Raw genomic sequence first — 71,679 nt, forward strand, 5'->3', positions numbered from 1 at the left:
ATCACCCCCGATCTTTTACAGTACACCAGTAACTGTCTGTCGGCCGTCTCTAACGTTATGTCCTCCCTATTCCTAAAACTAAACCTTGCTAAGACTGAGCTTCTTGTATTCCCTCCCTCTGCTAACCGCCTCCCACCTGACATCTCCATCTCTGTCTGTGGTGCGACCATAGTCCCTACACAACAAGCCCGCTGCCTTGGGGTGTGGTTTGACTCTGATCTCTCCTTCACTCCTCATATTAAATCTCTTTCACGTTCCTGTAATCAGCATCTAAAAAACATCTCTAAAATCCGTCCCTTCCTGTCAATTCAGCTAAAACTCTTATTGTGGCTCTAATTCATTCCCGTCTAGACTACTGCAATTCCTTACTAATTGGCCTTCCTTCCTTTAAACTCTCCTCTCTCCAGTCCATTCTCAATACAGCGGCCAGGCTCATCTCCCTGTCCAGCCGCTATACCGATGCCTCTCCCCTGTGCCAGTCATTACATTGGCTCCCTATTAAACACAGGATACAATACAAACCCCTCCTGCTCACCCACAAAGCGCTCCACAGTGCTGCACCTCCATACATCTCCTCTCTTATCTCTGTCTACCGTCCTACCCGTGCCTTACGCTTCTCTAACGACTTACGTCCACCTTGATCCGCACCTCTCACTCCTGTCTCCAGGACTTCACCTGAGCTGCACCAGTTCTATGGAATGCATTACCCAAGACTGTCAGGCTCCTCTCCAATACCCAAAGCTTCAAACGTGCCCTCAAAACACATCTGTTCAAGCAGGCTTACTAGGTTCCCTAATTTGACTGCTACCCTCAACCCACCCCCCCACCACCACACGCAAACAGACACATACATACACACACCAAGCATTTAAGCACTTAGACCTGTGCATGCAGGCATTGGTTGGTGACAGGTTCACCCACCCTTACCTGCACTGCTTATTTATAAAGATGGCCGGACCATAATAGTCTAAGCTCATGCATGCGAGCAGGGACCTTACTCCTCATGTATGGATAATTATATGTATATCTCTGTGATGTCTATTTTTGTCTATGTATGTACCCCCCAGAATTGTAAAGTGCTGCGGAATCTGTTGGTGCTGTGTAAAGTGTTTTTTTTTTTTTTTTTTTTCTGCACCATGATCTGTACTTGCATATATGTAAATTTTTTATCACTTTTTATTCAGATCAGAAGCTTCTGCACGCTGCGATATTAAATACGTTTTTTTTTTTTAATTGGGAAAATGGGGGTGATTTAAACTTGGGTTTTTTCAATCAGTGTCTATTGCTCTAGGCTGCTGAAGCCTAGAGCAATCAAGCACCGACCTGGGATCAGCATTATTGCAATGCTGAGGCCCAGCTGGGTAAGAAACATGGTTCGCTTCTTCAGCTGCATCTAAGTGAATAACTAGCTGGGTGCTGAAGAGCTGACTCCTCTCAGAACTCCCCCACCTGCCGCAGGATGTGCCAGCACATCCTTGTGGGAAGGGGTTAAAACACACAAACAGAAAGGATTAAGGGTCCATTTACACAGAAAGATTATCTGCCAAAGATTTAAAGCCAAAGCCAGGAATGGATTCGAAAAGGAGAAATCTCAGGCTTTATGACCGTATCTTTCTGGCTTTGGCTTCAAATCTTTGGCACATAATCTTTCTGTTTAAATAGACCCTTAGGGACCTATTACATGGGTTGATTATTGTGTGTAAAATCATATCCTTCAAATTTACATTATCAATCGTTCTGTGTAATTGCAGGTAATGATAAAAAAATTGTTGATTTAGAGTGTAATTCCACATTGTTCATTCTTTTGCTAGGATCAGATGGAGTAAACGATTGGAACAAACTACTATTGTTATGTGTAATATTGTGAACAATCTCATTTGCGATCATTTATCGATAAAAATCGCTTCGTCTTATAGGACCTTTACACTCATGAAATAGATGGTTCCAGTGGGTTGGTGGATACAGTATCATTTTAAGGACCGCATTTGGCAGTAAGGTATAAGCTGATTCATTGCACTAAGAGCATTGGGGAAAAATGTTTTTCTTTTAAATGAAAAGCATTGTTGAAAACCAGAAGGGAACATAACTAAACTTTTGTAGTGTGATTTGCATGGCTCAAATGACACTTTTTTTGTACTATAATTGTTGAATAAATGGAAAGCACGTAATCTGAACACCCTACAGTGTTGAGGAAGCTTAAAATCTTTTTTTCAATTAGTGCCCCCTGCTGCAGGAAGGTATACTTATCCATGATGACTGCTTTCCCATGCTGTATTGCGATTCAACTTCCACTAGCACCCATGTTAGCTCTTCTCAGGATAGCCGGCAGCTAAATAGGCCAGAAGTCAGAGGGGGAGATTTATCAAAGGGTGTAAAATTTAGACTGGTGCAAACTGCCCACAGCAACCAATCACAGCTCAGCTTTAGGCAGTGCTGAAAGGAAAGCTGAGCTGTGATTGGTTGCTGTGGGCAGTTTGCACCAGTCTTAATTTTACACCCTTTGATAAATCTCCCTTCAATACATTTCTGAGAGCACTCTCCGAGAGATGAACTGAAGACTCTGACTTAAAGTCTTTAAACCCCTGGAGAAAGACTAATATTAAGACGAAATGCAATGTCAGTGGGAGCTCAACAGCACTAGAACACCGGCATGATGCCACGGGAAAGCAATAATTACAGGCAAGAATACATGCCAGCAAAAGGGGGTTGCAGGCAGTGAAAGAAGAAAAAAAAGCAATTTTAATGCTAACACTTTACTTGTGCTTTGGGACAGGACAAAATTAAAGATGGATTTTTTTGCATTATAAATTTTAGTATGCCTTTAATTGGATCTTTCTAAAAAAAAAAAGTGGAGGAGTCTTTTAAAAGCATTGAAATAAATAGTTGAACCACAGAAGGGACTAAAATTGCTATGCTGAAAGTATCAAGCACTGCTTGAATTAGAGATGAGCAAAATTACATTACAAAGCAAGCAATTCGCTTTGCTTGGCAGTCTGCTACCTGTGATCTACAGTCCTGGGCAACGTCTCCCAGGGCTGGATCCAGCTTTTCCAGACACCCGGGGATGGAGCAGCACAAAGATCAAAGGCAGCCGGTGTGTAAGCAGACTGCTGAGGAAATGAAGCAATCCACTCTGTTTGCAATGTAAATTCACAAACAAACATCTCTTATCTGAGTCATCAAATACTTTTAGTAGCTCAGTACAAGGCGATTTGGTCAAAAGACCGTGAGATGCTTAAGCTGAAAACAATGGGAGGTATTTCATACAACCGCAGAAATGATTTGTCACTGAAGGCAATTACAGGCTGTTTTATGAAATCCTTCATCCCAGTACACATGGCAGATGTATATTCCCTCTAATGACCGATTACCCGCGCAAGAATCCGGATTGCGTATTCCACATCTTCATAGGCAGCTGCATCTCTGCACATGGAATGTAACTAAACTGACTCTTCACAATGCATCCTTGGATGTCTCTGGGTGTTCTAGCACTGGGCTCTGCCTTAAAATACAGGTTGCAATACAACAATTCCTATATCCACCAACGTCTGTAGTTTTCTTTTTTTTATGAACAAAGAAGCAGCAGTTTCCTTCCTTACTGTGGAATATTAAGCTTGTTCTCTTTAAATCAGTCATATTGTCTGTTTTTCTTTAAAAAGATAGAATTTCAAATTCTTCATCTTCTGAGTCAAAGAATCTGTCAAGGCGGTCTGCATCTGAGGAATCTAACACAAGGATGATGATTATTAATAAAGATTGTAATGTCTGGTATGCTTCACACTGTCCCTCTTCCAACGTTCCTCTGTCTACATTACATAAACTGTAAATGTGTCTATCGAGTTGTTAAAGTTCTGCGCAACTGTTTCTTGGCTATATACAATTTTAAGAATAAAAAAAAAAAGTGTATGATGGCACATTATTATTATATTATGACCATTTGCTCCTTTTGACATTGGGAGCACATAGCTCATAAAGAAAGTCAAGTGTAAGGCTGGGTCCACAATGCAAAAAAAATACATTTGTGTTAATACATTTTTACATTGACTTCCATTTAAAAAAAAATAAAAAATTAAATCAATACCAGGGTATCCTCACCCCACTGATCTACCGGGTTCTCTAGATAACAGGTTGTATGGAGTCTTCCTTTAATTTGTTTTTGTATTATTCACTGTATTGTCTCCATTATTTTTTTTTTCACATGTACGAGTGTGCCTAGTCTCTATTGTGGATTTATTTGATCCCTGTTCAGTGGGGTATATACACAGCTGGAAATGTCTGACATGTTGGAAGATCATGACTAAACTTTCCCAGTACTAGTCTGTCCCCACAATTTCCCAGACTTTAAAGTGATATTGTTCTGTATGCCCCACGTCCCCTGGGTCGGGCGATTCCAAAGGCCACTGAGGAGGTGGGGCCTAGGCACAGTTTATGCCACAAAGGGGTGCAGATGTGGACAGGACAAAGGCACAGCGCTTGTGAAGCCCCGCCAAGCTGCCAAAATCCACCGACTACAAGAAGCATTTTTCACCGGACCAAGCACCGAGAAATCTATTTTTAAAGGTGTGTAGAGAAGTCCTCATACAGAAAGGGGGTGACAATATCTCTATCACCTTATTGGTTTTGTTCACTCTGGCCCCTCCACTACACCCACACCAGTGATTGTGAGATGCACTGCAGTGAACATAGCTCCAGATACTGGTGGCAACCTACCAGGACCTTACTAAGTCACTCCCACCCTGTATAGCTCCTCCCCATGCTGTAAATGGCAATTACTCGGGATATTAGTGAATAATGTGACTTGATTGTGTATAGTCAACATTAGACTCCCACACAGGTCATCACTGAGCTTTCACATAACCCTAAACATGCCCAGTTATATAGCAGTATGGACATGGGGGTTGCACAATAGGATATTTAGGTATGATCAAAATGGTCTAGACCACGCCTTTTGGAAGTTGCAGGACAGCCATATGTGATGCCCAGCTTTTCAAATAAACAGTGTATACAGACGAACAGAACTTTATATATATATATATATATATATATATATATATATATATATATATACATATACATATACATATACACACACACACACACACACATCATTCGCCCTACAAACATAGTTTTCAATAGACTTAAGTAGAGGAAAAGCGTAGTGGATTCCGGCACACCAGACGTGTGGCTAAAACGTAACTTTTAATAACTTAACATTAAAATACGATGTCACAAAGCGGACCGCGGATCCACTACGCTTTTCCTCTACTTACGCCTAGTAATCAGTGCCTGGCCAGCACCGGACGTCCGTGCACCCTCCATCCTATGTGTTTGCTGCAAGAAAGACTACGCCTAGGTGAGCTGAATCCCCATCTACTTTCTTCCCATAATTTTCAATAACTGACCATCAGGCTGAACTGATCATTCTGTAATTCTAGTACAGGCAACATGACTGCTTACCTGGGGTAAGGTTTAGTACATCAGGATTGGATAGATGGAGCGGCAGCTGATCAACCACCTCAAACATAGGCAGCGATCCCCCTGTAAGTGATATCTGAAAAGAAACCAGATATACAATTTTAGTCATGTGAATAGTGTGTTTGACTTGTTCATGTAGGAGCGATTCTCTAATATACATTGACAGGACATTTCAACTTTTAGAGAGCTGCACATGACCACCCCACTGCTCACCAGTGTGTAAATTGTGTGATTATTCAAAATTAGAAAAAGCACAGATCCACCTAAGGTTGTGTGTGGTATTACAATTCATTTTTTTTTTTGTTAAATTTTTTATTAGATTTTGAAATTTTTACAAAAAAGAAGGCCTATGATAGGCCTAAAGAATAACTATAATATAAACAGTAAGATGTATATATGTATACCAGCCAACACAAGATAAATTGACTTAATATTTCTCTAAGTGAGCAATTAAATCAATAAACAAAATTATTTCGCAAAGGACAATGAGGTCCATTGTTAACAATGTTTTACAATTCATGTCTACCACAAAACCACACTCAAACGGAGTATAAGAGTGGTGCTGTTACTAGAGGAAAGCACCCGTGTTTTTTCTAAGAATAATCCCCTCTCAAGATAATTGATGTCTAACACATTACCTCCTAGTTACCCCCCTGTACTCTGCTTCTGCGTATCATCTAGTTGGCTGTACTGACCTTTCTAATGCGTTGACACCAGTCATCAAAATCATCTTCTGAACTACAGAAGAATCCCTACAGTAAAGAGAAAAGATACATAATTTTTAAATATATATTTTTTTTTATTAAAAAGACTTCGAAAATGAAGTGTGGCCCTAAAAAAAAGAAATAATTATCAGTAACACGTAGCAAACAGGATGTTATTTTTTTTTTCTAGTGTAGAGGACGTGTCCAAATAAGGATCTTTTATATAATAGCACCCACATCGATCTTAACTGATAACATTCTTGGGAGGATTTCCCAAGAATTGGGAGGAGGGGTTATCCGGCTAGGGAAAACTTTATATACATTGTTACAAGGGTATAAAGAACAGGATTGTTCAGCGGGGGCACTGGAAACCCATAGGACGACACCGGAGGAGCAAGGAGAGGTAAGCATAGCCTCATTTTAGTTTTATAAATACCTGCAATAATATATGCCGTATTTTCTGGCTTCTTAACCCCGAAAAATCTTCTTAGAGGTCGGAGGTTGTCCCATACGGTGGGGGGGGGGGGGGGGGGGGCTCAAAAATGGCCGCATCCCCACCATATGGGGGCACCATTGTTTTTAAAAAAAGTTTAACTCACCTAGGGCCATTCCCAGCCTCTGCGCGTCCCCTGGCATGTTCCCTCAAAGCTCTCCCGAACAGCCAAGACGCTCGGCTGCCGGGAGTGCTTTGGGAGAATGACGGAGGCTCCGGAAGTACCCAGAGCCTCTGTCATTCTCCCAAATTAGACGCTTGGCTGTCCTGGACAGCTTTGGGGGGTCCCCGGCGCAGGCAGTGTACGTCACATTGCCTGCGCCGAGAACATGCCCCAGGTGAGTTAACGGTTACTTTTTTTTTTTTTTTTTTATTTAGCTGCAGTTAACCCCTGCCTGACCGCAGCAAGGCTGCAATCAGGCAGGGGTTAACATTTTCCGGCGTATAAGGCGAACCCCTGACAATCTTCTTGAAAGTCAGGGGTCGTTTTATACGCCGAAAAATAAGGTATTAAGATTTCCTTAGCCGGAAAACCCCTCAAATTTTTTTTTATTGTTGATTTTAGATTTATGCCTCAACAAATAACTTGCAGCAGTAGTAACTTTTTTTTCCTTATATATGGCTATATGAGACCTTGTATTTTGCTGGACAAGTTTAATTATTACACTAACTATATACTATAGTATAGTTTTTGTAGTATAGTATACTTATACTATAGTATAGTATTTTACGCAAAAAAAAAAAAGGGCAATTTAAATTTTCACATTTTTTTGTCCGTTTTTATTATATAGTAAAAATAACATTTTGGGGGACATTTATGAAACTTGCACCAGTGGTGTACACCATGGAAAAAAGGCAGGTAATTGGGGCAGGCCTAATTTAAGACCAGCATATGAGTACACCAGTCTTAATAAATGTCCCACCTTATCTTCTTTCTTCTGTAGGTTGCCATGAACCAAATTTGTATAGGCTTTTTTGTATTCTATTTAATATTTATTTAAAAAAAAAAAGTCTTTGCATAACTTTGTGGGTTTTTTTCAATATGGCCTTGTGGTAAAGGCTTGTTTTTTGCAGGATGAGTTTTATTTTAAAAATAACAGAAGACACAGGTGCTGCTAATTAGCAGGTCTCTTTGCATTATGACACCTTTTCCACGCTATATAGTTTCTGGGTTAGTAGATTGTGCAAAGCCCTTTTTTTAATTTTGTAGTCACACACAGATTAGGCCTTGCTTTTCGTTAGGGCCCTATTCCACCGGACGATTATCGTTCAGATAATCGTTAAATCGTTCGAATCTAAACGATGATCGTTCGTTTGAAATGCAGTTAACGATTAACGACCGAGAAATCGTTGATCGCTTTATAAGACCTGAACCTATCTTTATCGTTGCTCGTTTGCAAAACGTTCTCAAATCATTCGCATTGAATAAGACATCGTTCGGTCGTTCGCAATAGATACGAACGCAATAGCGAAGAAAAACCATCGCAATTACGATCATAAGTAACGATTATCGTTCCATGGAAATGAGTGAACGTTTTTAGGTCTTTTGCAATAGCTGTCGTAATAGTTAAGGATTATGCAAACGATAATCGTCCGGTGGAATAGGGCCCTTAGGTTGTCTGTTTGCCTTGTAACCAGATGTTGCATCTTTACACATTATTTGTTTTTTTTTTTTACTGTGATTATATGTTGCACCCACTTTGTATTAAGGGTTTGGTAATGGTTATTTTATGTGCTCCTTCTCTTGATCTTTACTGTGGTTGCTATGTATAACAGCACAATAATGTTGCATCTACAGTTCTTTAAAGGGGTACTCCGGGCAAAATTTATTTTTAATATGTTATTACAAAAGATAAGTTATACAAATCCCTAATATACACTAATTATGGGAAATGCACATAAGGTGCTATTTTCCCTCAACTTAGGAGATCAGACAGGCTGACTTCCTGTAAAAAAAAAGGTGACGTCACGTCTCAAGTGCCGGGTCCAGCAGGGGGCGCATGTATGCATCTATATAGATGTATCTCCCTCTCTGTGCTGGCTGATACTGACCCCGCTGTGGAGGCCCCTCCCCACAACTAGCTCACTCTGCCGCCCGGTCAGCGTTCCCCCAACTAGCTCTGAGCCCACCCGTCCTGTGCAGGAGCGCTCACCCGCCGCTCGTTCCTGGCAGGGTGAGCGCTCCTGTGCCTCCCCATCCAGCCGCCCGGTCCCTTGTAGGAGCGCTCACCCGCCGCTCGTTCCTGGCAGGGTGAGCGCTCCTGTACCTGCTTATCCAGCCGCCCGTGCTCACCTGCCTCCCGGTCGCGGTGCTGTGAGCGTTCCTGCACCTAAAAATGCATCAACCTGTCACCTCTCAGATACCCACAGCGCAGGAGCGGGCGTCCGGGTGAGCGCTGAGGCGAAGCGAGGACAGCCTCTGTGCCCCACTGTGCCTCAGCGCTCACCTGGACGCCCGCTCCTGCGCTGTGGGTATCTGAGAGGGGACAGGTTGATGCATACGGAGGTGCAGGAACGCTCACAGCACAGCGACCGGGCGGCAGGTGAGCGCTACTGCCAGGGACCGGGCGGATCGGAGCTCGGGCGGCTGGATGGGCAGGTACAGGAGCGCTCACCCTGCCAGGAACGAGCGGCGGGTGAGCGCTCCTGCAAGGGACCGGGCGGCTGGATGGGGAGGCACAGGAGCGCTCACCCTGCCAGGAACGAGCGGCGGGTGAGCGCTCCTGCAAGGGACCGGGCGGCTGGATGGGGAGGCACAGGAGCGATCACCCTGCCAGGAACGAGCGGCGGGTGAGCGCTCCTGCACAGGACGGGTGGGCTCAGAGCTAGTTGGGGGAACGCTGACCGGGCGGCAGGGTGAGCTAGTTGTGGGGAGGGGCCTCCACAGCGGGGTCAGTATCAGCCAGCACAGAGAGGGAGATACATCTATATAGATGCATACATGCGCCCCCTGCTGGACCCGGCACTTGAGACGTGACGTCACCTTTTTTTTACAGGAAGTCAGCCTGCCTGATCTCCTAAGTTGAGGGAAAATAGCACTTTATGTGCATTTCCCATAATTAGTGTATATTAGGGATTTGTATAACTTTTCTTTTGTAATAACAAAGTACCCCTTTAAAATCTTACTTACCACAGCAATAGAGGGGTCAATCTCTGACACATGCATCCGGCATGGAGGATGCTGGCAGTGGAAGCTGTCGTCTACTATATAACCACTATCACTGGCCTCCACAGCTGGCTGCGTAGTATGTGGATCGAGATAAATGAGTTCATCTCCTGTTGGAGAAATAACATAGTAATAGTTAGGAAAGGGTGACAATACTAAGAAAATCTGCCTAGCCAAAATATACCTAACTGCACAGAAAAAAAAAAAAAAAAAACGCTGTATCATACACAAGTCATGAGAAAACACAGACCAATAAAGACAGCACAAAAAGTAGCTGGGTTCATGTTACTTTTTTAAGTTCGAGTAAAAACACATAATTTGGAGAAATTACTCCTATTATCGTCATCAGGTGACTAAATTTGAGCATTGAAAGTCTATATATCTTCATCCCAATTTGTGCCAATGTGTACTTACCACAAATGTCACTATTGAGATGTGAACAAAGCCTTCCTGACTAAATGCATAATGTATTGTCTGCCATTCAGTATGACACATAATTTCAAGGGATCAATCAACTTAATGACTTGAAGATTACATTTATCTTTGGCAAAAAAAAATCCTCGGTATTATTGATTTGAAAATTCAAATAATTAAAAACAAGCTTATTGTTCTGGATATCAGAGCTACAATCTGTAAATATACTTACCAACATATCCTATAAAGTAATGGGCACTGTTTGGCCGACCACCAATAACCCCTAATGACTGGGGCAGCATGAAGCAATGCTGAAAAAGACAATGAAATACTGCAGCTGATAATATAGCTAGCAATGAACTTGCAAGTAGTCTTAGCCAGTAATGTTAGTGTTTTTAGCACTATTTTTCCATTTTGACATTTTAGGCATTTATCAACCCATTTGCTTTTTTTTTTTGTTTTTGTCCTAAAAAAAAGTATCCTTCATGTGTTGTGGCTTTTTCTACAGACATGAAAAAATTTAAAAGTTGTAAAATTTATACTCTGCTCTATGCCACTTATTGGGTGGAATATAACCCACATGATAAAAATTTAAATTGTACAAAATTCATCATATATCAATCATTAATACATACAGTTTAATACATTCTGTACAGCAGAAACTGGCCTATGGGAGAAAGTGCTAGTGTGGTGGGATGAAAAAGGTGAGGAATACATGATAAAATATTACTTTACTGAAAGAGAAACCTCCAGTGGATGGGGTTGGTAAATCTACAGGAAATAAGTTTAAACATGCCTGTGATAAAACACAAACACACATACACATATATATACACACACACACACACACACACACACACACACACACGAAAAGTCTGCAGCACTCGTTGAAGTATGTGAAGTGCGGGTGCCAGCTGTCCCACCTGGGTCCACCGGTGTAGTATAAATATTCCACAAAAGGGATCTGGCTGCAGCACTCCAAAATACGAAAAACGATAAAAAAAAAAAACGATGATCTATTGGCTCACGGATACAAACAGCAATGTTTCAAATCCATCCATAGGATCCTTTCTCAAGCAAGTTTTCAAATATATATTATACACAAACATATATCCTAAGACTAGATGTATCAGGTGGTCTCTTTATGGCGACAATAGAAACTAGAAAATATACCAGATAGTAAGATAGTATACATTATTTGGTGGGGTGCATCTGGATAGTATAGTGTAGTCAACTATGCTATTCTACACGGTTTAAAAAAAAAAAAAAACAACAACGCTGACAACGACAACATATGGTAACAAATATCACCCTGTGATGAATGGAGACCTATGGATACATTTTCCAGAGTGGACATTAAATGTGCACTGCAAAAGGAAGTGTCACCACTAATATAACAGAGATATGTACCCTGACTACTGTGTTTAGGCTATAGTGCATTAGATTTAGAGGTATTTGTTTATAGATCCATATCTGCTATATTGTTGTATGCTTTGTTTGCCTGTATTACCTGGGATGTTTACCCGGAGGTTTCCTGTACTTTATGTGCAAAAGAGATGGTAAACATGATTGTTTATGTATTATTGCTTTTAAAAAACTTTAATAAAAAAAAAACTATTGAACAAGAGATATATACCTTCAGGGTTTTGATGTATGCTTCATTGATCTCGCTTAGGCCCAATCGAAGGGGTATGAGTAATACTAGAGGCCTCCATAGCCGATGTGAATTGGAAGCTCCAGCATGACCATTACACAGCGGCCCAGAGTCACAGCTTCCCATTCTGCACATTCTCCCTTAACAAAAAAAAAAAACAGCTCATTTGTCAGTGGTTTCATTGTGCTCTAATAGTTCAAAAAGTGTTAATTAATATACAATACTAATATTAAATTAGTAAAAATATATAATTTTAAAAACAGTTATAATGATGGAAGAAATCAATCCATATATTGTGGTGCTATGTTATATTCTGGCCAAGGTTTGTTAACTGCGTTGCCTGACGCCACCTTTAAGCAGGCTGTAATCCTAGATTGTGAGCAGGACCCTCACTTCTCTTACTCACTTATCTCATCAGTGACAACAGTATTATCCATCGCTATGTGAACGGCCATGGAGCTCCACTGATCAAAAGCAGCCAGCTTCCTGAAATGAAGGAAATAAGGAGGATGTTAGTACAGGGTCAAACTGATCAAGTGTGTGGTTATGTAATAACCGTGCTCTTACATACCTCAACACTTGTGCTACAGTGTTTGGGCCATACCACTGGCCAATGTATTTGCCTTCACCAACTCCCATCTGGGCTGTAATAAAAAGCAAACAGTTACCACAAAGTTTTTTCAAGTTGCATAGTTAAAAGCACAATATCATTACAGGCAATAACAATATCATTAATGGCAATTGTATATTTACCATTCAACCATACATCACACCTGTACAGCAAGTTCCTGATCATGCCTTATATCCACCAAAAATGTACCCTGGGCTGATGTACTCATCCTTAGGAGTCTCCATAGCTCCCCTCTCAAAAAACACGAAACCCTGCGTGATCTAAGTCTATTGTGCTGAATCTTGTGCTGGAAACAGAAGCTAAGGAGACGCAACAGAAAGCTCCATCTCATTAGGTATAGTTAGATGTGAAGGTAAAATGGGTGCTTAGAAATCTATTCCACCGCCAAATTCAAAACTGATAGGTATTGGAAGAATGGCACTGCTACACAACAGTCTTTAAAGTGTACGACTGTGATTTTTGAAAAATGCTGAGAAACTCACTCCCTCTCCCTGCTGTTATCCCTAACACTGAGGGAACAGAAAGTCCATCTGATTCATTGATTTATATTATCTTTCTCTGGGTAGGAACATTTTCATGAAGACTATTTAGAAAGTTACTTCATGTTGTTCTTAGGATACAAATCAGTATTCACAGCAGTATCTAAACAATACTCGGGAATGCACCAGCAATCAAATATGAAATATCACTGCAAAAGAAATATAGTGTGCTCTAAAATATAACTTTTAGGGTGCCTTCACATGTACTGTATCGCTGTGTATTTATCGGTGCAAGTTTCTTGCACATAAATCCACAGTGATACAGATTGCTATCAAGTCAATGTATGTGTATTCTCACTGCTTGTTTGGTGCGATTTTTACATGCGAGTTTTGATTTTCAAAAAACGCAGCTACTTTCGTGCGAGTTTTGAGCGAGAAATAAGCAACAATACGGTACCTGTGAAGGCACCCTTAATGTAATCACTTAAAAACATATAATGAAAAATAGGTGCTTTCACAAAATTCAACCATGCCACACAGCAGCATTTGACAGGCCTGTGTAAAGGGACAATTGGCAACCATAAGATAATAAATAGGTGTGTACTTACAGTTTGGTATCTTCAGGGCTATCCAGCCCTATAATGCCAGACACTAAGGGAATAAATATTAAATTCTCAATACTGTACCTAAAAAATTAAAAGGCTCTTGATTCATGGGACAATGCCCTAGAAATTTCTTCCTGCAGTATACTTGCCCTATTCTGTCCCTTTCCCAAAACACAAGACCGTCAAAAAAGAGGTGTGGATTATTGCGATAGGATATATGCCATAGTTGCAATTTACACCCAGCAGAACACCCCAACGCGTTTCCCCCCTAAGGAAAGTGTAAGGAGTTCATCAGGAGGCTTGTTTACATTATCCTAAGGGTCTCGATGTGTAGCCCAACTCAGGAACTGGCGCCATAGATGTGAGACATAGATGTGGCATAGTTGGATTTTGTTATAGCACCTACTTTTCATTATATGTTTTTAAGTGATTACATTAAAAGTTATATTTTAAAGCACACCATATTTCTTTTGCAGTGATATTTTTTATTTAGGATACAAACCAACAATAAAAAAAAAATCAATGCAAATTGTCCATTAGATACGCAAAGGCTATAACTGCACTACTAGTCTCAGCATGTCCATTTTGATATGTGACTCGTGCAGTGTGGTCATGGAGAACAAAACCACCATCCATATTAATATCCAAGCCGATTGGCTTGGATTGCGGGAAATATATGAGTGGGCAGTTGATAGATGACAATAAGAGGATAGGAAGGATAGAGTTACTGCAACTGTGAGAAGAGTCAGGACAACACTGTAATGACTGGGCTTATTTTAAGCAGATCTGCATAAAGTATCTTGCGCATATCCCTACCATTACATTACATTAAATAGAATATATATCTATTTAATACTTTAATGGCAGGCAGAAATCTTCTCAGTGCATCGACACAGTCAAGCTGCTGACAGTGAAATGCATTGTCTCACCCACACAGGTCTCTCACCAATCTGATGGATGGAGTAATAACTATTTTTCTTGTCTAGAAAAGCGGTGAGGATACTAAGGTACTCTCCCTTTGGTCCTTTTTTGTCCCATCTCCAATCTAAAAGAATGGGGAAAAATTTTTTAAATTGAGCAATATAATAATAATAATAATAATAATAATAATAATAATAATTATTTACATATCAGTAATAGTCAATAAAGAAAATGTCTGCATTGGTTTATATGCTGTTAAGTATTTTCCATCAGTGCATTGCTGTATCCGAATATTATACTCTGTACGTGCAGAGTATAATATAATATTATATAGTATAATACAATGTACAAGATCTAGTGCAAGATTTGTGTGTCAGAATGGTACAGTTGGTACAGTTTTATCCACGTTATTTTTTACGAAGTTCCTTTAAGTTGAATCTAGAATTCAGGCAACTATACCATACAAGAGAACACTGTATTAAATTCCGCAATGTTTAGAGGAGAAAACAATGGGTGATATCACCATAACATGGCCTACCGCATCTTACCTCGTCCTATATGTCTACAGATCAAAGCTTGAGCAAAGATCATCTGCCCACATCGCAGCATGCAGCCCCAGCCAGTGTCAGAGGTTGGACCGGTCCCACCTGCAAAAAGAATATTGGAAGTTTTTGTCCCCAACTACATGTGTAGGGATATATATTCTAGCAAAAGAAATGAAGAGAACAGAATTTCTAAATACCATGTACAGGTATTAATGCACCCTAATGCCTATTTCTTTAGTGTTAATGTAGTAAATTTACACATATCTGTACACACATTGGTGTGCTAGCAGAAAAAAAAAACATTAGTCAGAGGGACGACAGGGTACACATCCATCAGGCCAGGGACTGCAGGTAGCAATCAATATAATCAATGACTGTATATGCCGGAAAGGGCTTCTAGATGTGGCAGCTTAACAGCTTCAATGAAAGTGATCAAAATAAATCAGGAGAATTTCAGGGTTTTTCTTTAGCAAAGAGACAGTAGTGCAGATAAAACATAGAAATGTCCACCATTAGACAATATATCCTGATAATTTATTAAAGGGGTTATCCAGTATTAGAAGGCACACTACTTACTTGCAAATACAGCACCAACCCTTTTCTCGGGTTGTGCGGTATTACAATTAAAATGAAATACTGCAAAACCACACTCAAAATGGGGACAAGAGGGGTGCAGGTACAGGTGCTTTATACAGGGATTCGACAAGGCTAAAAAAAGAATCTACTGACTCTAAAGGCCCTTTACATGGGCCTATTATGTTCCCTCGGATGATATTCTGCTCATGTAACAGTGACAGCAACCAGCTGAGGAGCAGGAAAACGCCTGACCCTCGGCTAATCACATCTTTTGTGTGGGCTTCAAAATCTTTTACTATCCTCCGCACATCTCTCTGTGTAAACAGGGGATGTGTGGCCGATAGCAAAAGATTTAAATGGCCACTCAAATGATGCAGGGATCGTTTGTGCAGCCTAGCCACTGGATTCATCTTGCTGATCAGTAATCACTTGCATCCTTGCATGGCCCCATATCCCCATTAGGGGAACTGCTTCATTGAAAACTGCTGGAGTTGATGAAAAACTTTATGATGTTCTCTACATATGGCAAAATTCCAAGAGGAGACCTGATACATACAAGAGGATGAGACATGAACATATGTTTCATTCTAGTCCTTTATCTGTACATACCTATTGCTGGGAAATTCCGTCGATATGTGAACCACAGTCTGGATGTGACATCATTCAGGAGTTCCTCCTTCTCTGCATGAAAAGATTGGAAATAGGATGAGAGGACAATAACCTCATAAGTATACACGTACTTTCTGTGTGTGATTACCAAGCTTCACATCAATTGTAATTTTAATTCATTTTAATTATTTTGCTCAGGGCAAGTACCATCAACACACAGCAGTATATGTACAGTACGCAGCTGATGATCAGGCTCACATTACCATTGTGCCTTGGCACATATACATCAGCAACAGCATGGGCCCCAAAGGCTTTAATGGCCCATTTCTAGTCAACTAGTGGTTCTGTGTGTATGTGTGCTGCACTTTTGATATATTTTAGTACCTGTTAGTGCACTGTATTCTTTCCCCAATATCCAGACAGGCTCTGCGGTTTCAGGGAAGTCTGGGGTATCAGCAAACCGCAGAGTGTCATAAGTTAGTGTTGCTGAAACAACATAAAAACACAGATAATTACTTAAAAAAAGGCATCACTTTAAGAGCTAGTAAAATATTTCTATGATACAGGATGACTTCTTCTCTCATGCCTGTGCTAAAAGGGGTATTCCTATGTGCACTAATATACAGTCATGGCCAAAAGTTTTGAGAATGACACAAATATTATCTTTTCACATGATCTGCTGCCCTCTGGTTTTTATGTGTGTTTGTCAGATGTTTTTATCACATACAGAAATAGAATTGCAATCATATTATGAGTAACAAAAGCTTATATTGACAGTTAGAATGAGTTAATGCAGCAAGTCAATATTTGCAGTGTTGCCCCTTCTTCTTCAGGACCTCTGCAATTCTCCCTGGCATGCTCTCAATCAACTTCTGGACCAAATACTGACTGATAGCAGTCCATTCTTGCACAATCAATGCTTGCATTTTGTCAGAATTTGTTGGGTTTTCTTTGTCCACCCGTCTCTTGATGATTGACCACAAGTTCTCAATGGGATTAAGATCTGGGGAGTTTCCAGGCCATGGACCCAAAATCTCTATGTTTTGTTCCCTGAGCCATTTAGTTATCACCTTTGCTTTATGGCAAGGTGCTCCATCATGCTGGAAAAGGCATTGCTGATCGCCAAACTGCTCTTGGACGGTTGGAAGAAGTTGCTCTTGGAGGACATTCTGGTACCATTCTTTATTCATGGCTGTGTTTTTAGGTAAGACTGTAAGAGCAGATTCCCTTGGCTTGAGAAGTAACCCCACACATGAATGGCTTCAGGATGCTTTAGTTGGCATGAGACAAGACTGGTGGTAGCGCTCACCTCGTCTTCTCAGAATAAGCTGTTTTCCAGATGTCCCAAACAATCGGAAAGGGGATTCATCAGAGAAAATGACTTTACCCCAGTCCTCAGCAGTCCACTCCCCTTACCTTTTGCAGAATATCAGTCTGTCCCTGATGTTTTTTCTGGAAAGAAGTGGCTTCTTTGCTGCCCTCCTTGAGACTAGGCCTTGCTCCAAGAGTCTCCGCCTCACAGTGCATGCAGATGCACTCACACCTTCTTGCTGCCATTCCTGAGCAAGCTCTGCACTGCTGGTAGCCTGATCCCGCAGCTGAAACACTTTAAAGAGACGGTCCTGGTGCTTGCTGGTCTTTCTTGGGCGCCTTGGAGCCTTTTTGGCAACAATGGAACCTCTCTCCTTGAAGTTCTTGATGATGCGATAGATTGTTGACTGAGGTGCAATCTTTCTAGCTGCGATACTCGTCCCTGTTAGGCCATTTTTGTGCTGTGTATTGATGACTGCACGTGTTTCTTTAGAGATAACCATGGTTAACAAAAGAGAAACGATGCCAAGCACCAGCCTCCTTTTAAAGTGTCCAGTGGTGTCATTGTTACTTAATCATGAAAGATTGATCTCCAGCCCTGTCCTCATTAACACCCACACCTGTGTTAATGGAGCAATCACTGAAACGATACTAGCTGGTCCTTTTAAGGCAGGGCTGCAATGACGTTGAAATGTGTTTTGGGGGATGAAGTTCATTTTCTAGGCAAATATTAACTTAAGGCAAGTAATTGCTTTTAAGCTGATCACTCTTTATAACATTCTGGAGTATATGCAAATTGCTATTTTAAAAACTGAAGCAGTAGACTTGTAGGGCTCATCAAGTTTTATATTTTTGCAAATAGATTCATTTAGCAAATTTCCTTTTCCTGATATGCTGCTCTTTCACTACCATTGTTTACAGCTTGTTGTCTAGGTTACCGACCACCACTCTGCTCTAAAAGCAGTGGTCTGGCTGGTATATTTTATATATATATATATATATATACACATACACACACACAGACATAATGTAGATGTAAAGAGATATGGGGTATGTATACAGTTTTTTTTTTTTTTTAAAAAGTAGTGGTCGGTAACCCAAACAATGAGCTGTCAACAATTGGAGGAAAGAGCAGCACGTTAGAAGGAGGAGGTAAGTTTGCTAAATGATTGTACTGTATTTTCAAAAATAATGATGTCAGTTGAGATGGGAATCTCTCTTTAATTCATATGGAAACATAATAAATCAGACTGTATCCATGTTTTTCGGGCAGCCTTAGGGCTTTATCCAACTTCAGCAGCCAATCAAATGCCACACAATCAGGTTTTGACGAACTCGAACATGCTCAAGGTTCGCTCAGCTCTAATGCTGACGTGCACCATGGTATATCCACAGCGTTTTCAGTATTCAGTATAAGGCTGCATTCCCACGTTCCGTGATCCTAACGGATCACGGACGTGGAATGCATGTACCGGAGTCCCCCTGCGCCCGGACAGCATCTGTAATTAGATGCTGGGAGCGGAGGAGACTGTATTCATAAGCGCCGCGGTGTAATGAATCAGCCGCGCGGTGCTGTTACTACAGCGGCGCTTATGAATACAGTCTCCCCTGCTCCCAGCATCTAATTACAGATGCTGTCCGGGCGCAGGGGGATCCCGTCAGGATCACGGAACGTGGGAATGCAGCCTTAGGGTGCCTTCACACACACCAGATCCGCAGCAGATTTGTTGGTGCAGATTTGATGCTGTGTTCAGTTATTTAGATCAAGTCAGAAAATCCGCTGCGATACGTTGTGTGTGAAGCTACCCTTAGAATAAATATGAAACATTTATATATATGAAATATGAAACATTGTACATATACATGGACAAATTTGATCAATAGAAGAGTGGTTCACTAATGTGCATGAGCTAGCTGTCACACCATACTGCCAGAAAAACCTTTCCATGTTTCCCAGGACTCCCTAGGGCTGCATCCAACTTCTGCAGCCACAGGGACTCAAACACCGAGCATGTTGGAGAACGTTGCAGTAATCAAACAGTGTGACAGATTTGCTCAACACTAGTCCCTACAGATTACTGAAAACAGATCAACAAGATCTGTCCTCCATCATGTCCTTCATGACAGTATACTGTACCGCCAATATTTTATTACTTCTTCAAATAAACAGTAACCAGTTTGGTAAAGAAAAGAAGACACAGAAAAACTAACATACAGACAAGTCTCATCCATAAAAACAGTAACCAGACTATGACTTTTATGATAATAATAATATAATAATAATAATAATAATAATAATAATAATAATAATAATAAAAGGAGTGATCTGATTGGTAATCCATTACTATGCATGAGGGTGAATAGCAGGGCTACGCATGATGGTGGTCAAGTGACCAATATGTTCTCTGTGATATCTCTGTGACTTGCAGTTATGTATTTTTGTTAGTTGTGATTTCTAACACTGAGGCTAAGTCACGGGTGAGATGTTGCAATGTAACACAGCTAACAGTCACTGTATCACTCCATGCCCACCCTGCAATCTGTAGTTAGTTTAAGCCAATGGGCAAATGAGGATTCTAATTTCTGACCCTTTTTGTTGCCTGAAACATTTACAGAAAATACACTTCTGTACAGAAACCCAATGCAACCTCATGCATTAATATTGCCAAGAGTCTATGAGGATCACAATACTTGCTGTGGACCCCTTACAATTGTTAAAGTTAATCAATCTTCAGTTTAATGCTGCCTTAAAGGGATCAGGCCCTTTAATGGAGCAGTGTCATAGAGGTACGGAGGTTTCCTCCCATTGGGGGTGGTTCAGCCCGCCTCCAGTGCTTTAGCCCAGGCCTGATGGTACAGTCCCTTTAAAGGTGGAGTCCGTATTGCCCCCCCAAATGTTATCCAAATCCCCAATATACACTTATTACAGGAAATACTTATAAAGTGCTTTTTCCCTGCACTTACTACTGCATCAAGGCTTCACTTCCTGGATAACATGGTGATGTCACGACCCGACTCCCAGAGCTGTGCGGGCTGTGGCTGCTGGAGAGGATGATGGCAGGGGTATGCTCAGTGTCCCTCAGTGTCCCCCTGCCATCATCCTCTCCAGCAGCCACAGCCCGCACAGCTCTGGGAGTCGGGTCGTGACATCACCATTTTATCCAGGAAGTGAAGCCTTGATGCAGTAGGAAGTGCAGGGAAAAAAGCACTTTATAAGCATTTCCCGTAATAAGTGTATAATGTTAATTTGTAGAACTTTTGTGGGGCAATACAATACTTTAATAAAAAGTTTTGCCGGCCTTCTCCTTTAACTGGGAGTCATCAGGCCGTTTCTCTCCGCCCCACCAGCTTTGATCAACAGATCTCTCCCTTTTCGGGTATAGGGAGAAATCTACCAATGAAGACTGGCATGGCGGGCAGAAACCACTGGGGTTTGCCCTGATGACTTGTGGATCATGCAGCAGGTGATGACAGGTTCTCTTCCTGCTGTTTCCAAACTTTAAGAAGTTCACAAAAATATATGAAGGCTCAGATTGTCTTTTATTAGGAACCTATGGCCCAACTTTGGCAGGGACACCCCAGGGATCAGTGAGTGTGCCTGGCTGTCATCAGCAAACCCTGTGTTATAATAGCAGGCAATGTAAACCAGGAGGGGGCGCTGTACAATGGAGCCATAATGAAAGCAGTGGCTTATAAGGGTACATCAGTGCAGTACAGCTGTGTTATACTGTCCTAGACAATAGGCCTGGCTAGGAAATACAGGCAGTCACACTACTGGGGACCTGCTACCACGTCCCTACCCAGCCCCGCGGTCCTCATGCCGCTAGATGTTACAGCCATGATAGAAGACAGACAGGCAAGGACCTGAGCTGACAATGCAGTGCTGAACTCACCTGCGTCCATCATTCCTTTCCTCTCACCCACTCATATGGCAGCAAGACTACCTAGCCTAGCGACAAACACTCCATCAGCTGATGTGCATCCCACCAATCACAGGCGAGCTTGCTACAGGATGCCTGAAACGTAAACAAACACGGAAGCCAAACTGCTACGTACAGGCTGACATACTATTGTACGGAAACAGGCCTGCCCACGGCAGCGTGGAACCTAGATGCCTATATCTACTCAGATACTACACAGATATCCCGTATCACGTTAAGAACGTAATCGCTTTCGGAGCCGAAGGGAGCACGCGTGATATAGAAGCCATCTTGTTTCCGTACAGCAGGGTGTCTTCCGGGAAGACGGGCGCTGCCATCTTGTACGGAACACGAAAGGGCTGTCATGGTGATATGCTGTGCAGCGCCGAACTGTACCAACCGGCAGGGGAAGGGGAAAAGAGGAGCTATCTCCTTCCACAGGTACCGGCCAGGCTGGCCTCTGCCGGATATTGAGAGCACGGAACAGTCTATTGGAGGCTGCCACCTGTTGTTTACCAATGGTCGCGCGGCATGCTGGGATGTGTAGTTTTCTATAAGTTATGGGAATGACAACATGGATTCAAAAAGAAACAACTTGTCATTTATGATGAAGCGTTTTTTTTTTTTTTTTTAAACGAGTGCGAGTGAAAAGTGCAGCAGTTGCCCAGGGCGACTACTTTGGTATGAGATCAGGAATCTGGTTGGTTGCCATGGGCTCTGCTATGCACTTGCACTACTTTGGGGCAATTGTTTATGTGGCTGCACTGTGACTTGTCTCCATATGTAACATTCCCTTTATTATCCGCCGTCCTTCCATTAGTTTCTTTTTTCAACCAATAAGAAAGTACCTTAGGCTGGGTTCACACTACGGTTAACAAAACGGATGCATTTCTGTCAAGCCATTTTGATCCGTTTTTCCACTTTTTTAAAACGCACCCATTTTTTTTAATGTACACAAAAATGTACCTGACCTTATTTTTGTGTACATAGGAGTGTGTTTTTGTTTATTTTTTTTTATAATGGAAGTCATTTGAAAAACGGATCAAAACAGATGCATGCAAAAGCATCCGTTTTTCCATGTCCCCCCCCCCCCCCATCTGTTTTTTGGCAAAAACGCATGGAAAAAAGACGATTTGCAAAAATGTAGTGTGAACCCATACTTAGGCTACATACATTCACACATTTGCAGTGCATCCCACACTACGAATGTCAGTAGTGGAGTATAATAGGTCCATTTTGGGCGGTAGCCTGGGGCCCATGGCCACCCAAACAGACTTGTACTTTCAGTGGTGTATTAACTCCTGGCTACAGTTTGTCATGATAAGCAAAAAAATCTATCCTGTATCTATTGTATGAGTACCACACTAGTGCTGCCATAGTTACAGTGGGGGGGGGGGGGGGGCCTAAGCTTAGTGAACAGCCTGGGGCCTATGGCAAAGTTAATCGGCCCATGACTAATGTGCATCACAAAGCACTACATTGCCACTTCATTAGCATAGTGATCCGTGCCGCAAAATGTGGTCCTATTACAGCAGGTCCTATTTTTTTTTTTTGCGGCACCGATCGCGGCCCGTACACAAGTACGGACGTGTGAACACGGCCATTGAATAACATTGGTCCTACGTTCTGTCTGTGATTGCGTGCCCGCAATTGTGGACAGAACAACAGACGGTGAATGTAGCCTTACTGTTTTATTGGAATGGGCCCTTTAAATTTATTTAAATGAGTGCAATGAAGAAAATGGAGCAATTGCCCATAGAAACTAAACATGCCATTGCTTAAGACTGTGGTCACATCTTATTGTAAAACTGATTGCACAACTACAACAGTACTGCTACTTCATGGCACCTGAGCGGCAGTAACCCAGTACCGCTACGGATGCCCGCTATCAGACCTTTAATGCACGTTGATGAGGTATCCTAGGTTTTTTTGCCCTAATTATTGTGTGGATTATATAATGAATACTTCCTCTCTCTGCCTCCTCCAGGTTTCCCCTTAGAGATTCGTCTCGCCTCTACCTTTGGACAGCCGCCATGCAGCGCAGTGACTGGACCCCGGGCCCCTATTCATTCCTGTGCAGTGAACATTTCAGTGAGGACAGCTTTGTCCCACGTATGCCTGACCAGCACCCTCTTCTCAGGCCAGATGCCGTGCCATCCCTCTTCAAAGCTGGCAGACAGAGCAAGAGGAGGCGAGCACGTCAGCCACACGTATTGCTACTTGACAAAAGAAAACATTTAAAAAGAAAGATCTCAGTCTTTTCCCTAGAAGATGAAAGGCTTCTTGTGTCACCAGATGACAGTGTTGTAGGTAAAAGTGACAGCTATGATATCACAGAAGATAATGATGTCATGGGCAGCAGGGATCTTCATCCATGTAGTCAACATACAAGGTCCAAGTTTATTTTCTCCTTGCACTCGTATAGTCGATCTTCAACAACTTCATTGCCCCCAAATGTTGACCATTCTGATTCTTCAATCCATCTACCAAAAGAAGGAGCCAAGCACACGCCTGGTCAACCTCTGGAATATAATGAAAAGCTCTTGCAATCTTGTGAACATGGATCTGGGGATAACTTGATCAGTGTAGAAAATTTTCAGGAATCCTTTGGTAGCAATAATACGGTGTTGGCATTAGAACGGGTGCCTCTTGAGATAAACGTAACTTCTTTATATGCCGTAAAGGAACCCATCCCAGGTATACAGATTCAGTATCTTCCTGTGGACAAAGACTCAGAAGCTATGGCCACCTTGGATTCCTTACATTCATACTGCTCCATAGCAAAGTCCCTGCCCAGCTCAACAGAGCAGTGCAGTAGTGAGGAACTGACAGCAAAATCTGGAGGAGGGGAACTCTGCAATGATCCACTTCAAGGTGAGATCAAGATAACTCACAGTTAAAGGGGTTATCCGGGTAACAAAAACAATATTCTAAATCAGTCATGTAAAACTCTGGCCCGCAAGGCCATTATTTTTGGGTGGTCCGGACAGCTGTTCAGACCCCCGTTATATAATCTTGTAGGCCACAGGCAGTTTTTAGCCTATGGCCTAGGAGGACATGAGCAGTATCCCGATGCCTGCAGCGCAGTGACGTCATCACACACGTCCTGCGCTGGGCACCTCCCTCGGCCTCTGGTCCAAGAGTCCAAACTAATGGGACAACCTGTAACCCCCCTTACAGAGACTGTGGGGAGGGCTGGCTACTATATGGGGCTTTTGGGAAGGGCTGGCTACTATATGAGACTATGGGGGAGGGCTAGCTACTATATGAGACTATTGGGGAGGGCTGGCTATTATATGGGACACTTGAGGGGCTGGCTACTATTTGGGCACTATTGGGAGGGCTGGCAAATATGTGGGACAATTTTGGTTGGGTTGTCTTTTACATGGAGCAATATTGGGGGGTTGAGAACCTCGGTTCTCAAACTTAATTGTTTCCGGAAGGCAGTTTGAGAACCAAGCAGTGTCTTCCCATAGGAAATAATGTAAATGTGATTAATTGGTTCCAGCAGCCACCAATAATTACCTACAATACTCATTTATTACACTGATAAGTGCTCAGTATAATCACTACAGTACAGTACAGAACAGCACTATATACTGTACAGGACATTAAACATAAGAAATGTTCATCAGAACCAGACCCATCCAAGCACTGTAATGTATGGGAGATGGTGGTGCACTGCCTGTACTACTACTGCACTGTATATGCACTCCAGCAGTCTTATACAGCACTGTACTGTATGTGAAGCATCACCACTGCTTAACTCGCCAGGTACAACCCACCATCCACGCTCGCAAAAACGTTCGAAGACCGAGCAAAGTTCGAATTCCAAACACTACTTATGGGTAAATTTTCTTTGAATACCAAGCAGTTCGAGTTCCAAAGCGTTCGAAAACCGAGGTACTACTGTACTTGGGTTTAATCATATTATAGCAATTTATCATGTCGTTTATCATAGCGTACAGCGGAGGGAGACGCACACCACTAACAGTGCCAGGAACACCGCACGTTGCTCTGACAGTGCCAGGACTGCCGCATTCGCTCTTCAATAATTATCAAGGTTGGCCCGCGACTTTGTCCAATTTTTTAATTTTTGCCCACTGTGAATTTGAGTTTGACACCCCTTGTCCTAAACGATCCCACTTCCCAAAACCACCTTATGTCTAATATACATGTATAATCTATATTGTACCCTTTCCCTGTTTTTTTTCTAATTTTTATCGGCTTTGGATGTGTAAAATCCTCTACTCTGGGTCCACTCTAGGGCTGGGCGATATTGGCCTAAATTAATATCGCGGTTTATCGCATATGTAGCTGCGGTAAAGATAATTGAACGATAGCTATGACACCCCCCCTTTGTAAGCCACACCCCTTTTACAAGCCACACCCGCTTGGCCATACCAAACTGGGATTATGTTTTTAAAAAAGTACAGTAACTCAATGAGCAGCAACCCAAACTATGTACACACCACAGGTCATGTATATACAGCATACAGCTATGGACACACCACAGGACATGTATATACAGGTATATAGCTATGTACTATAGGGACTCAGAGTATATACAGTATGATGTGTATATAGTATATACAGGTGACAGTACAGGGACATACAGTATATATGATGGGTATATAGTATGTTATGTATAGGTGACAGTACAAAGGCAGTTATGGGGATACTGAGTGGCACATTATAGGTGGGCTGTAGATGGCACTGTGCCGACACACCGTGAAGATATGTCCTATCTATCTATCTATCTATCTATCTCCTATCTATTATCTATCTATCTATCTATCTATCTCCTGCCTATCTATCTATCTCCTCGATCGATCAATAGATAATGGATAGATAGGAAGGAGATAGATAGATACAGATAGATAGGAGATAGAGGCGATAGATCTATCTATCTCTATTCATATAGTAGCAGCATTCCAATTGCTTTGTGAATAAATCTACACCTTTTTACATTTATGTCGAAAACAGCGACGTTTCTGACCACAAATGTTATTTGGCTTGAATAAAGACCACGTTTGTGGTCAGAAACGTTGCTCTTTTTCTCATGGGTTGCTGAACAGGTTGGAGGAAGTCTCGTGTGCTGTGTGTGCAGGGACGCACAGACAGCACATAGGAGACTGGCCGTGATGCTCTGACAGGCCGGGCAGGTGGCGGGGGGGGCGCTGGGACATGCAGGTGGCGGCTCCGCTGTGCTGCGCCGGGCCGCTGAGAGAGGCATGTGCTGGCAGCGGGAACTGGCTGAGACGAGCAGGGGCAGTGTACAGTGCCGGGCGGGTGATGCGGGGCGCGCTCTGACACGCCAGGAGGTTGGGGGATGCGGGGACGGGCGTGTGGCGGCTCCGTTGTGCTGTGCCGGGCAGGTGATGCGGGGCGCGCTCTGACACGCCAGGAGGTTGGGGGATGCGGGGACGGGCGGGTGGCGGCTCCGTTGTGCTGTGCCGGGCGGGTGATGCAGGGCGCTCTGACACACAGTGGCAGTCCCCTATGTGTTGTCTGTGCTTCGCTGCATACACAGCACAGGAGACATCCTCCAACCTGTGCAGCTCAGGGATCAGACGGGGAGATGAAAGTGAAAATACCGCAGATACCGTCCTGGCAAAGTTAAGGTCGGTTAACTGACGCCAGTGATGGTATCCCCCTCCCTTTTGTAGTCACAGAACTTTTGATCTCCTTTCTGGGGGCTGGGTTAGCTGTCTATTGACTTGGTTACCCGACCCCCAGGAGACATTATCTGCATAATCTCCATGCACCTGTCCTGCTTACATGTGTCCCTGATCCTAGGTTTTTGTAATATGAAAAGTTACAGTTCTATCTCTGTTTGCTGTCAGTGAATGCAGGCATATGTACCTGTCTTTGTGTCTCGGCTCTGCATATTGCTAGTGTTATAGATGTTCTTAGCATATGGATGGAACTAGAATGTTTTCATTCACAGCCAGGAAGCAGAGATCTAAACCTACATTACACCCCTAGTAAACAGATGCCCGTTATGCAGCACATAGCTACACCATGTGCACGTCGGCTCTGCTACATTATCAGCTTGTATGGAATACATACTGGGGTGATGTGATGCAAAACTAATTAAAAAAAAAAACAGTCCTGTGTTACCTATGCAATAGAAATGACAGCATTGGGCAGGAAAGAAAGCTAAGGGAGAATATGCAAAAGGACCAATAAGGGAAATGCATGGTGGGAAATGTAGTTTTCTATCTTGGTTATAGATCAGCTTTTAGAAAAACTTGTACCTCACAAATGGCAGCAGCTAGAAAGACAGAAGATGGCTCCAAATACTCAGAGGGACTTGTTGAGTAAGACCAGCTAGCATTTAATTTTTTCGCTCTTAGGTGAATAACCCCTTCAAGTACTGTGTCAGAATCTTCAGTGCACCGTGGAGGAGGCTTTCAGAGTCACCATTCTCCGGGCTAAATCTAAAAAAACATGCAGGGTTATACTTTTTTTTTTTTTTTAGAAATGACAGGTAATGCTTAAAAAAACCCTGGACTGTTATTGGTTGTTATGAGGTAACAGAACTTCTTTCTTTAAGGGTACGTTCTTCCTCAGTGGATCAGTTCCATAAATTAAAAAGCAGAAAAGCTCATTTCCATTGAAGCAAATGGAGCAGAGTAGTAATACTGCACACAGCCTGAGGACTGGGGTGGTGCTGTTTTTAGAATAAAGCAACTATGTTTTATTAATCCTAAATAACTCCTTTAGATCCATAGCAGATCTGCATTGTGTGAGCATGCTCTCAGGGCATGTTCACTTGTACTGTGCTGTATTAGGCTAACTATGCTGACGGAATTCTGCCTCCAGAATCCCACCTACCTCAGTGTGCAATAGCGTGTCCATGGAAGAGCTGGTGCGCCGCCGCTCTCCCATAGACAGCCTATGGCACATTGAGGCAGGCGGAATTCCTCCTGATTTACTCCGTGTGAACATACCCTTATACTTTCTGCTGGTAAGTGAGTGATATAATCTGCAGCATATATAGTACATGTGAGCATACCTTTTTTTGCTTACATTGCATTATCCGCAACAAGACATCTGCCCCAAAGTCTGTAAATTTACTGCTGCGGAATTTGGTACAGAAAATCTTCTGCATTTTCCCTACATGCATCTGTACACCTTTTCCCCAGTATAGATGAGTATAAAGCCTTTCCAACAGAGCTATCAGAAGGGCAGCAACTGTCTATAGCAGCTCCCCAGATTCCTGCTATTATGAAGATGAAGAAAGGAATGTGATTGGTTGCGTCTGATGAATCTCCCCCATTATATCTTATCTATAGCGTGGATCATAATAAGCTCCATTACACAGATAGCTGACCTTATTACATTTACTGTTCTCTAATGTGACAAACCTCACTGTTCTATAGCTGCTGGGAGTGACGGCGGATTATATCACAGGTGTCAGTAACCGGTCTGAGCTCACATGTTATACTAGCCCTACACAGTGTAAGATGAAACTATATCTCCCAGTGTGCACTGCTCCTGAGTGACATCACTTCCTGCCTGTAGAGGGAGAATGGCAAGTGAGCTCAGTGCAGGTAAAGAGAGTGGAGTAACCTTACATACACAGCAGCACAACACCACACCTTGTATTTTATAAGAGGGATCACTGGCATATTGTAGGGACCTATTAACCCTTCAAGCATGTTTTGTTTCCCCTGTGGTCTGCTTGCTACAAATATCTGCTCTACAGTGCTGCCTGTGTGTGTGTGTGTGCTTTGGTTTAAGAGCTCCCTGTACTGGGTGGGAGGGGGAGTGGGGGAGCATGATCTGCATAGCGGGGTCTACAGCATTGTACTCTGACCCAGGAGGTCTCCCTCACCTTCCAAATCATGGCAGATCCACTTCAGACTGGGGCGTGCATCAGGGGACAGGACTGTGGAGGTAATCTCTGCATAGCTGTAACCCCTCTCTCCCCGGACAGAGAGTGCTGCATGTATGTGCCCACATCCGCCCTGCTCATTCCTTCCTGCTCCCTGCTGTCTCTGCCAGCCCTTCTGTTTCCCATCTGTTTCTCCATTACTGTACAGTAACTTATAATATCAGATATTCAGCTGTTTCTGAATGTTTGTTTCATTTGTTTTACATGTTATTCAGAATAATAAATCATTAATTTTGGGGTGTGGAACCAATTGTCTGCATTTCTATGATCTCTTATAGGAAAATTTGCTTTGGTTTAAGAGTGGATTTGGATTACAAGCGCCGTCCCAGAACAAAGACACCACTGTATAATATATATATATATTATTAGGCAATGAATAAGATGAGATAAGATCATTTTTAATTTGAAAATGTTCACACCTATGTAATATTGCAATGCATATGTAGTATGTATATAGTATATATTAGCTAAGCTCCTCGAGGTCATGTATACACATAGATCCTGCTAAAAAATACCATACTGAAATTTAGGGGAAGCTTTATCACACGTCTTATAGTAAGTTTGTCCTTTGTTGCCCATAGCAACCAATCACAGCTTAAAGAGGCTCCTGACCCCCGTTAGATCCCCCAATACTCACGTGATCCCGCCGGGTCCCGCTTCTGGAGATGGTCGGGTCACGGAGATATCGGCGCCTGAAGTCCAGCGCGCGCGCTCCTCAGATGAGTCCAACACTCATAGAGAATGACAGGAGAGTCCAGCGCTCCGTCATTCTCTATGAGCGTTGGACTCATCTGAGGAGCGCGCGCACCGGGCTGCAGCGGCTGAGATCTCCGTGACCCGACCATCTTCAGAAGCGGGACCCGGCGGGATTAGGTGAGTATAGGGGGCTCTAACAGGGGGTCGGCCGTGCCGGGGTGACAGGTTCCCTTTAACCTTCAAATATTCATGAGCTCTGGTAAAAAGAATGCATACCTATCATTTGGCTGGCACAGCGGGAAACACCGGGTGGCCGACGAAACTGCCGGAAGTGCCATAGACTCTATTGTAATACACTTGAAATGCAGTCTACGGCCCTTCCGGGAGTTCTGTCGACTGCCCACGTCAAAGCATGCCAAAGTGATAGGTACACTTGTAAGAAAGCTTGCAAATATCCCCCATAGAGTTTGAAGTGTTATTAAGATGCCATAAGATACCAACAGTGTGGGCAGTATGCAAAGCCCCCCCGCCACTGACCACCCATTGATCACTAAAATTAAAGGGGTTAGCCACTTGATAGTAAAATTGCTCAATGTACAGTATTAGTAAGTGTACTCACTACACTCACTGACAGCAGCTCCCTGTGTACCTCATAAAGCTAATATCAGACTCCCTTCCTCCAGGCTGGGCTGCCCTTCTCTGTGGTGTTTTGGTCCATAAGATGGCTGACATGGAGGAGCATGTGACCAGGCCGCTGAGCCTGTATATGTCTATAGAGGACACTGGGGGGGCGGGGCATGGTCACATGCTCCTCTGTGTCAGCCATTTTATGGACTGAAACAAAACAGAGCAGGGCAGCCCAGCCTGGGGGAGTGTGATTTTAGCTCTATGAGGTACACTGGGAGCTGCTGTCAGTATATACAGTGAGTACACTTACTAATACTTTGCACTGACCTATTTTACTATAAAGTGGTCAACCCCTTTAAGTGGCTATAAAAGTAGCCATACACTTCATGGTATGTTCACACATTCAGGTTTTTAATTGCAATATATCATTACAAAGCCAGGAATGGATTTAAAAAGAGGAGAAATCTCAGTCTTTCCTTTCCTAATCTGTTCCTGGCTTTGGCTTTAATAACTGCAATTAAAAGCCTGCCTGTGTGAACACACCTTTAGCTAAGCCATTACAACACTAAGGCTGCCTTTACACAAAGAGAGAGTTATCTGACAGATTTTTAAAGCCAAAAACAGACTATAAACAGGGAACAGGTCATAAAGGAATGCATTCAAATTCCAAAATCTGTCAGATAAATCTCTCTCTGTAAAGGCACCCTAACATTGCACATTGTATCTCTGTTGGCTGTTGTGGTCATTCAGACATGATCAATGACACAGAAGGAGGACTTATTATTCACTATGAAAGGTTCCCCGAATGATCGTTCATGTCACTATGGACTGCACCACATGCAAGGACTATGCAGGCTGTGGGGCTCTTACTAGTTAAACAGATCCTTGAAGGCAAGTGGCCACTTGCTACTTATATCAAACTTTGATTTGTTCTCTATTGTTGAACATTTTGTATTGCTTTTTCAGTAGTAACCACTAGAAGGCAGTAAAGGACTTAAAACACGCTCAAGCAGTTGCTGGGTTTGCCAGAAGAGGACACACGTTTTTGCAGAGAGGCTTTCCTTCTTGGCTCATAGACAGGGGTGCAGAGTGGGGGAATGTCCTTTATAAATTCCATATGCCTAATATTTTTAAATATAGTACTATGTTAAAAATCAGCCAAAACAATGGCTGCATGTTCATGTGCCTATATGAATGGAGTGATGGTCTTCTAACATAAGTGCTGCAGCTTCTTAAAGGGAACCAATCACTGGAAAAACGCATATAGAGCTTTTGAAATGTGCTGTTAGAGCACACAGCACACTTGCCACACGTGTTTCCATAGCCTCCGTGCCTTCCCCGTGTAAGCCGCAAAGTAACTTTATAAAACTGGCGCCCTGTATGCTAATTACCTGAGGTAGTCACCTGGGCGGTGTTCGGCTAGCAGGTAGTCACGGTCCCCTGGGCGTTCTACCGCTGTAATCACGCCCCTCTGGGCGTGATTCAAATGGCCGAGTAGCTGTGACATTCTGATGCCAGACGCCGCCGCACATGCGCAGTGCAGCCGCTTCCATTCCGGCGGTACTGCGCCTGTGCAGAATAGCCTCGAATAGCCTGTTAGCCGGAGTTCAAGGCTATTCTGCACAGGCGCAGTCCAACCGGAATGGAAGCGGCTGCACTGCGCATGTGCGGCGGCGTCCGGCATCAGTACGTAAGCGCGCCGACGTTGGGCACGGCGCGCTCCCGAGTGACGCCGCAGCCACTCTGACATTTGAATCACGCCCAGAGGGGCGTGATTACAGCGGAAGAACGCCCAGGGGACCGTGACTACCTGCTAGCCGAACACCGCCCAGGTGACTACCTCAGGTAATTAGCATACAGGGCGCCAGTTTTATAAAGTTACTTTGCGGCTTACACGGGGAAGGCACGGAGGCTATGGAAACACGTGTGGCAAGTGTGCTGTGTGCTCTAACAGCACATTTCAAAAGCTCTATATGCGTTTTTCCAGTGATTGGTTCCCTTTAAAGAGAACCTGTCAGCTGCAATTCACATTCCAAATTTCTGAATGCAGCAAGCTGTAACACCTCCTTACTCCCCCTTCTCTTACCTGAAACTGCTTGGGACTCAGCTTCAGGGTAGCTTCACACGTACCGACTCGCAGCGTTACATTGCAGTATAGGAGCTTAGCGAAATTTATTATAGACCTTTTAACTGTTTTGAAGAAAAGCTTGCAGAATTGTGAATGCAGTTCTGGATCAGTACTTGGGAAACACTGGGAAATATTAATCTGACATGGATGCTGCAAATCTATTAATAGTATTAATGCATCAGCGTTTTCCACTATAGTATACTATAGTTAATGTGGTGGGCTTCTGGGGGCCTTGCCCCTCCATTTTAAGTGCAATTTATTCTTTTTTTTTTTATTTTTTATTTGGCGAGCATGGCATACAACATCAAGTTCTATGTGCTTACAAAGTTGAACTCTTTATTTTGTCTATAGCTACAGGGTATATAAACTGTAACTTGGTATATATGCTTTAACACCATATGCTTGTCCCACCTTGAAAGAGACCAAAAGAATGAAGAGGAAACATATTTGTGAGGATTTTATTCATTACAGTTATATTATTTATGTTATTTTACAGGTGCTCCTCCTCTGAACCCAGCTGTAGCGCCCCTGGCCTGGATGCTAGGGACATGGGTTTCAGATCCCCCTGGTGAAGGAGAATTTCCCTCCATCCCTTCATTTCGTTACATGGAAGAAGCGGTCATCTCACATGTAGGACAGCCAATGCTGAATTTCATGTAAGTAATTATGTAGAACAGACCATGGGTCTTTGCTTTAGCATTTATTTCATTGGTCTTTTTGTAGTGTATATCATCCTGTACACAGTGTTGTATTGCACACACAATATTGCTGGCTAATTACAGAGAGTTAAAGTTACTCTGTACCCACAATCTGACCCCTCCAAACCATTTGTACCTTTGGATAGCTGCTTTTAATCCAAGATCTGTCCTGGGGTCTGTCCGGCAGATGATGCAGTTATTGTCCTAAAAAATAACTTTTAAACTGGCAGCCCCTTGCCCAACAGGCGTGGCCGAGATTGTATATGCATTAGGCTGGCACAACCTTCCTGTCCCTCCTCCCCCCCCCCCCTTCTCCTCATCAGTAATGCTGCGGGCAGATTGTCTCCTATTCCCCACCTGTGTCAGCACAGCATGGGCTGGATTGTTAAGACACCTGTGCAATGTTTACACAGGAGAAAATGTTTCAGTGGCATTCCTAATGATGAAGAGGGTGGGGAGGAGGGACGGAGGGCACAGATACTCCCGCTTGGCACGGGCTGCAAGTTTAAAAGTTGTTTTCTAGGACAATAAATGCATCACCTGCCAAACGGACCCCAGGACAGATCTTGGATTAAAAGCAGCTATCCAAAGGTACAAGTGGTTTGGGGGGTCAAATTGTGGGTACAGAGTCGCTTTAAAAGGGTATTCTGATCCCAACTAACATAGTTTAACATCTAGGTCTCGTCAAGTTTAAGATTTGCAAAATTTATTAAACACTGCTCTGGCTGTGGTCTGGTTGGTGTATATCCCTTTCAGGTCAATGGACACAACTGTATGTCAATTTTTGCGTTCCCACTTATGGACATAGAGTTGCATCTGTGGATGAAAGGGGCAGGGAAGCCATGCTCAGATCCCAGCAGTTAACCCTATAGATGCTGTGGTCAGTGCAATCGCAGCATCTATAGGGAGAACAGAGAGAGAATTCTGTTCCCCGAATTATTATCTTGGAAGGATGTAGACTATTCCATGGTAGTAAGGAAGAAGGAAGTATCTGAGTTGTGAAGGTAAATATGACTGTATGATATATACATATACAGTAATGGCAGTGTGCTTTAACAGGATTTATGTTGTCATGCAGGTTTTGTGCCTCTAATCCAGAGACAGGTAAACCAATGCACAGAGAATGTGGATTCATTCGTGTGAAGCCTGGGACCAAGCAAGTAGCGTTTATATGTGCCCAAAATACAGGTAATTGCCTCACAGTACCAACACAGAGATGTATGATACTTACAGGAGTTATCAAGGGTTAGAAAAAACAAAGCTTTTTTTTTTTTCTTGCAAAAACTCACAGGAAGGCATACAGAGGGCTCCTGTAGGAGGAGTTTCACTGGTGGAGGATGTACAAGTTAGTTCTTACCAGATTTTCAGAGAGGAAAAATGCAAGAGACAATAATCCCTGCAGAAGTTAAGACAGGGCCTGGCTTATGCCAGGACCCCTGTCAGGTACAGAGGTACGCAGTCAGTTGAGTCTAATCACCAATGTGTACAGATGCAGTTAGTGACCCAACAGTTCTTTTACTACTGCTACTAAATCTACTATGCAGTGCTAAGCACACCCAAGGGAGAGTAGTAACTAAGGAACACCCTGACCCACGCCAGGAACACATCTACAAAGAGCAGGGAAGTATCCTGAACAAGAAGGGGACTAGCTTTGATCGACAAGGCAGCCAGTACAGAAGGCCTACATATCCTATCGCACAGTGCAGGTAACTGGGAAACCTTGGACACCTAGCTACACTGAAATAACCACGGCCGGGGCTTGTACTACCCTACTGGAACAGGTTCTACGATACCAGGGGGCAGAAGGTGGTCAGACACAGTCTAAACACAAGTATCACTTCACTCAAGATATCTACTGAAAGTTCCGGCAGAGTACAAGGCTACTGTGGGTTAGGGTTCCTCTGGCAAACTCCTCTCTACTCTACAAGCACCGCTAGAACTACCTCTCTTGCTTCACTCAAGTACCTCCTTCAAGCACAAAGGTCAAGCATTCTAGTGTGTCAAGATTACTGTCTGTAAACCATGTACTGTTATACTGAAAAGCCTTACAGTAAAGCTGTTATATTTTTATACTACGCGCGGGACTCTGATCTTCTATTTGCACCTGCACCTATACACAGACACATGCATACCTTGGGTTATTTTTCCCTTTTCTGTGGGAGGCCGTACCAACAGTCAGGTGGGTCAGGACTGCCGTGACAAGAGCCCAAGAGACCCACACCACCCTGGCAAGTTACCGACCATTTGGGGAACACTATCGGCCATATACAAAACAGGTACCAACATCACACCTGTGTGCTGGACTAGCACTGGCGTCACAACATATAACATCACTGGCCGAGTAACCTACCACACCTCTCTCCTTACTGTAGGAGACAGATTGTATAGAAACTCTATCTAGCCTGTCTCCTGCAGCAAAGAGATGGAGAGAGAAGCACTTAACACTTCTCCTCGCTCTTCCAGGCTTTCAGTAGTGTTTCAGCACCCAGGCCCAGACAGATCAATTTTTTTTATATAGACATGCTGGCCTTGCTGCAGTTTTGACATTTTTTTTATCTTTAACTTGCAGGTGTAGTTGAGGTGGAAGAAGGAGAGGTACAAGGAGAGCAGCTGACGCTAACCTCAAATTCACTAAGCAGAATTAGCTTTGCCAAAGAGCCTCATGTAGAGCAGGTAAGAATGCTTCGTATGATGGAACAATGCAGCATCAATATACAATATCATATGGTTTGTAAACTTCAGATCCAGCTTAATACCAGCTCTTATACTCGAGCAGATCTTACCCACAACTCTATATCTGCCATTTACCCCTTAGCCTTCTGCTCTAGTCTCTGCCTGTTAGGGCATGCTGGGAGTTGTAGTTTTGCAACAGCTGGAGAGCCATTAATAATTCCTTTATTTAGCGATAACATATTACGCATGGCTGTACAGAGATTGTCATTACTCTCTTTGTCTTAGCCAAAGGTTGAGAAACACATAGGTTACTGTCATGTTGGCTGCATTACTTACTGAGGATGTGTCCTCTAGTCAAAACCCAGATGGTGGGGTATATTGATATGTATATTTTAGTTGGGTTGCTATGATCTGGCCACTTTTTCTTGCACAGTGATGGAAACTTATGAATATGACAGTGTACATAACGCTGTACTGTGACCCTCCTTTCCCTTACAGATCTCTCGTACCTTCCGCCTGACTGCTGAGGGGAAGCTGGAGCAGACTGTCTCCATGGCAACTAGCACACAAGCCATGGCTCCTCACTTACAAGTGACATACAAGAAAGTGACCTCATAACCATTGCGTCCAAGATATGAAGTAGTGCCTGTACTGTTCACGTTACTTGAATAAATGTAGAGCTGCTGACTGCTCTGGCGTCCATGAGATCCATCAAGTGTGTAATCATTTTTCTCATCACATTAGTCTTGTAATGTAACAATATGTTATACTTAAAGGGATCTTACTGCTGGCAACCTGAGCAGTTACAAGAAAGGGGGTCTCTTGCTACCCAAGTGAATGGAGTTGCAGTTAATTGCTTTATTCACACATGGGATAAAGAGACCACTACTATTGTGATTGATAATAGTATCTGAGGTCACATCCCAGATCAAAAACTTATACTGTGGCTGCATAATAAGTTTTAATCTTGTGATACCTGCCCTAAATTTACTTAAAAAGTTGAATTAGGTTATTTTCAATCTTACAAACCTACCGCCTTGTTTTTAATATCCCATTGTTATACAAGACAAAGCATTCATTGTGTCCTTGGTTCAAATTCTTTATTGGTCATTTAGGGGCCAATGTAGATGGCTGAGTGTTGGATGTCAGTCTGACATAGAGGATTAAAAGTAAATTAGGTATAAAGTTCACTCTTCATCATGTTTTGATCTTGGAGAGAAGCTGCTGCCACAGTCCTGCTGCCCTCTGCTGTTTGATAAGATGTAACAGCAGAATAGTGAGTGCAACCCTGGAGGTGACTGTCTGCAGGATAAGACTGGATGTAAGAGTAGCAGGGCCCGGACAAAGAGTTTTGGTGCCCTAAGCAGAGAAGGCAAATGGCGCCACCCTCTCCCCCCCCCCCCCCCCCCCCCCCACACACACACACCATAAAAAAAGCCAAAAATATACCCCTAGGGGGAAATTTATCAAACTGGTGTAAAATTTAATTCTTTGTTGTCCCTAGCAACCAATCAGATTCCACTTTTCATTCCTCACAGATTTTTGAAAAATTATAGGTGGAATCTGGTTGCTAGGGGCAACTAAGACAATTTTACTTTACACCAGGTGGATAAGTCTCCCCCATAGTGTATAGTCCCCCCATATCACCACCCCTACTGACTAAATATTACCACAACACAATGAAAAAATCATACCTCCACATCTTAAACACACGAACTCCAGAACTAGAACACTAGAACAATACCAGTACTGCTACTAAATAAAAAAAAGATTGTACAGAGTCCAGCATTACCCCACCACCACCACACATACAGTGACAGTCTAGTAATCAGAGTGCAGTTTCATACAGTGACTTACAGGTGACGTCTTCTCTTATTACAGTTGTTCACTTTCTCTTTTTACTTCTCCATTGGGTCCGGGCCTTTATGTTAGCCATGACCTGTCCCCATGGCATCTATCAGACAAACATTTTAGGCTCCACAATTTACCAACACTCTTCTCACCCCTATACCATAACTCATCCATAGTGTCCCAACATGAATAGTTCCCCCTATCTACACAGTAACTAGCCCCTTCTCTTCCTTCATGCTGTAAATACTTCCATTTTGCCATGACACTTATTAAAATCTCTTCTGCACCTCCCCACTATTATAATCCTCCCATCCTGTGCCCCATGTAGTCACATGTAATTGCCCTTTTAGTTCCCCTTCTGTGTCCCCCTGTAGTTCCCCTCCTCTGTCCCCCTGTAGTTTCCCTCCTGTGTCCCCCTGTACTTCCCCTCCTGTTTCCCTATGTAGCTCCCCTCTGTAGTTCCCTCTCATGTGTTCCATCTATAGTTCCCTCTCACGTGTCCCCATAATACTGCCCTGTAGTTCTCTCTCATGTGTCCCCATAATGCCCCCTTTAGTTCCCTCTCATTTGTCCCCATTATACCCCCCTGTACTTTCCTCTCATCTGTCCCCATAATCCCCCCCCTGTAGTTCTCTCTCATGAGTCCCCATAATCCCCCCTGCATTTCCCTCTTATGTGTCCCCATAATCCAATCTGTAGTTTCTTCTTGTGTGCCCCCATTATCCCCCCCCCCGTAGTTCCCTCTCATGTGTCCCTATAAACCCCCCCCTGTAGTTCCCTCTCATGTGTCCCTATAATCCCCCCAGTAGTTCTGTCTCATGTCTCCCCATAATCCCCCCCTGTAGTTCCCTCTCATGTGTCCCTATAAACCCCCCAGTAGTTCTCTCATGTCTCCCCATAATCCCCCCCTGTAGTTCCCTCTCATGTGTCCCTATAAACCCCCCAGCAGTTCTGTCTCATGTCTCCCCATAATCCCCCCCCTGTAGTTCCCTCTCATGTCTCCCTATAAACCCCCACTGTAGTTCTGTCTCATGTGTCCCTATACCCCCCCCCCCCGTAGTTCTCTCTCATGAGTCCCCATAATCCCCCCTGCATCTCCCTCTTACGTGTCCCCATAATCCCCTCTATAGTTCCCTCCTATGTGTCCCCATAGTCCTCTCCTATGTCCCCATCTACTGGATAAGCCAGCTACTCATCTCAGCAAACGTTTGGGAGTCCCATGTCAGACTGGAGTCCCTGCTTCTGCACACATATTCTGTGGGGCAGTAGGCTATAGGGCTCCACAGAATATGCATACAGGAGCTGAGACATTAGTCTGTGCTCCTGTAGTGAGTGGCCATGCGTATAATATAATGCATGGACACCCACTGTGCAGGGTAGAATAGCCTGGAAAAAAAAGAAAATTGCGCCCCCTGTTATTCACCTCTAGATGGCGCCCTAGGCCATCGCCTACCCCTACCTACCCTTTGTCCCAGCTCTGGCCCGCACAGACAATACACAATACTCACATACATACTTGATGCACATGCACAATAGACAAAGATTCACATACATTATGTATACACATGCAATACACACAGACTCATATACTTTATGTATACACTCAGATATAAATACATACATATTTACTTACATACATTATGTAACACAGATTTACCTTTTGTACAAGAAGACACCAGGGATAGTTTACACTTTGTGAGCTGTGCAGCTCCAGCTGCTCTTGGTCTGTAGGCTGCACCCCCTCCCCCTGTGTCCCGACTGTTTGCAGCAACACCACATAAAGTAGAGAAGTGGCCAGGGGTGAGGAAGGGGGCTGCACTGCTACTGCACACTCCTGTCACCCAGGTCACTCCCTGCATCTAAACAATCAACTGAAACCCCCTGATTTTAGAGGCAGTGAGTGACCAAGGTGTCAGGTGTGTGCAGCATGCTGGTGGAATACACTGTATGTGGGGCCTGGAGCTCCTATACTCGGAGCCCGGCCTCCTGCTCAAGGTCACCTGCAGGATTCCCTGGCTCCCCTGGGCTAAAAACAGCCTGTGCTCCTTTCTCCTGGGTTCTTACCTCCCACACTGAGAGTCGCTGCACTGGGCAGTAAGGGAAGCTGGGGGGACACCAGGACCCCGCCTCCTCTTCATCCTCCCTGATGTCGGGCTTCTGATGACATCACCAGCGGCAGTGGTAGTCTTCCTGATCTTCTGTACCTACTGCTGCAGACTGCAAGAATGGGGCAGGGGGCTGTTGAAGCCCTGGTTATTTTAGTATGGAGAATAATCGTGCCCTGTTGCCTTGCAAGGGGCCCGGTCTTTTGAGAAACTCACAGTCCGATTGCCAGTATGTGGAGGCAGAGGGGTAATGACAGCTGCTGAGAAGGTGGCCCCCCTTAATCTTTCATCTAGTCCGGACCCCTTAGAGCTGTACTGCTAGTACTGCCCTGATGGCGGACCTGGGCTTTGGTATCAGTTACCAAAATATGTGGTTCACATGTCTATTTCAAGCTATAGGCTAAGTTGAACATATACATATTATATGTACACTTTGATCACTTGTTATGTAGGGCCGTTTGTGCCACTGGGCAGGTGGTGCAGCCACCCAAGGTGACAACCCTAATGTGGGTGGGGAGGGGTGCACACAGAGTGACCAGCTGCCTCTGACTGTAAGGGATTCAGGAAAAGGTGAGTATGGTTTTGTTTTGGAGCTTCTGAAGAATGACAGAGGCTTCGGGTACTTCCGGAGCCTCCTGAAGCCTCTGTCATTCTTCTGAAGCTCTCCCGGCAGCCGAGCGTATCTAATAAGACGCTCGGGAGAGCTTCACGGATCCCAGCGCAGTCGGTCAGTGTACATCACACAGAAGTCGTGCGGAGGCCGGGAACGGGCTCCAGGTGAGTTATCTGTGTTTTGTTTTTTGTTTCTTTCATTTAGCTGCAGTTAACCCCTGCCTGACAGTAGCAGGGCTGCGGTCAGGCAGAGGTTAACATTTTCCGGCATATAAGGCGAACCCCTGACAATCTAAAATAGGGTATCTACAGGGGACACCTACCTAATGGGGGATATTATCTACAAAGGGCACTTACCTAATGGGGGATATTATCTACAGAGACCACCTACCTAATGGGGGTTATTATTGACAGGGGACACCTACCTAATGGGGGTTAATATCTACAGGGGACACCTATCTAATGGGGGATATTATCTAAACGGGACACCTACCTAATGGGGGATATAATCTAAAGGGGACACCTACCTAATGGGAGATATTATCTACAGAGGACACCTATCTAATGGATGATATTATCTATAGGGACCACCTACCTAATTGAGGATCATCTACAGAGGACACCTACCTGATGGGGATATCAACAGGAGTAATCTACCTAATGTGCAATATCATCGACTTGTGTGTTACTCGGCAACTAGTTGAGATAGCCTGTGATGCCAATTCTGTGGTGTACGGCTGAAGATGTTAACGTTGTGACGCCAGTGCTCATCCAGCACACAGGTGCGATGTTGCTACCTGCTTTTTGTATGTGGCCAGCTGTATTTTCCAAATGGTCGGTAACCTGACGGGTTGTTGTTGGTCCCTTGGGCTCTTGTTATGGCAACCCTGAGTGGCAACTGACCCACCTGGACTGTCAGCACTGCCACCCACAGAACAGGGAAAAATAACCCAAGGTGGGGTTGAGTGTGTGCAGAAGAAAGAAGATAGGATAGAAGAAAAGAGCACCTCCTAGTGGTCAACACACAACACATGATACACAGAGAAACATTTGTAGGGAAATCTAGAAATACCTTATCCACAACTTAGCCTGAGAAGCACAAGGGGATCCTTTGCTTTCCTCTAGTCACCATCATAGCATGCAGCCCCTATGCTGTTTTATAACGAGCTTCAAGCACTGCCCCTTGTCCAGGGCACTAGCATGGTAGACAGGTTCTATGGCACGAGTGTGGGGTTCGAAGTTATTCAGGGTTTTGGGGTATAACGTTATTCAGGAATCTGGGGTGTGACATTATTCAGGGGTATGGCAGTTCCACTCTTCGCCCGTTCTGCCCATACAAAGGGGCACTCAGCACAACAGAATACTCCTAAGTCGCAGCGAGAGAGCTCTTGCTGTGGCTTATCTCTTTCTGAACAAGGGTCCGCCATGATTTTCCATCAAGGCTGACCCCTATCACCGGTGGTGATTCAGAATGGCCCCATACACACTAGACTGATGGCAATAGTCTGAAGTGTACGGGGACTGTGAAACCAAAGATCTTTCAGCAACAAACTCTGCAGTCAGGAGAAGTCATGGTGGTCTGAATGGTGAAGAAAAGAGAAGTTGAATAACTGTGATAAGAGAAGATGTTACCCAGTTGCTGGATTGTAGAGGATCTGTCCAGTCTACTGATATTGTGTTATAAGATATAATTGTATTGCCCATGAGGTAACAGTTCTGTAGCAACTTTAGTAAAAAGTAGGTTCTGTCATTGCATTAGGGGCCCTGATAATGGAGGTGGCACAGGGAAGCTGCTTTTCACAGAGCACACACTCATCCCCACCACTCATAGGCAGGCACACAGAAGGCCCCTGTAGGAGAAGTTTTACTGGTGGAGGAAGTGCAGTCCAAACAAAACCGTTCCTACAGAAGTTAAGCCAGGGCTTGGCTTATGCCAGGACCCCTGCCAAGAAGTGAGACAGTTAGTTGAGTCTAGCCACCAACTTAGGCAGATGCAGCTTAAGCCAAAGGTTTCTTCTATACAAACTATTACGTTCAGTACGCAGTGCTAAACGCTAATAAGGGAGAGTAGTCACCAAGAACACCCTGACCCATGCCATGAACACGCCAGAAAAGTGCAGGGCATTATCGTGAAGAAATAGGAACTGACCTCAGTAGGACAAAGCAACCAGTATATGAAGGTCTACTGCACAGTGCATATAACTGGGAAGACTTGGACACCTACCTACACCCAGATAACCACCGGTGGGGTTCTTCTGATAAAGAAGAAGAGAAGGAGGAGTCACGAGGATGATACCTATAGTTGCAGAAAAAGAGTGAAGTACCGATTGATGAGTGAAAATGATTAAGGAAAATTCAGCAAGTGGCAGAAATGACACCCAATTTTCTTGGTTGTCTGCCACAAAAACCTTAAATACTGTTGAGGAGAAGGAGAGGAGAAAAAGAGCTGGGTACCCAATTTAGAACAAAAGGCCTTCCAAAACCAAGAGACAAACTGGACCCCACGATCTGATACAATATTCTCAGGTATACCATGCAGTTTAGCAATATGCAGAATAAACAGTTCAGACAATTTCTTGGCATTAGGTAGTTGTGACAAAGGAATAAAATGTGTCCTTTGTGTCCATGGATAGATGTGTCCATGGTCTTTTGGGTATAGGTAGTGCATAGAGTCTTCCAGCAGGAAGAGTATGAGGAGTATTGGATCTAGCACAAGTTTCACAAGAAGTAACATATGAAGTGATGTCTTGAGCTATAGTAGGCCACCATTAGTAACGAGACACAAGCTTTTTGGTACCAACCACCCCTGGATAACCACTAAGGAGTCATGGTATTCGCTCAGAAGTTGCAATCTTAAGTTTGGAGGCACAAACAATTTCCCCTGAGGAAGAGATGATGGAGCCATATCTTGTCTCAATGAAAAACTAGATGCCAGGTCAGGGGAAACAGCAGAGATAATAACCCCAGGAGGTAAAATAGGGTCAGGATCAGAGGGGTGGTTGCCCAGGAAGCTTCACGACAAGGCATCCATCTTCACATTCTTGGAACCTGGCCTGAAAGTAACAACAAAATCAAAACGAGTAAAAAAATAGTGCCCATCGGGCCTGGCGTGGATTTAATTTCTTTGCAGATTCCAGGTATTCTTATGATCAGTTAAGACTGTTACCTGGTGACATGCACCTTCTAAGAAGTGGTGCCATTCCTCGTCAATAACTCTCTATTACCCACATCATAATTTCGTTCAGCAACAGAGAATTTTCTAGAAAAGAAAGCACAAGTATGCAAATTTGTGAAAGTAGTGGGGCCTTGGGACAGGACTGCCCCAACACCAGATTCTGATGCATCAACCTCTACAATAAAAGGCTTGGATTGATCTGGTTGGACCAAGACTGGAGCCTGTACAAAACACTGTTTCATTGTCTCAAAGGCAGAAACAGCATCTTGGCTCCAATTCTCAAAATCTGCCCCTTTTCTGGTTAATAATTTTAATAAACTTGCGATAATAATTTGCAAACGCTAAAAATCACTGTAGGGCTTTTAACAATGTGGGTCTCACCCAGTCGGTAATAGCCCTGACTTTTTCGGGGTCCATGCAAAACTTATCAGGAGTCAGAACATACCCAAGGAATTGAATCTCCTGGACCCCAAACACACATTTCTCTAGTTTAGCAAACAAATGGTTCTCTCTAAGGACCCGAAGAACATGCCTGAGATGTTGAATATGAGAGTATTTATCTTTAGAAAAAAACAGTATGTCATCCAAGTAGACAACCATAAACTGACCAAAATTTTGAAAAACAGCAGGAGCATTACTGAGACCAAATGGTATAACTAAATACGCATAATGTCCTTCTGGGGTATTAAAGGCCGTTTTCCACTCATCCCCTTCTCTTATTCGGATGAGATTGTAGGCACCTTTCAAATCTAGTTTAGAGAACCACTTGGCTCCCAAGATCTGATTGAACAAGTCTGGAATCAAGGGAAGAGGATACTGGTTCTTCACTGTAATTTTATTTAAACCACAATAATCTATGCATGGACGAAGACCACCATCTTTCTTTTTAACAAAGAAGAACCCAGCTCCTAGAGGTGAGACAGAGGGCCGGATATGCCCCTTTTCAAGACTTTCATGAACATAATCTTTTAGGGATTGCCTCTCTGGCCCAGAAAGATTATATATTCTTCCCTTGGGGGTACCTGGTGCCAGGAAACAGTTCAATTGCACAATTGTAAGGACGGTGAGGGGTAAGAACATTAACTCCAGTTTCTGAAAAAAACATCAGCAAAATCAACAATGTAATCAGGTATTTCCTTTTCTCCATTACAGAGATTGGTTAGACATACAGAAAAGCATTGGTTAAAACACCCAGACCCCCACTTAATCAATTCTCCAGTGGTCCAGTTAAATTCGGGATTATGCAATTCTAACCAGGGTAACCCCAGAATAATTTCAGAGGAAAGACCTTCCATAATATAAAATGAACAATATATATAATGCAGTAACCCACCTGTAACAAGATCTTGGGGGTACAGTGACGGACTGAGCCTGAACTTGAGCAGTTTCCTTTAAATGCACTCTTTTCACCAGGTCCTGCACTGACTGAGTCAAGTGTCTCCATGCAGTCCATGGTGGAAATATATTGGGCCTGTGAATCTGTAATGTCCAGAGGGGTAGAGGGTGAGGGCAGCCCTGGAACTAAACCCCCCACTGTCCCTGCCTACTTGACCACCATCCTAAACAGTGGCCCCCAATTGGGCAGCAGTCCCTTCCTAAGATATTGTGAGGGATAGGGAAAAGCCAAGAACTAACAAAGTCAGACTAGCCAGGTCAAACCAGGAGAACACGTCAGGAACAAAATCAGAAAACAGAGACAAAGTCAGATATCAAGCCGAGGTTAGAAAGTCCAGGAGAAGCACGTCAAAAACCAAATCAAAGAGACAAAGGGAAATCCAAGGTACAGGCAGAGGTCAGTAGAACAACAGGTATCAGCAGGTAGATAAATGCTACTGAGGCTTTGAAACCATTCACAGGCAACTCCCATAAGCAGCTGAAGCCTTATATACAGCTTCTCAGGGAGACCAGATCAAGGAGACCTGGAAGACTTGGACCGGATTTGACTGACCCAGCGCCTCAGTCTCCTGACAGCATTCATTCGCAGGTAGCGCGTTGGTAGGGTGGGGTATGGGCACCGGGAGGTAGCGCGTTGGTGGGGTGTGGGCGTTGGGAGGGTGGCCGTTCGTGTAGTGGGGTGTGGGGGCACCGAGAGTGCGTGTTGGTGGGCACCAGAAGGGTGCGCGTTGGTGGTCTGTGGGCGCCGTTAGGTAGTGCATTGATGGGGTGGGGTGTGAGTGTTGGGAGGGTGCGCGTTGGTCAGATGGGGTGTGGGCGCTGGGAGGGTGCTCATTGGGTAGCGTGTTGGTGTGGGCATTGGGAGGTAGCGCATTGGTGGGGTGTGGGCACCGGCAGGTAGCGTGTTTGTGGGGTGAGGTGTGGGCGCTGAGAGGTAGCTCGTTGGTGGGGTGGCGTGTGGGCGCCGCAAGGTAGCACGTTGGTGGGGAGGGGTGTGGGCGCCGGGAGAGGGGGTGTTGGTGGCGTTTGGGACGCCGGGAGGTACCGCGTTGGTGGGGGAGGGGTGTGGGCGCCGGGATGGTGCAGGTTGGTGGGGTGTTGGCGCCAGGAGGTAATTTGTTGGTGGGGTGGGGTGTGGGCGCCGGGAGGGAGCGCGTTGGTGGGGTGTGGGCACTGGGAGGGTGCGCATTGGCGGGGTTGGGTGTTGGTGCCAGGAGGTAGCGTGTTGGTAGCGTCTTGGTGGGGTGGGGTGTGGGCGTCGGGAGGTAGCGCGTTGGTGGGTTAGGCTGTAGGCGCCGGCAGGTAGCACGTTGGTGGGATGGGGAGTGGGCGCTGGGAGGTAGCGCATTGGTGGGGCGTGGGCACCAGGAGGGTGCGTGTTGGTGGGCTGTGGGCGCCGGTAGGTAGCGCGTTGGTGGGGTGGGGTGTGAGCGTCGGAGGGTGCGCGTTGGGGAGCATGTTAGTGGGGTGTGGGCACCATGAGGTTGCGCGTTGGTGGGGTGTGGGCGCCAGGAGGGTGCACGTTGGTGGGGTGTGGGCGCCGGGAGGGTGCGCGTTGGTGGGGTGTGGGAGCCAGGAGGGTGCGCGTTGGTGGGGTGAAGTGTTGGTGCCAGGAGGTCCCGCATTGGTGGGGAGGGGTGTGGGTACCGGGAGGTAGCGTGTTGGTGGCGAGGGGTGTGGGCGCCAGGAGGTAGCGCGTTGTGTAGAGTGTTGGTGGGGAGGGGTGTGGGTACCGGGAGGTAGAGTGTTGGCGGGGTGGGGTGTGGGCGCCGGCAGGTAGCACGTTGGTGGGATGGGGTGTGGGCGCTGGGAGGTAGCACGTTGGTGGGGTGGCGTGTGGGCACCGGAAGGGTGCGCGTTGGTTGAGTGGGGTGTGGGCACCGGGGGGGGGGGGGGTGCGTGTTGGTGGGAGCGAAGAGGGTCCACATTGGTGGGGTGTGGGCACCAGGAGGGTGCGCTTTAGTGGGCTGTGGGCACCTGTAGGTAGAGCGTTGGTGGGGTGGGGTGTGAGCGTCGGGAGGATGCGCGTTGGGTAGCGTGTTGGTGGCGTGGGGTGTGGGCGCCAGGAGGTAGCGTGTTGGTGGGGTGTGGGTGCTGGGAGGGTGTGTGCGTTGGTGGGATGGGCTGTGGGCGCCGGGAGGGTGCGCTTTAGTGGGATGGGGGCGACAGGAGGCTGCGCGTTGGTGGGGTGGGGTGTGGGCGCCGGGAGGGTGCTCGTTGGTGGGATGGGGTGTGGGTGTCGGGAGGGTGTGCGTTGGTGGGGTGTGGGCGTCGGGAGGTAGGGCGTTGGTGGGGTGGGGTCTTGGTGCCATGAGGTTGCGTGTTGGTGGGGTGTGGGCACCAGGAGGGTGCCCGTTGGTGGGGTCTGGGCGCTGGGAGGTAGCGCATTGCTGGGGTGTGAGCGGCGGGAGGGTCGCGTTGGTGGGGTGTGGGCGCCGGGAGTGTGCGCGTAGGTGGGGTGTGGGCACCGGGAGGGTGCGCGTTGGTGGGGTGGGTTGTGGGTGCCGGGAGGGTGCGTGTTGGTGGGGTGTGGGCGTCGGGAGGTATCGCGTTAGTAAAGTGTCGGTGCCGAGAGGGTGCGCGTTGGTGGGGTGGGGTGTGGGTGCCGGGAGGGTGAGCGTTGGTGGGGTCCGGGCGCTGGGAGGGTGTGCATTGGTGGGGTGGGTTGTGGACGCCAGTAGGGTGCATGTTGGTGGGGTGAGGTGTGGGCGTCGGGAGGTAGTGTGTTGGTGGGGTGGGGTGTGGGCGCCGGGAGGGTGCGCGTTGGTTGGGGTGTGGGCCCCGTGAGGGTGCGTGTTGGTGGGGTGGGGGCGCCGGGATGGTGTGCGTTGGTGGGGTGGGGCACCGGGAGGGTCTGCGTTGGTGGGGTGTGGGTGCCTTGAGGTAGCGCGTTGGTGGGTTGTGGGCGCCGGGAGGGTGCACGTTTGTGAGGTGGGGTGAGGGTGCGCGTTGGTGGAGTGGGGGCGCCCGGAGGTAGCACGTTAGTGGGGTGGGCTCCGGGAGGGTGCGCTTTGGTCGGTTGGGTTGTGGGGGCCGGGAGGGTGCGCGTTGGTGGGGTGTTGGCGCCAGGATGGTGTGCGTTGGTGGAGTGTGGACTCCGGGAGGGTGCGCGTTGGTGGGGTGTGGGCGTCGGGAGGTATCGCGTTGGTAGGGTATCGGGGCCGAGAGGGTGCGCGTTGGTGGGGTGGGGGCGCTGGGAGGGTGAGCGTTGGTGGGGTGCGGGCGCCGGGAGGGTGTGCATTGGTGGGGTGGGTTGTGGGCGCCGGTAGGGTGTGCGTTGGTGGGGTGAGGTGTGGGCTCCGAGAGGTAGCGCATTGGTGGGGTGAGGTGTGGGCGTCGGGAAGTAGCACCTTGGTGGGGTGTAGGCGCTGGGAGGGTGCGCGTTGGTTGGGGTGTGGGCCCCGTGAGGGTGTGTGTTGGTGGGGTGGGGTGTGGGCGCCGGGATGGTGTGCGACGGTGGGGTGGGGCACCGGGAGGGTGCGCGTTGGTGGGGTGTGGGCGCCGGGTGGTAGCGCGTTGGTGGGTTGTGGGTGCCGGGAGGGTGCGCGTTTGTGAGGTGGAGTGAGGGTGCACGTTGGTGGGGTGGGGGCACCTGGAGGTAACGCGTTGGTGGGGTGGGCGCAGGGAGGGTGCGCTTTGGTGGGATGGGTTGTGGGGGCCGGGAGGGTGCGCGTTAGTGGGGTGTTGGCGCCGGGATGGTGTGCGTTGGTGGGGTGTGGACGCCGGGAGGCTGCGCGTTGGTGGGGTGTGGGCGCCGGGAGGTAGCGTGTTGGTGGGTTGTGGGTGCCAGAAGGGTGCGCGTATGTGAGGTGTCGGAAGTCCCAGTCCCGGTGCACAGTAAGCTCTCTGATGCGCGCGTTGCCTGGGGATAAGATGCGACACCCCCAGCAGCCACGCATTATCTGGGGTCAGACGGAGCCTGAAGGAGGAGAAAGGATCGACGGGGGAGCAGGTTGTTAGGTGAGTTGTGTGGGTTTTTTTTTTTATCTGCTTTGCGCGGGGGGGGGGGGGGGCATCTATAAGGGGGGGAGAGAGAAGGGGCCATCTATAACGGGGGGGGGAAGGAGAAGGGGCCATCTATAACGGGGGGGGAGGAGAATGGGCCATCTATAACAGGGGGGGAGAGGAGAAGGGGCCAGGCGCTGAGGTCCGGGAGGTCGGGCGGTGTCAGGTCTGGCGGCAGGCGCTGAGGTCCGGGAGGTCGGACGGCGCTGCTGAGGCCCGGGAGGGGGTCGGAGGCAGCAGTAGCTCGGGAGTCAGAGGTGACGGGGCAGACGGGGGCGGCAGCAGGAAACCAGGGCAGACGGGAGCGGCGGCAGGAGGCTGGGGCAGCCCAGGAGCATCAGCATTAGGAGGCCGGGGGAGCCGAGTGGTGGGTGAGAAGGGTATGGGCAGTGAGACAATCCGGAATCCCGGATGCTTTCCTGATGTGCATCAAGAAAGCGTCTGGGGTTCCGGCGCTCCATTAGACTTCTATGGAAGCGTTCGGGCCGGGTTTCCGGATTAAATTGGACAGGATCTAAAAAATCCTGTCCTATTTTCCGGAAAGGACACCCTTCAGGAAAAATACAGAAGGGTGTCCGTGACTAATGTATCCCTATGGGACCGGATGTGTGAAGGGGGTCTTACTATATGGCCCAGCTGGGACTTCTGTCATATTACCAGAAAAACATGGCCACTTTTCTCGAGACAGCACCACTCTTGTCTCCAGGTTGGGTGTGGTTTTGTAGCTCAGTGGAAATAAATGGAGCTTAAGGAACAACTCTGGTGATTAATGTTTTTATCTTAATTAACACACAGTACAAAGTTATTGTAATGTATGTTAATAAGCTATCTGGCCCTGTTCCCTCCACGCCCACCCTGGATTCCCCCCTGAAGTGAAAGATAGAATACATACCTACTGGAGCACATCACATGGCTTCCAGCTTGCTCAGCCCTGATTGGCTGAGCAAGCTAGAAGCCATGTGATACGATCCAGCCAATGAAAAGGCTGCTGATGCGCATCAGTAGCATTTTCTACCCCATTCACTTCACTGGAACCTGGAAGTGAGAAAGATCCTAAGACGCCGACTTAAGCTGACGGGGACACAGGCGGCGGGAAATTCAAGCAGCAATTGTCACGGGAGGGATGGTGAGTATAAAATGTGTGTGTCAGTTTTTGTTTTGTTTTTTTTAACGCCAGAGTTGTCCTTTTATTCCAAACTACACCTGAACTGGAGACAACAGTGCTGCTGTCTCTGAAAAAAAGTGGCCAAGGTTTTTGTAGTGCTGGAGAACCCTTTTAACATCTTGCACTCCATAGGCAGGGTGCTTCTAGCACCGGGCCTAGTGCTTGCATCAACACCCGGCTTGCCTGGGCAAGTGCCAGGGACCACAGCAACCCTATGGTCCCAGTTCTTCCAGGGCAGTCCTCATTACTCACTCAATCAGACAAGGAACATTCACCTCCCTGCCCGGCCAGCGTCTCTTCTGTGATGCAGACGGTGCAATCAGCACTCCCTGCATCTTTCTGCTCTGGCCAGACCTGATTAGAGACCAGAGCAGCAGAGCAGCTCCCGATGCTAGGAGATTGGTAAATGTACAAAGAAAGAGGGGGGGGGGGCACTGCTGGCAGGACATGATGGGAGCTGTAGTTTAATAACAACTGAAGAGTCACCTGTTGGGAAACAGTGATTTAGGGGACAGTTTATTAGTCCAGTGTTCACTGAAGTGACTTTTAAGTTACTGAAAAACTACAACTCCCACTGTGGACTACTGGCAGAACATGATGGAAGTTATAGTTTGGCAACAGCTGAAAAGCCACTGATTTGGAAACACAGATTCAGGAGGGGAGTTTATTTAGTGCAGTGTTCTCCAACAAGTGACTCACTCTCCAGTTGCTGCAAAACTACAACTTCCATCATGCAACAGCTGTTGAGCCACTGATTTAGAGGGACAGTGGCACAATTTATCTTGGGGGCAGTGACAGTTTATTGGGAGGCATTGGCGCAGTTCATAACGGGGTTAATGATAAACATATATTCAGCTTAAGCTGCGGCAGAGGTGAAAATGTACATTGCATATATAGATAGAGCACCCAGTAGAATAGTTAGTGCAACTCTGGAGGTGACTGGAGGATAAGATGTAACAGCAGAACAGTAAGTGCAGCCCTGGAGGATAAGACAGAATGTAAAAGCAGAATAGCGAGTGCAGCTCTAAAGGTGACTGGAGATTAAGACATAATGTAGCTTGTAATATTTTAAAATTGTCCTTTTCGTTACCAGCTGTAGTGTCACAGAGGTGGAGCTGAGCCGCAGCAGCCACCCCAGTTTTGTTCAATTAATTTTATTAAAAGGGTAGTGTGGTGTTTAATATCAATTCACTAAATAACACACATTACAAAGTTATACAACAGTTATTTAAGTGAATGGCTCCCTTCATCGTGTGTCCCCCCCCAGAACTGTAGTGCAGTATACTTACTCAATTGCTGTCGACCCCATTTGAGTTGGGGTCAACAGCAGTTGAGAAAGTATACTGCTCAGCGGCTGAGCAGCTGATGACACGGCAGAAGGGGGCCGGCATAAGGGGCGGCTGGAGCGGTCTGGCCTGGCCTCACAAAGAGGACGTCATTGACCTAAAATGGCGAACCGGCTCAACAGCAATTGAGTAAGTAGACTTCACCACACTTCCGGGGTGGGGGGAACAGGAAGTGGGCCATTTACTTAAATAACACACATTACAAAGTTGTATAACTTTGTAATGTGTGATATTTAGTGAATAAATGTTAAACACCGCACTACCCCTTTAACCTCCTAACCCTTGCACGCAGTGATTGGGCACCATCATTGGAAGTGGGCCTGAGGCTGCCGCCCTAATAGCTACACTTGAGTGGTGCCTATACAAATGAATGGTCCAAATGCTCTCTCCTCTGAGTAATAGAGAGGATACCCCCTGATACTACATTTACATGCATTAAAGGGAAACTAACAGCAGGTTAGAAGCATCTATATAAGCATTATATCCTTATAGTATACGGGGTGCTGAGTAGGAAGGTACTTTCCGTGATCCTCAGTGCTGTTTTCAGTATTTTTTTGTAGTTTATTTCCTATGCAAAGGAGGTGGTTTGGTGTTTGGATACCACCCTCAGTGAATTAATATTTATCCAGCGCTCTGCCCCAATATTGGGAGAGGTGGTCCAACCTGGGTGGATCAGTGCACTAAGGATAGTAGTCCTTCCCCAAGTGGACCAAACCGCCTCATTTGCATAGGGAATAAACTCTGAGTTTACTGTAAATGGTGCTGAGGATCAAGGTAAGAAAACTACCTTCATCCTCAGCGTCCCACATGCCATAGTAACATCTAACAGCAGGTTACATGCGTCTTATGGGACAACGATGTGAGAAATATTTGTTTAATCATGTACGGTACAGAAGAGCACTGGCATAGAAACAATTGAGAAACCCATAGAAACATTGTGCAGTGACTAGTTTTCTGAGAATGCTGATAATTGTTGTTCGGCTGGAACTGTACTTGTGCGACTGGCTTATCTAGTTTCTAAAGCATCTTAATGGTTCTGTGGTTTTGGCCCGGGAAGTCATGAACTTAGAGAAAAACAGCAAATATCAAAAACAGCTTTCCACTTCAGGGCTTGTTTATAGCATCAACATTGTTTTCCATGAAGTCCTGGCAGTATAAGCTGTTTCCTTTATTCTGTGGGAGGCTCATAGTGACATGGAGTCTTGATATAGAATCCCGCTAGCTCCCCATGATTTACCGAAAGGTCATGTGACTGCGCTGAGCCCTGTAAGAGCCCTGTACGAGCCCTGTACGATGTGGTTGGATTTCTGATCCCTCCATGACCTCTGCTGACTGAATTCCAGGAAATTTAAGTCACATGGGCTGAAGGTCACAGCTGACTGTATACAATGATCTTCATGAACATTTCCACCCTGAGGGTATCTATAAAAAATGCATCTATATAATAATACAGTATTAAACATTGATTAAGAGTATGTTAATTGGGGGGGCGTGGCCTGGACATGGAGCAGGGCAGACGTGTGTAGATAGAGCTCCGGCGCTACACAGTCCCCACAGCGATCCTACGGCAACCCACCTTTCTAAAACTGACCCCAGAGAGCCCAGACGGTATGCTGAGAAGATCGAGGCGCCCGAGAACTTCGCCTCGCACCTCAATTTCCCGTTTCCTGCTCCCCTCGGGACCCGCTGCTGCCGCGGCCTGTGGTCCCAAGATGGCGCCGACTCGTGCAGCTGACAAGAACAGCGAGGCCACACAGACACAGCTGGCGCAGCGCTGCGCCGCCTCACCACAGACACCCTCACCGGACCGGGCCTCGGGTGCACCGGAGAAGGTACGAGCGGGTGTCTCTCTCTCCTCCTCGCCTCCCGTGCGGCTACACATGGACCCGCTTCCGGCGGCACGGCAGCGGGGGGAACCGGCCCCCTCCTCCTCCCCGGCAGCTGACCAGACTATTGACTTTCCCCCATCGGCAGCGGGATCCCGGTCGGATGATCGGGGGGCTCAGGGGGGAGAGGGGGCAGCCCTAGCTCCTCAGGAGGGAAACGACACCTCAGCCACAACCCAGAAGGCCTCGGATCCGTGCCCTGGTGAGGTGCCAGGTATGCAGCAGGCTTCCGCCACACAAATGGGGGCAGTACCCTCGGGTGTGCCGCAGCAGAACCGCACACCAGCAGTGCCCTGGTCACAGATGGCCAATCCCGTGCAGCACACCGCTCACAGCTCTCTGCCGCAGCAGTGCAGCCCAGCAGGGGTTAATTCCTCTACCATGGACCAGGCACATCCCAGCCTTGCCGCGCGAACAGGTGTCACAGCAAACATAGCTCAGCTTGGATCTCCTCAGGCAGCTACTGTGTCACCTCAGCACACCCACTCAGTCACGCAGATACAGCTACCCATGCACATGTGGGAGGGTGTGGACAGTTTTGGCACGGACTCCTTCCCCTGTACACCAGAGGTCTTCCAGGCGCAGTCCCCAGACCGCTCTTACAGTGACTCTGACTCCAACTCAGGGCGATCTGCTCGGCCCCCTAAAGGGAAAAAGATGAAGATTGAACACCTTTTCTCTCTTCTGACGGAACTGCCTACTAAAAAAGATCTGTCAGTAATGATCCAACAGGTGGAGGCCCGGCACGAGAAAGTCCTCAAAGACCTAAAATTTGAACTGGGTTCTATCTCGCAGCGTGTTACGGTCCAAGAGAAGCATTTTGACTCCATGGACAAACGTATTTCGACGATTGAAGATACCTTAAAGGTCCAGCAGACTATTAATCGCACCCTCCTACTTCAACTTGATGACCAGGAAAATAGGGGGAGGCGTAACAATGTGAAGCTACGGGGTATCCCGGACTCAGTGACTGCAAAGGACTTGCCTCTGGCTGTAACCACTATATTCAACACAGTACTGTCTAGACCGGTGGACTCTGAGATCAATATAGACAGGGTCCACAGAATTGCTGGCCCGCGAGTCCCCGGACGCCTGGATCCGAAAGATGTCCTCTGTAGGATACATTTCTTCAGGGAAAGGGAGGCGATTCTACAAAAGGCGTGGCAGATGGGGCCGGTTCCGTTCCGGGATACCCGTGTCCAACTACTGCCGGATGTGTCAAGACGTACCTTGGCAATGCGGAGAATGCTCAAACCGTTACTGTCCAAGATACAAGCAGCGGGTGCCTCCTATAGATGGGGTCACCCCTTTCACGTCATAATTAAGCGCCAGGATGCCACCTTTTACCTGACTTCCCCCCATCAAGTTAAGGATCTGGCATTGTTCTTGGAGCTACCCTCCCTGACGCTCCCGGACTGGCTGGACTATCCCCTGCCGCCTTCTACCCCGGCGCCACTGCCACAAAGGAAGACTCGTCCCGCGGGGCGAAATGAGAGGAGCCCCCCTGACGCTCCTGTTGGGTCTGCCTGATAGTCGACTCCTGTGGAGCAAGTCCCGTGCCCCATAGAGAGATGTTCCCGGTCTGGCCTTATGGAACTCTTTGGCCTTATCTGATGGATGGAGGCCACCTTCTTTGAACTGGGTTCAGAACATTCTCTGGGGGCCCCTTGGCCGCTGTCATATTATTAGTTTGGGTTGCATTCCAGTTATGGTATTAATCTGATGTTTTTTCATTTAGGATCGTTGGGGGGATTTAGCCGTGGATGTAGTCTCCTGCTAGTTCTCCCACTTCCCCCCATAGTTTCTCCCTAGGGGGTGTTGTGCGCAGCTCCTCCTGGGGTGTTGTAGTATTGGTTTGATTGGTTACCAATCCCAGACTAGCTGGGCTTGGCAATTAGTGTTTTACACTAGTTTCTCTTTCCCTCTCTCTCTGTTCCTCTTCTGTCTTCCTTTCGTGTCTTACCCTCTGATACCCTCCCCCACACCTAGGTCCCTGCTGTTCGTGAGTGCTCCCCCTCTTGCCTAACACTCCATACCCCTGACCCCGCGCCCCCACCCCCCCACCCCTTTTTTTTTTTTTTTTTTTTTTTTTTGTTTTGTTTTGTTTGTTGTTTTGTGTTTGTTCTCCTCCCCCCTCTTTCCTACAGGATGCCCGGACCGGATCTGCTCACGTTCTCGACACTGAATGTGAATGGCCTCAACACACCTGAGAAGCGCTCCTCTTTGTTCCGGCTGTTGTGGAGCAAGAGGATCCAGGTTGCCTTCATCCAAGAAACGCACTTTCGTGCGGACGCTGTCCCCTCCTTCCGATCACCCAGGTACCCAGACATTTGCCATGGCTGCTATACAGGCTCTAAGTCCAGGGGGGTTAGCATCTTTATTTCTAGATCGGTCCCCTGGGAATTTGTGAAGATGCTGAAAGATGACTCTGGTAGGTTCCTTTTTGTCCAAGGGAGACTGGCGGGCAGACTGTATACCCTGGCCAATGTCTATCTCCCTAATGCTAGACAGCTGCAGTCGCTGGACCCAATATTGGCCAGATTAGAAGAATTCGCAGAGGGGACAGTGGTGTTGGGGGGAGACTTTAATCTAGCTTTAGATCCTAGATTGGATGCCTCCAGGGGAGTATCCTCCCTCCCGGGTGCATACCTGAAAAAAGTAACCAGACTTTTGCACGCACACCAGTTGATGGATGCTTGGCGGGCGGCCCACCCGGACGTTAGAGATTACTCGTTCTACTCTTCCATTCATGATGCATATTCAAGACTTGACTATTTTTTTATCCGACACGCCGACCTCCCTCAGATACGTTCCGTGACAATAGACCCCATCACCTATGCGGATCACGGCATGGTGCGACTGGACATAGTGTCCACAATGTCTCTCCCCCGCCACTGGCAGTGGAAACTCAATGAATCCCTCCTCCAAGACGTGGGGGTAGCAACGGACATACAGTCGACCCTCACCCATTATTTTCAGGAGAATCTTCCCGAAGACACTTCCCCCTTGTCAATATGGGCAGCCCATAAGTGTGTCATCCGGGGCGCTTTTATTAAACATGGGGCTAGACTTAAGAAGGAGAGGGCGGGGGAGATAGCTAAACACATAGCGCTGGTTGAGTCCTTGGAGAGGGCACATAAGAGGACCCATGATCCGGAGACCCTGGCGGACCTGATCCTGGCCAGAAAAAAGTTAAAAGACAAGCTAAACTTTAAAACGCAGTTTCTTCTGACCAAGGGGAGGAGGTACTACTATGAATTTGGTAACAAATGTAGTAGAATGCTGGCAAGATCGCTGCGAGAGCAGAGACTCCGGGCTTTTGTCCCGGTCATCACAAGGAGAGATGGCACTAAAGCCACTGACCCAATTGACATTGCAGCTGAGTTTGCGGCATTCTATCGCAAATTGTACAACCTGCCCCCTGGTGGACAAGATAGCGCGGAAAGCGCGAGCAGCTATCTAGTGGAGTCGGGGCTGCCCCGCTTTTCACCGGAGGTGATTGACGCGCTCGAGAGACCCATTGCAAGGGAGGAGCTTGTGGCAGCACTGGAGACGATGCAACCTTCTAAGGCCCCAGGCCCGGATGGTCTGCCGGCCTCTTATTATAAAAAATACGCAGACCTCCTCTTAAAGCCCTTGGCGTTGGCCCTTAACTCAGTCACGGAGGGTTCGGCTCTGCCATCAGATATGTCATTCGCCCATATCACAGTGATTCACAAGGAGGGGAAAGACCCCTCTGCCTGCCCAAGTTACCGGCCTATTTCGTTGTTAAATGTTGACTTAAAGCTTTTTTCTAAAGTTCTGGCCTCCCGTCTGACTGTTGAGCTTCCGGACATAATCCATGATGACCAAGTCGGCTTTATTCAAGCCCGGGAGGCCAGAGACAACACCACCAAAGTCATAAATGCAATTCACTTGGCCCAATCCACTAAAACTCCCCTGTGTCTGCTCTCGACTGACGCGGAGAAAGCGTTTGACCGGGTTGGCTGGCCATTTCTTTTTGCGACCCTAAAACATATTGGGCTAGGCCCGGCTATGATGTCATGGATCTCCTCGCTCTACTCTTTGCCGGCAGCGGCGGCAAAGGTCAATGGGGTCCTCTCATCCCCTTTTCCCATTACGAACGGCACGCGCCAAGGCTGCCCGTTGTCCCCATTGATCTTTGTGCTTTCTTTGGAACCCCTCCTGAGGAAGATTAGAGCAAACCCAGACATCAAGGGCCTGTCCTTCGGAGCCAACCCGGTCAAACTAGCGGCGTATGCAGACGATATGCTTTTTTTTATCTCTTCCCCCCGTGTGACCCTCCCGAATCTCATGGCAGAGCTGAACACCTTCTCACGGCTGGCGAATCTAAAGATAAACCTTCAGAAGTCAGAGGCCCTTAATGTTTCGTTGCCAATGGAGCTGCAGTCTGCTCTTGCGGGCTCCTTCCCATTCCGCTGGTCCTCCAGTGCAATTAAGTATTTGGGGGTCTGGATCACCAGAGACCTAGCGGAGCTGTATCCTCGTAATTTTTTGAAACTCCATAATACTATACAGGCGGACCTGAGGAGATGGTCCGGAGGCCTATATACGTGGTTTGGCAGATGTACCATCTATAAGATGAATGTTCTGCCCAGGATTCTCTACCTGATCCAGACCCTGCCGATCACAATCCCTAACCGCTTCTTTGGCCTACTCTCCAGGGACTTAACCAGATTCATATGGGCGGGGGGGGCGGCTAGGATCTCACGGGCACTCCTATATGTTAGGAAAACTAGGGGCGGCATAGGCCTACCAGATATTAGAAGTTACTATGAGGCTTCTATTCTGCAAAGGGTGCTGGACTGGCACTGCCACACGGCCTCTAAACAGTGGGTGCGGCTAGAACAAACTTTCTCAACTGTTCCCCTGACGTCCCTCCCCTGGATTCACCCATCGCATCTGGGAGAATTGAAGGGACACCCCACCATAGGCCCGACGCTGGTTAGGTGTCAGACTATCTTCCCAAAAGATGACATTTCACCCCGACCTTCTCCTCTTTTCCCCATATTGGGAAACCCACAATTCGCCCCTGGGGGTTCGGCAGGCCCCTTTAAATTGTGGCTCCAGGCCGGGAAGCATAGGGCACGTGACTTTCTCCAACGTGGTCAGTGGCTCTCCTCGCGGGAACTCTTGGACATTGGGGAACCGGTCCCTTTGGGAGACTGGAGAGTACGACAATTGTCACATTTCCTGAGGGCCTTACCAGAACCAGCGGGTTTTGCCCGCACGCTTACAGCGTTCGAAAATGCCTGCTCAGGCGCCCAACCATTGCGCCACTCTCTGTCCCTTTTCTATTCCATGATAACCGCACCCCCGGAGGGGTATCGGCCCCCCTATGTTGAGAAGTGGGAGGGGGATTTGGGTCTCTCCCTGACGGACCAGCAACTGGACGGGATCTATCACTTCACCCACAAATCTTCCATTGCCAGCAAATTCCAGGAGGCGGGTTTTAAGCTCCTGGCTAGGTGGTACTATGTGCCGTCTACACTGAACAAAATCTTTCCAGATTCTCCTTCTGCCTGCTGGCGGTGTGGCGAGGGGGAAGGCACCCTGTTACATGTGTTCTGGTCCTGCCCGGTGTTGCGGCCCTTCTGGGAGAGCATCCATGACATTATTACCAACAAGTTGGGGTTGCAGGCGCCTAATGACCCAACTTTTTACCTCCTGCACTTATCTGAAATCCCGATTAAAACATATAAGAAGTCCCTGCTCAGATTCTTGGTAAATGCGGCTAGGGCCTGTATACCGGCACATTGGAAATCCACGTCTCCCCCTTCCGTTGGCCACTGGATTCGGAAGGTGGCTGAGATCCAGCGTATGGAGGAGCTGACGGTGTCCCTGCGAGACACATCTAGGCGCTCTCTGGCCCCATGGACTGCTTGGACGGTCTTTGAGGGCACAGATGACTATAAAAGACTGCTCGCTTTGTAGGGTCATCCGGCGTGGGGCGGGCCGGATCCGTCTTTCCTCCCTGATTCCTCCCCCCCCCCCCCCCTTTTTTTTTTTTTTTTTTTTTTTTTTTTTCCCCCCCCCCCCCCCTTTTTTGTGTCCCCCCTCCCCTGTTCCTCTACCTTGTCTCGATTCTTTTCTGTCCTCCTTGCCTCCCTTTTTCTTCACTGGTTCTGGCTTCGGACATTATGTTGTTAGGATACTAAGCTATGTAAACTGAGGCGAAGATAGATGGAAGCCTATAGTTCTTGCTTTGAAGATCTGTCACTTGTTTTATTGTTACACTACTTTAACTAACAATGGTGTTTCGGGTTTTGCAATCTGCACTGCCCGATGTTCTATTTTCCATGCACGGTTACCAGAACTTTTGTTTTATATAAAATTTCTGAAAATGTTGATAAATAAAGAATTAAAAAAAAAAAAAAAAAAAAAGAGTATGTTAATTGGTTCCATAATAAAAGTGCATACTTGGCGTGAGCCCCTGTTCTCCCTCACTTCTGAGAGTACAAAATGAATTGAAAGTCCCTCTGAGTAACAGAAACCACTTCTTAAGACTGACCCCTTTTTGATTCCTTAGAGTGCTCACGGAATAGTTATTGGCTGTATTGTGCAATGCAAATCTAAGAACAGGTGGCATTGCTATGTAGTGATTTGCACATATTAAAAAAGCACTCTAGGTTTGTTTGTTTTTTTTGTTTTTTTTTTTTTTGGGGGGGGGGGGGTGCCCATAAATTGTGCACTCACCATCCATAGTCCAACAGTGCTATTTGTTTTATTCCAGCACAGCTGCATCCAGGCTCGGACTGGCCTACAGGGGAACAGGGGAATCCCCCGGTGAGCCCTACCCTTTGGTGGGCCCCTGGCAGAAGGCCTCCCTGTCTGACTCTTTCTACCAGAGAATAAAAACAATTTCTATGCTATAGAAGCACAGACAAATATATGTAAGGTACCATGTGTCTTCTTGACCTAACAGCATCTAACAGTGTCAGCAGTTTGGAATGCGAATTACAGCTGACAGAAGTCTCCTAACAAATGATAGTCAGGCAGTGGAGTATGGGAAGATAATAAAAAACTATACTCACCAGTCCCTGTGCCCCTGGACCGCGCTCTCTCCCACAGCTGCTGGAAGTTTTTCAGTCATTTTCAAACAGATTCTGCTCAATAACTGCAGCGGTGTCCATCCCCAGACAGTGATTGGCTGAGCGGGCATATTAAGGAAGAGCTTGGGGGGCACAGAGATGGGCAAATATACTTTCTTTATTATGTTCCTGCACCCCCCTGCCTACCTGAGATTTGTTAGTTTCATGGGACTTCTCCTTTCAAGAAACTTAAGTGGCGGGTTATACTGTTCGCATAGACTGAAGAGTTACTAGTAGTGAGCCAGCATCGCTGGTCACATACACAGCTCTGTGCAAGGTCACTATAGTAATGTGAAAGGTTTGGTGCTTATTATATCTGGTGTAAGGTATGGTGGGCCCCAAGAATCAAATTCCCAGGTGGGCCAAAGCTGGTGCTCCCCCTAAAATCCATAGGATAGGGGATGTCAAGCTAATAACTAAATCTTTCAAATCAACTGGTGTCACAAAGTTATATAGATTTTTAATTTATTTCTACTAAAACCCCTCAAGCCTTCCAGTACTTATCAGCTGCTGTATGTCCTGCAGGAAGTGGTGTATTCTTTCCAGTCTGACACATTGCTCTCTGCTTCCACCTTTGTCCATGCCAGGAACTTACTTTGGACAGTTACTTACTTTAGCAGCAGATATTAATGTGTCAGACTGGAAAGAATAACCACTTTCTGATGAACATACAGCAGCTAATAAGTACTGGAAGACTGGAGATTTTTTTGATAGAAGTAAAGTACAAATTTCTGGCACCAGTTTATTTGAAATAATTTTTTTGCTGGAGTACCCCTTTAATACTGTGGACTATTTTACTTTTAAACAATTTGACAGCCCCTTTTGTACAGTCAGTGCAGTTTCTCCATTGATCAACTAATCGGGTATTCACCGATTTCCTATGACAGCCTGGGAAATGTAGTAATACTCTTTGGCTGCCCTTTCCACATACAACAAATCAGATTGTCAGCTGTCTCATTCATGTTAACAAATCCGCCGTATATAACTGTATACCAGTGGTTTTCTAAACTGTGTATAGAAATGTCTGTGAACCACAAGTGTCCCTCCAAAATGTTGGGAGGTATGGAGGAAGGGCTGACTGCAAAGCATTATGGGGAAGCTTGATGTCATGTGTTTTCAGTCATCATCAATCATCATCATCATCATCATCATCATAATTTTACAGCATAATTTTTACAGCAATGGAGCAGCTTTATTAACCTGCCAGAGACAAAACACAATCTGATTCGCCTATAGCAACCAATCACCTTTCATATATTAACAAGCTCTTATAAAATTAAAGCTGAGCTTTGATTGGTTGCTATGGGCAGATTAGACTGTCTAAATTGTGCATGGCAACCAATCACAGTTCAGCTTTTATTTTACCAGAGTAATTTGAGAAACGAAAGCTGAGCTGCGATTGGTTGCTATGGGCCACATCAACCATATTATTTAGTGTTCTTAGTGTGGCCTAACCATAGGCTATTTGCATGGTCACAAGTGTGTTTAGTGACCTCTTCAGTAAAGCACATTGCCAGTCATTAATGGGTTAATGCTTCAGATGTGTTTACCTGCAGTAACCATGGCAACCATGCACTGTGATGACAAGCGCTTATGTCATAAAGAAGGTTCCATAAAGCAATGCACCGCACCCTGATCAGTGCCATCTTGAATGCGCCAGAGGACCTTGAGCTTGACTAATTTACTGCCCCCCACCCTTGATGAAATTTGGAGGTTCTAGCAGGGGACCTGGATCTGTGAAGGAGAAGAGATACAGCCGCCTAGCCATCAATAAGGTGACCGATATTGCAGCCTCATCTCTCTCACATCCGGTTTATTATACTTATAGTATGGTATTACCCTCTAAGCCCAGGGGAGGGGCAGCTCTCCAGCCATGGCTCCCTCGAGGTTTCCCCCACAGGGGGTTTTTCCTCGCCTGAGTGCTGGTGGGTGACTCTTCATGAGTCGGGGGGTTTGCCATTTTCAGTGTCATGTAATTTTAAATAAAATTGGGACCCTTTGACACCTGATTACAATGTGTTGTGTCTTTATTTTGCGTTCTTTGGTTTAACTTGGGGGAGTTGGGGGTCCATCACATATTGCAGAGTCATAAAGCTGGACATCTGTCTGCTACACAGATCTATCACCTGCACAATGCGCAAAAGTAGGATGGAGCGGTGGCTGGTGGAACTCCTGCTTGTATGTGCATATCTCTGGATTAAAGGAACACTCAAATTTTGAAGAAAAAACATGCATCACAAGGTTTATACCTACATCTACAAGGCTTGGCAAAAGGTTTTATCAAGTGACAGGGTCACACCAATCATAGCAACACGGACACCACCATAAATATACATCATATATACATAACCCAGTGGCTCTTGTGTGTGTGTGGGCAGGATCAGGGGCAAGGCAGAGTATTGTGCCCCCACACACACACTCCCCCTGCAAAATCCACAGGATAGGGGATATCAAGCTGATTGGTTGGGGTCCCAGTGGTTATGAGAATGTTGGAAACATATCCCCCTTAAATAAACAGTGGGGACAATGCTCCATTAATTCTCTTTAGGTCTTGTTAACCTTTATCCGGTGGCTAACTAGGAGAGGGGTATATTCTCATGTACTATATGGCTGGACTCGGACTAGGCGTTTTCAGAAATATGTCATATGGCATTTTGGAGGTTCAAAAACGCAGAGACCAGATGTTAGTCAGTGGGGAAAATCGAAACACAACACCCATATGGCATTTTTCTGCTATGGTGTATTTTTTGTGTTTTGCCACAAGCTTCTATAGGGGGGAATATTGTCATGTCTATATGGAAATTAGTGTTTTTTCCCCAGTTCTTCAACATAAAACCTGGAATCACATGATAAAGAATCACATGATTTGTACCGAAAAAGCCCAACAGGGGATAAAATGAGAACTAAACTTTACACTAAAATGAGAACATGGCAGAAAAAGTGCCAGAAAAAAACACCAAACAGCAGGAAGATGTGCAACAGTCTTAATCTTGGTTCACATTTATGGTGCGTTCACACCTACAGGATCTGCAGCTGATTTTCTGCAGCAGATTTCAGTTAAATAACTGAACACAGCCTCAAATCTGCTACAAATCTGCTGCAGATCCTGTAGGTGTGAACGCACCCTTATAGTGAATTCAGTAGAATTAAATTGGTACTTTTTTTTTCTTTCAAATAAACTGGTGTATAAAGATTTGTATTTAACGTTTATTTAAAAAAAACAGTACGTACCAGCTGCTGTATGTCCTGCAGGAAGTGGTGTATTCTCTCCAGTCTGACTCTGCTGCCACACCTGTTCATGACACAAACTGTCCAGAGTAGAAGAGGTTTTCTATGGGGATTTGCTACTGCTCTGAAGAGTTTCTGTCATGGACAGAGGTGGCAGCAGAGACTGTGCACTGTGTCAGCCTGGAAAGAACACAGCACTTCCTGCAGGACATACAGCAGCTGATAAGAACTGGAAGACTTTTAAATAGAAGTAATTTACAAATCTATATAACTTTCAGACACCAGTTGGTTTGAGAAGAAAAAAGTTTTTGCCAGAGTACCTCTTTAAATTAAATAAAAAAAGTCAATTAGCTTGACAGTGGAAACAGACTAGACGGTGTAAAAATGCACCATATTAAGGTCTCGTTCACACCACGTTTTTATTCTTTTTGCTCCATGACCTCCATACCTTCCCATATAGTTATGATGGAGGCCACTTTATACCATCTGTTCTACAGACTCCCAGAATTCATACTGAAATACCTCCCATTCTTGCTTTTCTTTAAATCACCCCCCCCTTTTACAAATAAATAAATAAACATATTTGGTATCGCCGCTTGCATATTCTTCCAAGCTATTAAATGAACACATTTCTGATCATGCACAGTAAACAGCGTAAGTGCAAATAAATACGAGGGCACGGGTACAGGTAAGTATACCTGCGTTATTATGTTCTTGCCTGCCTGAAATTTGTCAGTTTAAAGGGGAACTCCAGATAAGAAAAACTTGTTTTCTATTAAAAATACATTAAAAGTTAAATATATGTGTCTATACAATGTATGGCTATGTTCACACTACGTAAAACCGGCCGATAGCAACAACAGCCGTAGTTTTTGTGCAGCGGAACACAGCCTATTAAGCAATGGGATCCCGGCCAGAGCGTACACACATCGTATACGCTCCGGCCGGGATCTGTGCGGCCCCGCAAATAACTGACAGGTTAGTTTTCTGCAGCCGGAATTCAGTGAATTCCGGCCGCAGAAAGACCTGTCAGTTCACACAGTGAAGCGAGCGGCTCCAGCCACTCGCTTTACTGTGTGCTATGGTAAGCTCTGATGCGGGCGCACGCTGCGGCCGGAAAGATCATCCAGCCGGTACTTAAGTACCGGCCGAGATGATCCGGCCAGAGATCGGCCGTTCCGTGACCCGGCCGGGGTCACGGATTGGCCAGTCTCATACGTAGTGTGAACATAGCCTATTACCGTATCTGTATGGTTCTGTCACACTGGTAGCTGATAGAAATCCAGGAAGTTAAAAAATATGGCCCCTGTGCAAATCCAAATTGTCTCCTGCTCCTTCTGCTATCCTCCCTTAGGAGACAAATCATCCATGCCTCTGTCTCACATTGTGTGTGTTTGCTGAGATCAGGCTGATGATGCAGACAGGGGGCAGGGCGCGATGTCAAAGGAGGCTTGGCTGGATCCCCCAATCCCCTGAGTGATTCACCATCTCTGACTGGCCAGAAGCAGGTGCAGCACTGATTTCTCTAATTGTGCAGAAGTGTGCAGTGAAATTAGGGCTGTGTTCACACATGTTGGAGTGTCATTGCAGTACTGCAGCGTATTCACAAAAATGATGCAGTAACACATGTAAATGATGCTAAATGGCAGAGAGGATCAGAGCCTTATTGTGGGGCTCAACTTCAAAGATAAAAGATGCTTGATCAAAATAATTCAAAAAGTTTTTTACTTTATTCCAATACCAGTGTTACAGGTAGAGAATACAGCGTGCTGTGTGGTGTTACAGGTAGAGAATACAGCGTGCTGTGTGGTGTTACAGGTAGAGAATACAGCGTGCTGTGTGGTGTTACAGGTAGAGAATACAGCATGCTGTGTGGTGTTACAGGTAGAGAATACAGCGTGCTGTGTGGTGTTACAGGTAGAGAATACAGTGTGCTGTGTGGTGTTACAGGTAGAGAATACAGCGAGCTGTGTGGTGTTACAGGTAAAGAATACAGTGCTGTGTGCTGTTACAGGTAGAGAATACAGCATGCTGTGTCGTGTTACAGGTAGAGAATACAGCATGCTGTGTGGTGTTACAGGTAGAGAATACAGCGTGCTGTGTGGTGTTACAGGTAGAGAATACAGTGTGCTGTGTGGTGTTACAGCTAGAGAATACAGCCTGCTGTGTGGTGTTACAGGTAGAGAATACAGCCTGCTGTGTGGTGTTACAGGTAGAGAATACAGTATGCTGTGTGGTGTTACAGGTAGAGAATACAGCACTGTGTGGTGTTACAGGTAAAGAATACAGAGTGCTGTGTGGTGTTACAGGTAGAGAATACAGCGTGCTGTGTGGTGTTACAGGTAGAGAATACAGCGTGCTGTGTGGTGTTACAGGTAGAGAATACAGTGTGCTGTGTGGTGTTACAGGTAGAGAATACAGCGTGCTGTGTGGTGTTACAGGTAGAGAATAAAGCGTGCTGGGTGGTGTTACAGGTAGAGAATACAGTGTGCTGTGTAGTGTTACAGCTAGAGAATACAGCGTGCTGTGTGGTGTTACAGGCAGAGAATACAGTGTTCTGTGTTGTGTTACAGGTAAAGAATACAACGTGCCGTGTGGCGTTACAGGTAGAGAATACAGCGTGCTGTGTGGGACCACAATAAAATCATAAATTACTGCAAATAATTCAGTAACACAATGAAACTGCAATGTGTGAACACAGCCTAGATGTTCTGCAGCTGCTTTTGGCGGGGAATGTGCAGGGTGGAGGACTGTGATGAACAGCTGAGAGAAAGCATTGCATTCTGGAACCTGTAGTACTGTGTACAACTGATAAACCAGGAAGTCCAGAAACACAAAACAGAACAAAACCCCCCAAAACAAATGGATTTTTGGTAGTTTCAAAAATGGAATAGATAGGTAGGTAAGTATTGCTTTATGCTTCTGCAGAACTTTTATTTTTTTTTAACCTCTACCTGGAGTTCTCCTTTAATGGGACTTCTCCTTTCAAGATACTTATGTGGCACCCTATACTGTTTGCATAGAGTGACTGACAAGTTACCAGCAGTGAGCCAGCATTGCTGGTCACATACACAGCGCTGTGCAAAGGTTTGGTTATATCTGCTATATGTAGGGTGGGCCCCTAGAATTAAATTCCCTGGTGGGCCCAAGGTACTCCAGTCCGACACTGGCTGCATCCATGCACTTCATCACTGTAACTGGGTCATGTGATCACCAGTCTGACCCACAGAAAACTACATTGGACATAATCACCCACTAGATTCCTTCTGGCTTCTCACAGACCCTTTCCCATCCAGCTCTATGCTGGGTATCCTGCTGCAGTCTCTATGGGATCCGAATATACTACAGTTATACAGCCCCCTGAGGCTGTGTTCATAGGTTACATTTCTGCTGCAGTTTTATTTGCTATTTTAGCACAAATTCAGCTACAAAATGCAGTAAAAATGTAAAATTTGACAATCACCTAAATACATCAGATTTCCGAAAAACATCTTAGTTCTGATTATAGGTCCAGTATTAACATATTGGGGCTGATTTACTAATGTGCTTCTGTCAGAAAAGTGTCGGTCTTGTGTCCATTTTCCCTGCCGATTTATTGTTCTGCCTTATTTACTAATGGCGTGTGACACAAAAATGCCAGAAACCCAACACACTCGTCATTTTGTGCTTTAAACCAAAAAGTGGGAATGTCATGGGCGTGTCCATTAAAACCTACCGTAACCGGCATATTTATTAAACAAACCATTATTTTTCTTTTCGAGTTTTCCATTCCAACAATCAGCCGCTTTAAGTGCAGCGGGAAGGTTGGGTTTTAGTTTTGTTATGTGAAAATCCTGACAAATTTACTAAGAACAATTAGACACATTAATAAATCTGTTGGTTTGGGAAACTAAAATGTTGATGTGTAGGGTTGTTGAAAACCAGACAATCTTAGCAAATAAAACCCATTGAGCAATTTGTGGCGACATTTTGCTAAACAAGACAGGTTCCCATTACTGTATGGCTTTCATTGCAAATTTTTTTCACAACCTCCTTTCACAATGTCTTCCATTAGGTGGCCTGTAAAAGAACCACATGGCTAAACCCACATGTGGTCTACTACAAATACTTTTTTGTGACACGTACAAGTGAAGTACAAAAAAAAACACATGTGCATCACCTGTACTTGCACAGAACTGTGATCAATTGTAGTAATTTTGGCACACAGTTGGCTGCATACCAATCAATCCGGCCCTATGACTACTGGTTTGAGCATTGGTTCACATAACAGATCCCTCGTGAGGATTTTGATATGCTCTGCACATTCAGGTTTGTCTTTTGCAACCATATAATACCACTATGCACCCCTTTATCCTGTCTTATGTTCACAGTACAAATACAGTGCTTCAGAAGGACTTTCTAATACATCTAATGGACCAGTTCAAGATTCAAGTTACCAGTCTAAAATAAAATAACTACTGTAGTTTAATTCTTGCAATGGCCTGCCTACCTTTTTTTGCTTATTCGTCATTCACCAATATCATAGAACAAACACAATGTATACATGATGCTTGTGCAGCTGGTCACATAGTATTGCAAATACAGATGCCTTAAAATAAATGCCCCCTCTTTAATTTAGCTAAGAGTTCTGCATAGCCATAGAGTAAAATTATAAATATTTGAATACCTTCAGCCACCACTAGGGGGCACACAAAAGCTTACTGTATACAGTGTAACAATCTTCCTCTAGTGACATCTGCAGGTAGCAAGTTACACCAAAGTATTACTTCTTTAAAAACAAATGGTGTCATTCATACGGTGTATGTTCTTACAGATTTGGGGTAAAAGGGCAATGATCAGTAATATTACACATAAGGTCTGGCTCCTTTATCATGTGTTTCTCTAATACTTGTGTAGTATTTCTGACAGCTCAGCTGAATTATTTTGTCCATCCACAGGTTTTAGCTCAGCCATAAAACAAGAATAATGGGTTAATTTTAAAGAGTTCAAAGTGCAGGCGGAAGCAATCAAAGCGCCAAATTCTGTCTGTACATGAATAGCTCCGAGACTGGGGGAACGGGACAGCACTGTCTGGTGTCTCTTTATGAGCTGGTATCAGAGCCAAACTTTCATTCTCGTGAACATGGCTATTCCACAAGGAGTTGACAGCAGAGCAGCAGTCGGACCAGGACACAGACAATGAATGGAAGCGATGTCTGGCAGTAAATGACTTGTCATTGAAGTTGCATTTAGTTCAGGATAATAGACTATGAGCAGAGTTTACCGCTCTCGAAGAAGAAAAAATATTACTGCCTTCAAGAAGTGACCTAAGTTGCAGGCGCTGGAGACCAACCAGTGGGATCTTAGACCGGGATCTGTAGTGACGACACATTTCGTTACATCAGTCTGTGAAATAAAGGAGAAAGCAATTAGAATACATTCAGCTTTATAAAAACAAATATATATGGTTTAGCCTTAATTCACATTGGTAATGGGGTCGGTTTTTTACAGGATTTATGACATGATTGTCTACACATCTTGTAAAGACAAGGAGGCCCTCTATTCAGGCAGAAGTATTATGTCAGTGGGACTAAAGCGTAGTTTAAGAAACTCTGTAACAGGTTTTATCAGCCAAAAAAGCCTTCTTCTGTACTCAAGAAGCAATCTCCCAGCCTCCCCCCTGACTTCTTATCTGTGCATTATCAGGCAAACACGTCTTCATTACAGAGAAGCCAGTGAAGACGGGTTCTGCTCTCTCTATTATCTCCTATGAAGGGAGGAGGGGCCGAGGGAGATGGGGAAGCAGGAAGAGGTGACATGAAGGTCAGCTGTTTCTAGACTGTCTGGGCACCTAAAACGCTGGATTCAGGGGTCAGAAAGGTCAGTGCTTATGTATGAACTTACTGAGAGAAGATTGCAGGGTGTTGTGCTTTGCAAGACTGCTCCGTACTCAGTCACTCCTAACAGCCCCTTCCCTCTCCATAGCCACATAATAGACACAGAAATCCTGCTTCTTCTGAAGTGAGGGGGGAGGCTGGGAGATTGCTTTTTCAGTCCAGAAGGAAACTCTTTTGGTTTATAAAACCTATTACAGTTTCTTAAAATCTCTTGTACTATTGATATTTAATGTTTTTAAAAAAATGACCCTGAAATGACAGTTACGCTTTAACCTGTGGGGATCAAGCCAGCTCCAGTACAAAAAGTCATGATAAATAACACAGTAACATAATTTGTAAAGATAAAAAACACATGCATCTATCCAGTCAGCCTATTGTGCTGCAATGTTGGTCCAGAGCAAGGGAGAAAAAAAAACACCATCATGTAGAAGCTAATTTTCCCCATATTACGGAAGAAAATTCCTTTCAGACTCTAAATCTGTTATCAGAATAAATCCCTGGATCACTGACTCTTCTCCAGAATCTAGTGACTACAACCCGTAATATTATTACACTAGAGAAATGCATCCAGGCCTCTTTTAAACTTTTAGAGAATTCACTTTCTCTGGCAGAGTGTTCTATACTCTCACTGCTCTTACAGTAAAGAATCCTGCTCTGTGTTGGTGTAGAAAGGTTTTTCTTCTAGACATAAACCCTTGTTACAGTCTTAGGTATAAATAGGCTATGGGAGAGATCCCTGTATTTCCCCTTGATATATTTAGACATTTTTATTAGGTCACCCCTTGGTCATCTTAGTCCATCCATTCCATTTATTACTTTATCCATCTTTGAACCCTCCCAAGCTATGTTATGTCTTTCCTGGTGCCCAAAACTGTGCACAATATTCTGTGTGTGTCTGTGTGTGTGGCCCTCGACCAATAAAAGTTCAAATCACCCCACAAATATGGTATTAATAAAAACTAGAGATCATGGCAGAAAAAAATGACACCCCATACAGCCCCGAAGGTGAAAAAATAAAACAGTTCTAAGCGTCACAATAGGCCCATTTTATTAACAATTAATTGCAAAAAAAAAAAAAAAAAAAAGGTTTTATTAAAAAAAAATAAATATATATATATATATATATATATATATATATATATATATATAACATTAGAAAATCTGAGTAACCTGCATATGGTTGTGTTCGGGCTGACCTATAGAATAATAGTATCATGTCACTTTTACCATATAGTGCATTACGTAGACACAGGAACCCCCCAAACGTTGCATTCTTTTTTTACGATTTCACCAATTTATATCTTCATAAATAATAATTTTGGGGTCCCATCATACATGTTATGGTAAAATGAAAGGCGCCATTACAAAGTACAACTATTCCTGTAAAAAACAAGCCCCCACATGGCCCTGTAGAAAAAAAAACTGAAAGTGCTAGAGCTCTTAGAATGGGAGGAGAAAAAAACAAAACACAAAAATTTGCGTGGTTGACTGGGTCATTTTGGGCCTGGTCCTCAAAGGGTTTAGAGCCGCATACTATGTCTGACATGTTGCTGAAGAGGATATTTAGGAGGTCCTCCCAAATGTCCTTCTCAGGCACAACATAGTCTAATTTTAGCTAGTTCTTTGCAATGACAATGTAGATATGTTCCCAATATTTTGTGCATATGTTTTGGGCTTTTCTTTTTGCTAACTGTA

The 71,679-nt window shown here is 45.5% G+C and overlaps 3 protein-coding genes across 6 annotated transcripts in view; 1 reads left to right on the top strand and 2 right to left on the bottom strand.

Annotated features, from left to right (window-relative positions):
- Positions 1 to 2,519: 2,519 nt before the first annotated feature.
- ATG4B (autophagy related 4B cysteine peptidase) lies at positions 2,520 to 28,946 on the bottom strand. Of its 2 annotated transcripts, XM_069975309.1 has the most exons (14): positions 28,877 to 28,946; positions 27,764 to 27,946; positions 16,657 to 16,758; positions 16,273 to 16,339; positions 15,091 to 15,189; positions 14,568 to 14,666; positions 12,478 to 12,550; positions 12,313 to 12,392; positions 11,889 to 12,046; positions 10,485 to 10,563; positions 9,803 to 9,948; positions 6,171 to 6,227; positions 5,458 to 5,551; positions 2,520 to 3,725 (listed from the first exon to the last, which is right to left on the bottom strand). In XM_069975309.1, exons 5-14 carry the CDS (start codon positions 15,149 to 15,151, stop codon positions 3,652 to 3,654), a joined length of 921 nt encoding a protein of 306 aa, XP_069831410.1. In that variant the 5' UTR covers positions 15,152 to 15,189; positions 16,273 to 16,339; positions 16,657 to 16,758; positions 27,764 to 27,946; positions 28,877 to 28,946; the 3' UTR covers positions 2,520 to 3,651. The 2 variants fall into 2 exon arrangements, with proteins under 2 accessions (XP_069831410.1, XP_069831409.1); XM_069975308.1 differs by lacking the exons at positions 27,764 to 27,946; positions 28,877 to 28,946 and adding an exon at positions 21,477 to 21,868 and having other exon boundaries at positions 16,273 to 16,344.
- THAP4 (THAP domain containing 4) lies at positions 21,615 to 36,933 on the top strand. Of its 3 annotated transcripts, none has more exons than XM_069975305.1 (6): positions 21,615 to 21,944; positions 23,491 to 24,377; positions 33,354 to 33,513; positions 34,634 to 34,743; positions 36,125 to 36,228; positions 36,727 to 36,933. In XM_069975305.1, exons 1-6 carry the CDS (start codon positions 21,868 to 21,870, stop codon positions 36,844 to 36,846), a joined length of 1,458 nt encoding a protein of 485 aa, XP_069831406.1. In that variant the 5' UTR covers positions 21,615 to 21,867; the 3' UTR covers positions 36,847 to 36,933. The 3 variants fall into 3 exon arrangements, with proteins under 3 accessions (XP_069831406.1, XP_069831407.1, XP_069831408.1); XM_069975306.1 differs by having other exon boundaries at positions 21,625 to 21,944; positions 23,491 to 23,813; XM_069975307.1 differs by lacking the exons at positions 21,615 to 21,944; positions 23,491 to 24,377 and adding an exon at positions 28,987 to 29,062.
- Positions 36,934 to 68,554: 31,621 nt separating this feature from the next.
- Positions 68,555 to 71,679, bottom strand: part of BOK (BCL2 family apoptosis regulator BOK) — a 20,604-nt gene continuing 17,479 nt past the window's right edge. Inside the window, exon 5 of the mRNA XM_069973860.1 lies at positions 68,555 to 69,493. Coding sequence (XP_069829961.1) covers positions 69,368 to 69,493 — 126 coding nt within the window. The 3' untranslated portion in view covers positions 68,555 to 69,367. The remainder of the gene's footprint in view (positions 69,494 to 71,679) is intronic.

The sequence above is a fragment of the Dendropsophus ebraccatus genome, chromosome 6, assembly GCF_027789765.1.
Source record: "Dendropsophus ebraccatus isolate aDenEbr1 chromosome 6, aDenEbr1.pat, whole genome shotgun sequence".
NCBI lineage: Eukaryota > Metazoa > Chordata > Amphibia > Anura > Hylidae > Dendropsophus > Dendropsophus ebraccatus.

What these genes read in the sequence shown, in the direction of transcription:
- THAP4 (XM_069975305.1), top strand. Translation starts at nt 21,868, where the DNA reads ATGGTGATATGCTGTGCAGCGCCGAACTGTACCAACCGGCAGGGGAAG. An exon ending in GGAGCTATCTCCTTCCACAG is followed by an intron (nt 21,945 to 23,490) that starts GTACCGGCCAGG and finishes TGCCTCCTCCAG; the next exon opens with GTTTCCCCTTAGAGATTCGT. An exon ending in AAGAGCCTCATGTAGAGCAG is followed by an intron (nt 36,229 to 36,726) that starts GTAAGAATGCTT and finishes TTTCCCTTACAG; the next exon opens with ATCTCTCGTACCTTCCGCCT.
- ATG4B (XM_069975308.1), bottom strand. An exon ending in ACTGTAGCACAAGTGTTGAG is followed by an intron (nt 12,393 to 12,477) that starts GTATGTAAGAGC and finishes CCTTCATTTCAG; the next exon opens with GAAGCTGGCTGCTTTTGATC. An exon ending in TGTACTAAACCTTACCCCAG is followed by an intron (nt 3,726 to 5,457) that starts GTAAGCAGTCAT and finishes TCCTTGTGTTAG; the next exon opens with ATTCCTCAGATGCAGACCGC.